Source organism: Amblyomma maculatum, chromosome 8 (assembly GCF_055883805.1).
Source record: "Amblyomma maculatum isolate TAMU_Amacu chromosome 8, ASM5588380v1, whole genome shotgun sequence".
NCBI lineage: Eukaryota > Metazoa > Arthropoda > Arachnida > Ixodida > Ixodidae > Amblyomma > Amblyomma maculatum.
In genome coordinates this window covers 82,769,583-82,824,663 of record NC_139351.1, presented here as the reverse complement: position 1 = coordinate 82,824,663, position 55,081 = coordinate 82,769,583, and the positions used below count along the sequence as shown (strand labels likewise).

The following is a 55,081-nucleotide window of genomic DNA, read 5'->3' as shown; positions in this document are numbered from 1 at the left end:
GCTGGGTCGTGCAGCCCACCCGCCATAGACTCCGGCAAGGACAGGTTGTTTTCTTATAGAAAAATCCTCCAGAGGCTCATCGGCTTGCCAGACTCAGATTCCCCCTGCGCACAAAACACTCTTCAAACGCCAGCCCAAGGTATGGCGTAAACATCGAACTAATGCCTATCAAAATCCCCAATTATGAGGCTGAAAACGCCGCCGCTGCTAGTGATAACGACAGTCGTTTGGGTAGGCGGCCATTCAGGTCGCCCTTTGCTCTTTCTGTTAGCTCAGAAGCCTTTCCCGATCGAGCTTCTATTCGAGATTCCCCATTCGCCAACGACGCGAAAAAGTGCACGCGAACTTCCTCTTCACATTGTACATGGGTAAGATCAGTTATGTTGACCTTCCTTGGCGTCAGTCCTGAGCAGAGCTTCTAGGCGCTATGTATATTATCGCTGACCTCAACTTCACCTTCAAGCATTGCGTTACTTCAGACCTGTTGAAACCAGATAGTTATGTTACAAATTAGTTTATTTGCTTCGTGTTTCGAATTCTAAGTGTCTTTTCTTTCAGTGTTTGCTTTAAAATTGTTTTAGCTTGTATGGTAATTTGTTAAATACTTTTTTGCTTTCTATTTGGTTACGGCAACGGCTTTTAGGCTGAGAGCGTTACGCTTCATGTAATGTTCTCTACGTAACCTTTCCAATGAGGAGGAGGAGGAGAAAAGGAGGACGAAAGACAGGGCCCAGTCGGAAAAAACTACAGAAAAGTTTCTGTTGTTACGACAGAATTTCTGTGTGGTTTTTGACAGGAAACCTGTTGTGACAACAGAACGTTCTGTAGTAACATCAGAAATTTCTGTAGTTACAACAAGAAAGTGCTACAGAACTACAGACAACAGAAATATACTACAGAAAAACTACAGAACTACAGAAGATTGCTACAGAACTACAGAAAAATCTGAAGTTTACGACAGAACTACAGAATATTTTGTCGTATTTTTGACAAGGATCTGTATTTTTTTTCGACTGGAGGATGTTAACCAGAAATAATTCCGATTGGCTACCAATTCAATGACATCACTAATGTTGCAATTACGGTCCACATAGGCTACACACAGATATAACACTTGTATATCTATGGCTTTACTTGACGGTTTTATAATGAGGCTATTAGAAAGGTCGAAGAGATGACCCCGCCGGTTCTCGACTTTTGCACCGCGTAAAACTCTTCGTAAATCATTTACTTCTGGCCTTGTGAGATGGAAGTGAGGATGCTCCAGGTGCAGTGTAAGGGGTACAGACCTCAGCCAGCGATCATCATCATCCTACGGCAACTTCGAGAAAGGCCTCCCGCACCACAGGGGGCGGAGGGGCTCATATACCGGGACGGCATCGTAGTGCTGCAGTATTTCCACGCCAACCCGGCGGGTCAGTGCCTGACGCGAGCAAATCTTCTCGCGTTATTAATTCGATCCTTTCTTTTCCTTTCAAAATTATCGTGGGGTGTTCTCTTCCCCCGCCTGGGTGGCGCAGTGGTTAGGGCGCTCGGCTATTGTGTCGAAGGATGTGGGATCGAATTCCGGCCTCGGCGACCGCTTTTCGATGGAGGCGAACAGCAAGGCGCTCGTGTGCTGTGCGATGTCACCGCACGTTAAGAACCCCAGGTAGTCGAAATTTCCGCAATCCTCCACTACGGCGTCTCTCATAGCCGAGTCACTTTGGGAAGGTTAACCCCACCAAACCAAACCGTGGGGTGTTCTCATTTCTTGTGCTTGAAAAGATTCCACGAAAACAATCCCCGTCAACAAAGTAGAAACGAGACCGAACTGTTGTTGCCACTGTAGAAAGAAGGAAAAGAAAAGGCACGGGCCTGCTACTGGCTTTGTGGATGAGCCACCTCCGCTGCCGCGTGCGGACAGAAGAAAGACGCGCGTCGCAAAAGCAAGAAAACCCAGAAATAGGTACAAACCTCGAAATTTCTGCACTTAATCAATCCGTGATAACGTTCTGAATAAAAAATTAGGGGCTCTCTAATGTCTCTTAAGGGGAGAATGGCGAAAGCCTACCGTTCCTATCCTATAATTTGCCTCCCATCGTCACCCTCTTGTCGGCATTCGTTGCAGTGCTACCTGTAATTATAATTGGTTTACAGAAAGGAAAGGCGTAGTATCTATCACATGCACTTTCTCCAGCAAGTGTGAGTTTGGATGGTACGCCATCGCTCCTGTCGCGTGGCGTTCCTTGGCGTGCGTTCAAGTGTGGCATTGAAGATGGCAGGGACGCATCCCGCCTCGACCATTCAGAACGCCACAAAATCGGGACACACACTGTCCACGACAGCATGAGCCATTCAAGTATTTCGCCTTAATATAATTACAGTTGGTTAACAGGAAAGGAAAGGAAAGGAAATGAAAGGAAAGGAAAGGAAAGGAAAGGAAAGGAAAGGAAAGGAAAGGAAAGGAAAGGAAAGGAAAGGAAAGGAAAGGAAAGGAAAGGAAAGGAAAGGAAAGGAAAGGAAAGGAAAGGAAAGGAAAGGAAAGGAAAGGAAAGGAAAGGAAAGGAAGGAAAGGAAAGGAAGGTGTATCTATCCCACTTTCTCCGGCAAGTGTGAGTTTGGACGGTACACCATCGCTCCTGTCGCGTGGCGTTCCTTGGCGCACGTTCGTGTGGCATTCAATTGAATTGAATATCTTTTATTGAATGGGAAGACTCATGGCCATGGATGGAGAAAAAGGGGAGTAGACAGAATCTTCGTTCTTTAGGTCGTCCCTCAAATCACATAGCTCTAAACAGGCCACTAAGCGAGCCATACTTGGCAAATATCATCTGTGTGTTAACATCAGTTTCTAGAAGGGAATGGTAGTTCAGGCGGTAGGGTTTGATCTCGGAGCGTCCAGTAGAAAACGCAGGGCAATCCCAGAGTAGATGAGATATGCCGCCGCGAGTTAGAGTCGTACTGTGGGGGCACGTAATCATTTTCTCTGTATACTGACGCCAGCGGGCCATAATACGTGGCGTGTAAGCCGCATGGGCGATGAGCTTTGTTCAAAAAGACTTCTTAACTTCGGGTGAGGTGGGTTTTAACGCGGTAGCGTCAAGGAGCTCGTGTCGCAGAAAAGCCGGTGTCGTCGGCGGCGTTGGCCGTGAGCGATAAATCCCGGCATGCACTTCATGCATGCACTTCATAAATAAAAAGCAACTTCCAAGATGGGCTGGGTGGGAATCGAACCAGGGTCTCCGGAGTGTGAGACGGAGACGCTACCACTCAGCCACGACTTTTTTTTCCTTTATTGCCTGTTTTCAGTTCACATCAATTCAAAAAAGACCCACAATAGTGGTAAAACTCGCAACAACCAGACTTCGGCTGTCACGAAAGGATTAAAATTTCTTGAGGACAGCCAATTCATCGAGCACACTGATCCAGTCAGGTGGATCAGAAAGCACCCGGTACGTTTCTCTAAGGAGCAGCACACTCTCGATAAAGTTCTTGCGTACAGAACGCGTGTTGACATCTGCATGTTGCATTTGCATCCTTGTTTTCCACAGGCTGTGGAGGCCCAAGACCATGACTAAATCCAAAGGAATACCCTCACTCTCGACTGGAAGGAACCGTATGCCATACGGATCTAACGGAAGGCCTTTCTTTAGTGTTCTCTGGAGAACATCCCAGTGAAAGACTGGGTCCCAGAAATCCAGAAAGACGTGCTCGATTGTCTCTGGTTTTTTGCAAAGGAGGCAGTCTGTTGTCCAGGGAACGAATAAGCCTATTTCATGTAACCAGGTTGGAATGTAGCTTAAAGAAGAACGTTTTAACTGAAGGCCTAACTGGCATCTTTTTCACACGCTTTAAGACATCCTGTCCGGGGCCTCCACGGTGTGGTGCACGGTAAATCGGCAACGGTATCGTCACATCCAGAAGTTCTTTGTACAGCTTCTTCTTACACACTTTGCTCAAGTATTCCATTGAAAAACGCGCATGCAACATTCTGAAAGACAAGACAACTTCGCGCATGTACCATTTTAAAGCGCCACTCATATTCTCACCAGAACAGACAACGTATTCTGGAAGCATTTTACACAGTCGTACTTGCATGACCGTCCTCAAGAATTTGTCATTTTGATCACGAAGGAAAAAAAAACGCGAGACAATCTGTCGCGAAAAGAGATGCTCAAGGCCCAAGCCCCCCGCCTTCACAGGAAGAAAGAGGTTGGTTCTGCTGCACTTTTCCCATGTTGATGCCCACATGAAAACGGCAAAGACACGATGAATTTTTTGAATGCTAACATGCGTCGCCGAAAGCACATTCATTACGTACCATATCTTTGCCACAAGGAAAACATTGCACACATAAGCGCGTGAGAACATTGACAACGGCTTGCCCTGCCATGAATCAGCTTTCTCTCTCGCCCTTTCTGCTTGGCCAGCCCAGAAAGGGGTGGGATTTTGGTACGATTCAAGCGGCACGCCTAAATACTGGGTCGGCAATTTTGACCATTGCAAACGAGAAAAGTATTCAGGCGTAACATCCCAGTCTCCATGCCAGAAACCGGCACTTTTTTTCCCAATTTACTTCAGAGCCATCTCGGCAGAATTTTTCAACAAGGACAGTAACTTCTTGAATGCTTTCTCTGCTTGAACAGAATACAGCGATGTCATCTGCATATGCCAGCATTTTGACCTGTGCTGACTGTAGCATAAAGCCAGTTATACGTTCATTGTTTATGATAGACCAGCAGAGAGGCTCGAGGTAGGCCGCAAACAGCAGGGGTGACAGGGGGCAGCCTTGCCTCACTGACGACAGCACACGAATGCCGTCAGTGAGCTCTCCATTCACAATTATCCGTGTCGTGCAGTTCGCATACACCATTCGAACACCTTCCACAATCACTCGCCCTATGTTTGAGTGTGCCAATACTTCGAACAAGGCCCGGCTTTCTCCCTCCGAGACACCGAGTTCTTTGGTTCGTTCCGCTTGCTCAGGCGCACGTTTCGTTGCCGCGCCGAACGCTGTGTGACTCAAGAGCATACCGAGCGAATGCATGGACGGTGCGAACGAGGTGCAATAAAGCTATCGCGTTCCACTCTTGAAGGCGAAGCTTAAGCGTCCTCCAAATATTTCTCTTAAAACGTGGGTCCAGTGTGGCCACCTGCATGCGATGCTGACTGAGGCTACGAAGACTGGTCCGAGTATAGTACATAAGGGCAAGAGAAAGGATGAGTTGCCCGCCCAAGGTCGAGCAAGGATGAAGCAAGGGGGGTGGGGAAGTAAATGTGGACATCCCACCTGCCAAGGCAGCCGCGGCATGTGCCGCCGCATTGCCCCCTCATTCGTCTGAGTGACCTGGGGTCCAGTGAACGCGAGTTGGTGGTGTTTAAGGAGGCGCTGTATGGCCGTAGCTGTTGCATGCATCTTGTGAACCCTGAGTAACGATTTCCTTGTAACCTTCATAGGAATCAGTAAGAATACGTATTGAACCAGTTCCGGTGCAAGGCACTCCTCACAAGGCTCCCCAAATCGCGCGGAGTTCAGCATGAAGAGGGGTACCTTGAGGTAGGTGGCAGGCATAAGCGCCTGAAAGGGAAGGGTTGTCATCGCATACCCAGGCCATAGAAGCAAATTCGCTTGTAATCGATGCGTCGGTGTATATGTCAGTCGTACCAGGGATTCGCTCTTGTCGGTGATGGGCAGCGAAGAGCTTCCGGGGAATGACAAAATTGCGGTTTATAGGTCGGCGATGGAGACGTGTGGCTACTGGCGTCTTCCAAGGGGGAAGATATGCATATAAGGCTGGTGTTTTGTCGTTACGGTGTTCATCCCAAGATAGCAGGCGAGGCCCTTAGACAGTGTTCTCTAGACGTATTCGATGACGCGTCTGTTACTCGGTAACGATGGTAGTGAGCGGTGGAAGAGCGGCCAAACGCTCAAGTTCGGCTATAGGAGTGTGCTTAGGTAGACCGGTAATAGTTCGTAGTGTTGCGCGATGGAGGCGTTCGACCTTAGCGAGGTCAGTCTTCGACAGTTGAAGGACGGGTGTGCCATAGAGGATTTTGCCGACCGCCGCTGCTCGGGCCATCGCACGGCGGGCATGTTGCCGCGCACCGCCGTGCCGGTTGGACAGGTGACGAACAGTGTGTAGCAGTGCTGGCCAAAGGCGTTGTAGCTGATGAACCCATTTCTGGGGACTGTTGCAGCTTGAGATGGGCAGGCCAAGAATGCGGATTTGCCCATTTGAGGAGGTGATGGTGTTGCCTCCGATGTGAAGATGGATCTGCATACTGGGGTTGGTTTTATGTTTTCCGTCGATACTAATCAATTCTGTTTTATGTGGTGCGAGTTCGAGGCCAATTTTGGTTAGTGTATCTTCAAGACAAAGAAGGGCCGCCTGAAGTTCAGTCTGCATGGAATATTTGCCTACGTAATCCGCTGCCTCAGTCCAGACGGTAATATCATCGGCATATATAGCGAATCTTGCGCTTGTGCTGATTTCCAGATTCTCGGCGACGCGTGTCATGACCAAGTTGAACAATATGGGTCCGAGAATGGAGCCCTGATGTACTCCCCTATCCAAGTAATAGGTTTTGGGTACCCATCCGGGAGCTTTGCCATGTAGCTGAATGGGTCTAGATGTCAAAAAATTGCGGATCTAGATTTGGGCACGAGTACTATAAAGCGTTTGGCGAGTTCCGCCAGGATAACCTCCTGGCGAACATTGTCAAAGGCATTGTATATATAGACAGCCACGAGATAGTCAGGTAGCGCTCCGCAAAAGCCAAAGGCAGTCATACGTTCCGAGGTTATGGCGGAAGCCAGCTTGAGCTGGATAAAATTCAGGACTGACGTATTGACTGTAGTGACTTATTCGGGTATGCAGCAGGCGCTCGATGAGTTTACAGAGATGTGACGTCAGGGCGATTGGACGCAAATTACTAGGAAGTCGAGGGTTTTTGCCAGGTATAGGGATAGGTAGAATAAGAGAAAGCTTGAGATTATCCGGTACCGTTCCGGTCTCTCAGTAAAAATTAATGAAGTCGAGAAGCGTATCCTGGGCTCCCGAGTCGAGATTGCGAAGCTTCTGCCAACTGACTCGGTTATGCCCGGGTGTAGCGCGAGCTCGGCCTCTTCCGAGGGCTGCTTGCAGTTCTCCCTTTGAGAATGGGCGATCCAGGTCTAGATCAGGGCTTCTTACTAGGAAAATGGAAAGTGCTGGTGGAGGCGTTAGGCTGGCGTGTGGGAAAAAGGTGCGTATAACTTCATCTTCAACAGCAGCCGGGTTGCCATTGAGAAGGAGATCGGCGAGAGGTAGGGCCCCGCGTGCTTTGCCATTTAGGCCACGAAAGATGCGCCAAAATTGTGATAGGTCCGGTACTTGTCCAAGACGGTCGCATGTAGAGTGCCAAGCCTCACTTTGCAGGTGAAGCTGGTATGCCCGGATAACATCGAATTGTAGTCGAAGAAGCACGAGAGCTTTGTGACGTTTTCCGCGTGTCCGAAAACGTTGCGTGAAGTGATCTGCGCGACGCCAAAGGTTAACCAGGTGAGCATCCATGCCAACTGTGGAATCGTCATAGGGGATATATTCGAGAGCTTGAGTGCGGGCATCTCGGAGTACAGACAGGAAAGAGTCAATATCCGAGAAGGGGGTCGTAGTATTAGCACGAAACTTGTCCGCATTGCAGATAGCAGGAACGCATCCCGCCTCGGCCAATCAGAACGCCGCATACGCGGGACACACACTGTCCACGACAGTATGGGCCGTTCAAGGACAGCATGAGCCGTTCAAGGCTTTCGCCTTAATTATAATTGGTTTACAGGAAAGGAAAGGCGCAGTAGCTATCACACTTTCTCCGGCAAGTGTGAGCTTGTACTGTACACCATCTCTCCTGTCGGGTGGCCTTCCTTGGCGCGCGTTCAAGCGACCCCGCCTCAGCCAATCAGAACGCCGCAAAAGCGGGACACACTTTGTCCACGAAATCATGAGCCATTAAAGGCTTTCGCCATAATAGACATCAATTTAGCGCATTTTTTACTTGCGTCCCTACCCCGTAGGGCCCTTTCCACCCGAATAAGTCCCTGCCCCGTCGGGCCAGCCCCGTAGGGCCGTTTCCACCCGGATTAGACCCTAGTTTTGTTGTCGTTGTTGTGGCTGTAGGAAGAAGGAAAAGAAAATGCACGGGCCTGTTACTGGCTCTGTAGCTGAGCTAGCGGAGATTGCTTTTTATGCGAAGCATACTAGCCGCACAACCGAGCTCTTCCTTGCTGCGCCGCGCGGCCGCGTAGCTACCACTTGACCTACATCGGCGCACCACGTGATATGACGTCACAACAGCTGTGAAAGCTGGGGCTCAACTCGTGCGCTCGCTTGCGGACGCGCAACCTCCGCCGGCGGCCTAACTCCCGCTCCTACCGCTAGGAGATACTGACGTCACGCAATTGTATAAAAGGCGACGCACTCGCTGAGTCAGTGGAGCAGCGAGATGTCGGCCAGGGAGAGGGCGGCTCGCCAGACCGCAAAGCGCAAGTTACAAACAGCCACGGAAACGGGAGAAGAAAATATGATATAAGCGATGTTCAAACAAAGAGCCATTACTTTACTGATCATCATAGTGTATTTATTGGTTTTAGAAAAATAAAGGAAGAAGCAGAGTAACACATGAGTTGTTCTTATCTATGAAATGGCTAATCAGGTATAGCCAGATAATGTCTTGTCTATGAATGGCTAACCAGGCATAGCCCGGTAATGTTTAATTTTTAAGACTAGTATGCTTGGCATCCTAGGCTTAACCATAAACTAAGCCAGACCAATTTCTTTTATAGGAAGGGAAAGGCGCGGTAAGCTAGCGGAGAATAATTTAATTGGTTCACTGAAAGGGAAAGGCGCTGTAACTGTCTCACTCGTTTTCTGTGGACACCTGAGCCGCGCCGTGAGGGAAGGGAGGAAGGTGGGAGTTGAAGTGGAAAGGGAGAAAGAGGAGCCGTAGTGGAGGGCTACGGAGTAATTTCGACCACCTGGGGATCTTTAACGTGCGCTGACGTCGCACAGCACACGGACGCCACTTCGTTTCGCCTCCATCAAAACGCAGCCGCCGAGGTCGGGTTCGAACCCGGGAATTCCGGACAGTAGTCGGGCGTCTTACCACTGTGCCACCCCGGCGGGGCAAGCTAGCGGAGAAAATAGAGGAGAGAGAAAAGGAAGATGGAGAGACAGACGCGCACCACCGAAGCGGTGGCGGGTGCAATGACGGTCTACAACAGATAATTCAGTGGCAGGCAAGCCCCCGCCGCAAGCGGCGGTGACCTTCACCGCCGCAGCTGATACGCCGCTGCAGGAGACGCCACGCACGCAAGTCAAGCGTTGGAAGCCTCCTCCGCAGCCGCGTCTCGACAAGCAAGATGCAGTCATCATAATCAAACCTAGAGGAACGCTGGATCTCAGCAAATTCAGGGGAAGCAACACTCTCGGAAGCTCCTTGCACATGGCAGCAGGCATTAATAACACATCAGCAGCGCTCAGCGTTTGGCCCATTTGGGAACAAAGCATCATCGTCGTCGGCGTACGAGATGCCGAAATAATCAGAAAGATCCTCGCAATTCAAGAACTTAAACTAGGGGACACAGCACACGCAGTGTACTCCTACCTCCGGCCTTCTGACGACACATGTAAAGGAGTAATACAGGTGGACCCTAGGGTTTCCAACGAAGACATCACGGAAGCGCTTCGCTCCCCGGACGCACCAGTGGTGAGCGTGAGAAAACTAGGTTCCTCCAACAAAGCGGCCGTCACTTTCGAAGGAAGAAAGGTCCCTTTTCACGTCTTTTACTACGGAGAGGCGCTTCCTGTGCGCCTGTACAAGAAAACAACACCAGCCTGTTTGCTGTGCGGGAAACTTGGACACCGGGCGGATGTCTGCCCTTGCCCTGCGCAGTCACGATGTCCGCAGTGTGGCCAGGACGACATTCAAGAAGCCCATGACTGCCAACCCAAGTGCACAGTGTGCGAAGGCCCACATCCCATGGGGTCGAATCAATGCAAGTTCAAGTACCGAACATCACAACCAGCCAAATCCAAGACAGGTCAAGACAGTCACCAGTCCAGGGCCAAGTTTCGGGACCGGTCCAGCCGCAGAGGCACATCTAACAGCGGGGACCGACTGACCCAACGGGCCCAGTCCAACAGCAGCAACTCAGGACCACGCGGCTCCGGGTCATCAAGCAAAGGACGTGACACTAGCGACAAGGCGTCGCACCCCACCGGCAGTCGTCCAGCTGAGAAAACAACAGGACCCCATTACAAGGACCAGCGCAACGACGGCAAGGTGAGCTGGGCAGATGTAACTGCCTCCTCCCCCGAAGCGTTGGCTTACAAACAACTTAAAGCAGAGATCGAGAAACTAAAGTCAGAAAATAGGAAATTAAAAGAGCAATTAGGCGTCGCAGCCAACCCGAAGAACACATTACCTCCATTGACACAACAGGCATGTCCGATGGAGGAGGACAAGGAAGAGGTACACCCTCCGTACCCACAGGAGCTAAATACTAGCACTATCGACAGGCAAACTGCACTAGAGACGCCACAGCAGGCGCCAATGCCGCAGGTACCACAACCGCAGGCAGCAGCACCGCAGGCACCCATGCCGCAATTTATTGAGAACACCGAAACACAGGACCGCATTACCCGCTTGGAAAACACAGTCCAAGATCTCATGGCCAATAAATTACAAATTATGATCGAGACGACAATCAAAAGCATGTTAGAATCAGTCATCAAGCCCATGATGGAAAAACTTGAACCAGTTCTAATCAGGATGCAAGCGCAGGAGATTAGAATTGACCGAAAAATTCAGGAATATTCGGATGTTTCTCACAACAAGGGCACAAAACTACAGGGCAAAATGGGAAATCGTCGCCTAGTCATCCCTGAACTTGATAAAGAACCTGAAGATCCACCACAGGATCCGACACACATTTCTAATCCTCAACATGGCGCCACAACCAAGACCTAAACTCACCATCCTACAATGGAACTGCAGGGGACTAAAGCGCAAGAGGGAAACATTACAACAATACATAGACTCTTATTCTCATGCGCCGCAAATAATAGCCCTGCAAGAAGTAAATATGGAGGCTAAGATCAGAGGATACTCAACACATCAAACAAACCCCTCGACATGTATTTTGGTCCACAAATCATGCACAGCAACCACTGTAGACCTTGACCTACACAGCGACATTGAATATACCTTCATAAAGTTGCTACCACAACACCGTAACAGCAAGGGCACCTATATACTCAATATATATAGTCGCCCCAAACAGCGCCGCGCAGCCTTTGACGCTATCTTTATCAAAGCACTAAGAGAAGCTCACACAGCTCCCCTAGCTATAGTCGGCGACTTTAACGCTTCTAGCCCATTATGGGGATATCCAAAGGAAGACACTAAAGGCAGGAAACTAGCTTCCGCCATCGCTGACATGGCACTCACCTTACTTACTGACCCGCAGCATCCGACTCGAGTCGGTACCAGCATAACTCGGGATACCTCCCCCGACCTGACGCTCGTCCGCAACGCCCGCAACTATGAGTGGCTCAATACGGGAGAGACCTTAGGCAGCGATCACTACATGCTGCAGACCATCTTTGAAAGCAACAAGCACAGCAAACCTCGTGGGCAAGCCAGAATGACAGACTGGGAGAAATTCAGGAAGGATACTAAACTAGTTACATCGGAACAAATAACTAGTTACGAAGAGTGGGCGGCATCTATTCTCGACCTTAAAGAAAACCTCACAAAAACCCTTGCCACCACGGAGGACCACCCAGCTGTTGACAACCATCTTCTACACCTTTGGGAAGCTAGGCGTAGTCTCATAAAACGGTGGAAGAAACAAAGGCACAATCGAAAACTCAGAATTCGAATAGCGAAGCTAACTACTCAAGCAGACCAATACGCATGGGACCTCGCTCGCACCAATTGGCTAAAAAGGTGCGAATCCCTCAAAGGTCGCCTAGACAGCAAGACTACGTGGAACCTTCTCCGATGCCTAATTGATCCACCGAAATCGAAGAGTGAACAACGTAGAAATTTGCATCGAGCCTTACACAACTTTCAAGGCACGGATGATGAACTCATGGATGAACTCACGCGTCGCTATATCTGCACTTCGAGAGACGCAGAACCCTCAAATCCAGAATACCGGGGGGAACCGAACGAAGACCTAGATAAAGACTTCACTTTAGAAGAAATCATAGCAGCACTAGCAGATATGCGCCGAGGTACAGCCCCGGGACAAGACAAAATTACGGTCGGACTTCTAACCAACCTCGGCACGGAGGCACTGCAGCAACTTACGGATTACGTTAACGAATGCTGGCGCATCGGCACCATTCCACAGGCATGGAAAACAGCCAATGTACACTTTATCCCCAAACCCGGCAAGAAAATCAGCATTGAAAACCTACGCCCCATATCCCTCACGTCGTGCGCAGGCAAACTCATGGAAAAGGCAGTCCACGCACGTCTCTCCAACTATCTAGAGAACAACGAGCTACTGCCACACACGATGTTTGGATTCAGAGCACATCTGTCCACCCATGATGTGCTTCTGCAACTCAAACGCGAAGTCATTGATCCAGCACGCAGAAACAGTGACCGAGCACTTCTATCCCTCGACCTCAAAGGAGCGTTTGACAATGTCAAACATTCCACAATCCTCCAAAATCTCCAGACCACCAACTGTGGCCAGCGAGTCTACTCATACATCTATGATTTCCTTAAAGACAGAACAGTCAACATCAGCATCGGCACTAAACAAACAACGCAAGTGAAGATGGGCACGAGAGGCACTCCGCAAGGGGCAGTATTATCCCCACTTCTGTTCAATATTGCACTCCGCAATCTTCCACCTCTTCTAAATCAGATACAGGGCATACGACACGCCCTGTACGCTGACGATATAACCATCTGGACAACTAGGGGTAGTATGGGAATGATGGAAGAACAACTACAAACAGCGGCAACAACAGTTCAGAATTATGCACGAGCGTGTGGACTAACCTGCTCTCCCGAAAAATGTGAACTCCTAGTCTTCCGCCAGCACAAAAATCAGGCCACGATCGACATCCACGTTGACAACTCACCCATAAAGGAAGTTCAGACCGTTAAGATACTGGGTCTATGCATCAATAACAAGGGCAACAACCACCTCGCCATCCAGAAACTCCGCCTCGTGAGCGAGCAAGTCGGCAGGATGATCGCCAGAATAACGACGCGGAAATCAGGGATGCGCGAAGAAGATACTCTCCGACTGGTGCAGGCCTTCGTCGTGAGCCGCATCGTCTATGCGGCACCCTACCTTCGTCTCAAGAAGTTTGACATCAAGAACCTCGACGTCATAATCAGAACAGCCTACAAGAAGGCCCTGGGCCTCCCTCTTACGACATCGACGGACCGGCTTTTACGACTGGGCGTCCACAACACGGTAGACGAGCTGATTGAGGCACACCTCACGGCGCAGGTGGTACGACTCTCCACGACTCTGACTGGCCGACAAGTCTTGAACGATTTGAACATCAATTGCCCCGAACAGCTAGACCCTAAAAGCGACATCCCAGCCTCATGGAGAGGACAATTCAAGGGAACTCCATTACCGAGGAATATGCACCCCGACTTTCACCAGCCAAGAAGACAAGCACGAGCGGAAGCTATAAAAAGGCACTACGGCGGGCGCGAGGGCGTGTTCTATGTCGATGCTGCGGGTCCTGAACAGGGAATGGCGGCCGTTGCGGTAGTACACCAAGATAAAACAGTGGATGGACTAATATTACACAGCCATGACACACTGGCTGCGGAGGAAGTGGCAATTGCCCTAGCTGCGACACACACTACCTCAGAATACATTCTTACAGATTCACAGACAGCATATCGCAATTACCTCAGGGGCAGGATTGCACCGCTAGCAGCTAAAATCCTGCAAGATAGTTACACCCGTGGCTACCAACCCATGGATAAACACTTAGTATGGGTACCAGGTCACCAGGGCATCCCAGGGAACGAGAGCGCACACGCCTCAGCCCGAGCATTTCTCCCCCGGGCACCCAATACGGATCTCGTGGAACCTCCTATCCCATTGCTAACTTACACCGAAATACTTCAGCACTTAAGATTATCTCGCCGGGTCTACCCTCCACCGGCAAAGACACTAGACAAAGGGGAGGAGATACACCTCCGCAAGCTACAGACCAACACTTTTAACAATCCACGCAGACTACACGCAATAGATCCAGAGTCATTTGACTCACAATGCAAATTCTGCGGGGAGAAGGCGGACCTATACCATATGGTGTGGGCATGCCAGCGAAATCAGACTGTCACTATTAATAACCAGCCAACGCAGGAGGGGTGGGAGGCAGCTCTGACCAGCTCGGACGCAAGGGTTCAAAAAGAACTCATCGGAAGAGCGCGGACAGCAGCCTACGCCAATGGGGTTCCGGACTGAGGACTCCAACCGCCGCTACAACCTCCTAATCATTTTCATTAAAATATTTTTACCACTACCTGTGCATGACGCACATTGACATTATAAGCACAACAGGGGCTACATATATTGAAGAAGCCTATGCCGTGTACCTGTACTCACCTATGGGGCTGAAACGTAGAGGCTAACCAAGAGAGTTCTACTTAAGTTGAGGACAACCCAGAGGGCTATGGACCGAAAAATGGTAGGGGTAACATTAAGAGATAGGAAGCGTGCATAGTGGGTGAGAGAAATAACTCAAGTTACCGACATTCTAGTGGAAATTAAGAAATGGGCATGGGCAGGACATGTAGTGCGATGAGAGGATAACCGATGGTCGCTTAGGGTAACAAACTGGATTCCAAGGGAAGGAAAGCGTAACAGGGGGCGGCAGAAAGTTAGGTGGGCGGATGAGGTTAAGAAGTTCGCAGGGGTCAAGTGGATGCAGCTAGCACAGAACCGGGTGAAGTGGAGAAATATGGGAGAGGCCTTCGCCCTGCAGTGGGTATAGTCAGGCTGATGATGATGGTGATTGGGAGGTTGCGGCCAATTACTACACCAGGGTGGCCAGCTCCTGTTCTGGTGAGGGAGTGCGTTGCCGGAGGTGCTCACCGGCTTCAGGTCGCACCCCAAACCAGTTTATGTTTATGCAATTCCATCGACACTGGGCTTTTTTTTATCTGCCTTTGTATTTGGCTTTACTGGACATAAACGGGGCGTACGACAACGTAAACAGGGAACTCCTGTGGAACATATTAAAAGAAGGTATCGTTTATAAGATAACAGAGTTCCTACAGGAAATATACCGGGATAACAAAGTAGAAATTACTTGGGAAGGGATAAGAAGTACGGAAGCTGTCAAGGTATGCAAAGGATTTAGACAAGGTTGTCCTCTATCACCGCTGCTGTTGATAAATATGGAACGTAGGATACAAGAAAGTAACCTAGGTTTTAACCTGTCATATAGATTAGGGGGAGCGGCGGTAGAGCAGCGCCTACCCGCTTTAATGTAGGCAGACAATATTGTGCTGCTAGCGGAAAGTCAGGAAGAATTGCAAACTCTGGTTAAGTATTGCGGAGACGAAGGGGACGCTCTAGGCTTCAGTTTTAGCGCAGTTAAGTCGTCTATGATGATTTTCAACGGCTCAACTGATCAGGGTCTTAAAATACAAGGCCATGAAATACCCAGAGTGGCCAAAAATACATATCTGGGGGTATGGGTAAACGAAGGATTGGCATACATTGGAAAGCATGAGCAATCACGTAAGGCCAAAGGGCGAAGAAATGCCGGGAAAATGAAGCATAGGGCATTGTAGTGATACAACAGGTATAAGGTTTTGTGGGGTACTTGGAAAGGAATTATGGTGCCCGGACTTACTTTCGGAAATGCGATTTTATGCCTAAAATCAGAGGTACAGTCGACCTTAGAAATAAATCAGAGAGCCGTTGGACGATTAGCACTAGGTGCCCACGGCAAAACCACAAATGAGGCGGTACAGGGAGATATGGGCTGGGCATCTTTTGAAGTACGGGAAGCTCAGAATAAAATATTATATGAGGAACGCCTGAGGAAATTGGACAGTAACAGAAAGGCAGCTAAAGTATTTAGATATCTATAATTAAAAAGCGTTGACTCACAATGGAGGAAAAGAACTAGCAAACTAACTAGTAAGTATGCTAGTCACAAAGACGGAGAAGTAAAGAGCGTTAAGCAACAGGTGAAAAACACAGAAGGTAAAAATTGGATAAATTCGATCGAAAAGAAACAGTGTGGAATTATACCGAAAGTGGAAAAAATGCAGATCAGGAAGGAAGCTTTCTTTGATAACTCAAGAGGCAGTGCCCTACTTTTTGAAGCTAGATCAGGGTATCTTACCCTACTTTTTGCAGCTAGATCAGGGTACCTTAGAACACGCAGCTACAAAAAGAAATTTAACAGTGAAGATGACGCATGTGCTGTATGTGGTAACTCCAGTGAAACAATTGACCATATTATACTCGAATGTAATGGCATCCATCCGGAAGTTGGTGCAGACGGTCCCTGTTTCTGAAGCTCTGGGGTTTAGAGATACCTGTGGCCGGGTGAATAAACCGGCGGTGGAAACTAGCAAAAAACGACTGGAAGATTGGTGGCTTAAAAGCAGAAAAGTGACATAATGTTAATAATGTAGAAACAAAAATTCAATAAATATTAACCAAAACAATAATTAAGATATAGAGAGAAAAATGAGTATGATAGCTACTGATACCACCCCGTTCCAAAGGGGACGCTCCTATATTCCATCCATCTATCCACCCGAAAAATGCGCACAAAATTTTGTCACTTTTTGAAGCGGAGTTTCGCAACTGGTATGATACAAAAGCTCTGATGTATATATAGGTACCTCGGGTTACTTATTGACAGGATTTCACTATATTAAAAAAAAAAAAAAGCACATGCGTTCCACCACCTGACTAAATAAAAGACAGGCATTTCATGTGAATACTCTGAAAAGTGCATTTAACTATTACACGGCGTTAAATTACATCACCAACATTGCCCCATGTATAACTTATACGGATACCATGCATGTGTGCCTGTCCGCGTTATTTATATTTTTGTGCTTAAAGAAGTATAAAATTATAATAACTCGGTTAGTTTTCCATATTCGGGTGGCCATGGCGCCATATTTAGTGTAAGAGAGTTATCATACATGTCCCGCCCTCCCTGTTTGATTACGTTCTATTTAAGTGGCGCTCATGGTATTATTGGACGTTTCACGTCCGCCGCCATGGTTGAAGAGGGCGCTGGAGAAGACTCAAGGATATGTTACACGTAACATATATAAGCACCTAAGAAAGTAGGTCAAATAGCCGTTGCCTCAGCTCAGTGTTAGAACATCGCATGTGTATTTCGGAGGTCGTAGATTCGAATCCCCCGGCGCCTTGTGGCTGTTCTTTATCCTGCTTTCTAACCAATTAACTCCACGATCGATTATCGGGGTAGAGTAATTGCCACAAATACATGTATTGCTTTTCCTCTGGGCCAGTGACTGCTAGCTTCCAATTCTTACAGGTTTGAAATAATGTACAAGGCACCATTTAAACGGAAAATTCGTTTTACTTCGTAAATTGCAAAGAACTCAGGCGACGAACGCAAGCAAGCTGGTTCTCCGTACAGATATATACGTACTTTCAATTTATCAATTTAAATGCAGTAATAACAAGAGTCTATCTTCCTGTATTAGAAAAGGGAGGTCATGAACTGGAACAAATCATGCTGGGAATCGCAGTGCATTCCGCAAAATATCAAGCAACACTTCGGTTACATATGCAGCCACTACCTATTGAGCGGGCCTATACTCTACCAATCCTTAAATAGAATGTAACGAAAAGAAAATCCAAATTTTCCGTTCAGGGTAGTGACAAGCCATAGCGCCGCCGCCATTTTGGTACATCCGCTGCATAGCTAGGCACTATAGCTAGGCTTGCCATCGCGGCCAATGGCGCGTCGCTGGAATTTTTTCACCGGCTCTCTGAAACGGCACCACTTTTAATCAGGATTTAAGCATGCTCGATGCATTCTCATTCAGAGCCACTTTACAGTGAAGTAGAAAGCAATGGAGCAGGAATGGCGGGAAAACAAGCACCCGCTCAGTTGGGAGCTTTCGACTCGGCATTTGTTTTCAGCGCTATTTCTTTTGGTGCACATGCGACGACTGCATATATTAAAGCAGGAGCGATTATTTTATGCGAAATACACGCTCTTATCAACAGTTGCTACAAACCAGCTAATTGGAAAGATAGACCACTTCAAAATTTAAGGAACCATGGCCCACTTGGAGAAAAGATGTAAACAGCGCATTTTACTTGCTTGCTCAAGCCTTCTAATCTCCTGGGAATGAAATCATCACGTTTCGAAACAGTTACTTGTTGAGCATGGTGACTGATTTCATTCGGCGCGAAAGATAGGACAAAAGAAGAGGACGGTGCTACTCGAAACTATTTATTGAAGGTAGAGGCGCATTCCCTGGCCTGCATAGGTACAGCCATACGAGACAATCCAAGATGTGTAAGCAGGATTATCGGGTGCCGTGGGAAAAAAATCTTATCTCGGCATTATAAAGAACCATTATAAAAAGTGTTGTAAAGAACCGGCAGCGCAACGCACTCGCCAGGCTGCTCCCAACGGATATCGAGCCGTCATGTCTATCTACTGAACGTCTCGCTTCTGCTCTCCATTTCCTTTCTCATTACCCGGCGGGCAGCGGATCCTCCCTTGCACAACAAGCGCCGACACGGGATTGACTTTAATTGAAGGACGGCGCACCTTTTATAGCTTCAAACTGTCATACCCAAACTCTCATATTGTACTGTACATAGTGACGCTTGTGTTCCCTTGTCGTCCGTGTTTCCTTGCAGCAACCCCCCCCCCCCCTCCCCCCTCTCGGCTCTTATTAAAGTTGCTCTTATTTACTATGACCGACCGACTAGCCCAACAACACATGCTCTTAAACCTCTATAGGACATGCAGGCACGATCATATGGCTTGGTTAATGCGGGGATTTGTGGTGTGGTTGTAGCCTACGCTATCGCGTCATATCTTGAAAGGCGGAGCTTAAGTGTCACCTAATGTTTTTGCTACAAAAACAGTGGGAAAGTTTAAGAACACAATGCTTCAGGATAGTCTCGTGGTTAAGCTAATATTTGTAATGTAACGTGCATATGTTAACATAATAACATAAAAAAGATGGAATCAACAAAATTAATGTTTACTTTATTTCATTCCGATGCTATGATTGAGCGTATATGAAGTCGTTAGGTAATATTTAATTTACATTGAAATGATGTTCTGATGCATATTGTGTAAAATTGCGGCAGATTTGACGGCGCTACTTGGCTTATCGCTTCTTTTAGAGATGTCATTGTGCTTCTTCTGTGGTGGTTACTGCTACGGAGGCTCCATAACCGCGAAATTGTCAGCAATGCGGAAGATATATAAAAATAAAGCTGTTAAAATAAAATGGGTTCAAAATGCCCGCTTCTTGTGACCCATAGTTGCCAACTGAAGTTCTGTACCTTCCTGGCTACCGACAACAATAGATAAGGCCTTAAATATAAAAGTCGAGAAAAAATAACGTTCTGAAGCTCTGTGAGAAACATTTTCAAAGGAAACGGGCTCAGTGAGAGAACGGATGCTTGACAAACGCAACCACGACCTCGAACGCAACAAACAAGGCAGAAGATTCTGAACAGCTGCGCTGGTGCCATCTGTAGGGGTGCAGCGCTGCGCATAGGTCCTCGCCTGAGGTGTGTGCAAGCGCGAAGTGACGGTAACGACTGTTCTGGGGACCGCGGTTCTGGGTCACGCTTTCTAGGTGGGTACTGAAAGAGATTGAAGGGCTCCGCAAGCAGCAGCGGCGGCTTCAGTGATGCCTGGTAGATTGATTGTTCGCGTCGTGCCTTTCCGGTAGCGTCAAGCATGAGGGACGCGGCCGGGCCGGGCCCTAACGCTCAGGAGGAACCAGCATCTACGGAGCGATGGTGGTGTCAACGAACCCTGCCCACAGTCGCCAGGTCGCCGTGTGACAGCCTCCACGGCGCAGCGAGCGACAAAAAGACGCCTTGAGAAGAGGAATAAAAGAGGAAACCCGTCCAGCTTTGAAACAGCGGAAGGGACATGCCGCGGCGCAAGACGCCCAAACCGCTGTACCGCCTCTGCGTCGTCTACGTCGCCGGCACCATCCAGTCTCTGTGCCCGGCGCACGACGCAGTGGCCAGCGTATTCCCGCCGCATGTGAGCGAGGATTTGGTCGACGCGCTGCAGTCGTACAAGCAGTCCAACTTCACCTCGCTACACCACTTGCTGACGCACCGCCTGCGCCGCATCAGATTAAGCTTCATCGACTGTCACCTGCCGTTCGACAGGCCGTCGCGGCTTCCCCGTCTTCTGCGCCAGATATCTGAGCACGGCAAGCAACTCGTCGAACTGTCGCTCGTTGGCGCCGTGCACCAGGACGACGCGACGCTGGTCGAGGCCCTGTGCAAGCTTCCGCGGCTCCGCCGGCTCACACTGTGCTTGTGTAATGTCACGGACCGAGTGGTTTGCTCCATCGCCGATCACTGCCGGGAACTGACCGAGCTGAAGCTGTCCGGCCAGCGCGTGACGGATGAGAGCCTGCACACGCTCGTGTCGTGCTCGCAGTTGCGTTCGCTGCTGCTCGAGAGTGATATGTGCTTCGACCCGCGCATCAGCGTGGCTTCGTCGTTCCATTTGCTACGAGGCCTGCACCAACTGCAGACGCTCAAGATCCCGTTCCTCACCGAGGCGCTGCTCCTGTTTCCTGAGAGCTGTAAGCTCTCCCTGGTCGAGTACATGGAGCGCGGCCTGAGCCCGCTGCTTCAGTGCACCACCGCGTTGCCGCACATTGTCAGGTATAATAACGGGTCTCTTTCCTGGATTGTTGCCATTTCCTGAACCCAGTGCTGAGTGATTATCATTACAGCGTTCGCGCTTCTCGGTGCTGTTGATGCTCGCGCGGTCTAACCCCTCCCTAACCGGTGATCGTGAAATCGGGTTACCTGTAGTTGAGTGCAGCGAAGCATGCCTTTTTAGCATGTTCGCGCTTTCTGCTACTAACCTACAGTTCAGGTTGGGTGAACGTGTTACTGTTACTAGTGGCATGTGTACACAGGTTTGATGGAAAGCGTGATTCTTAATTATTTGTGCTGCCAGATAGAGTAACAAAAACCGTCAATGAATTCTTTCAGGCTCATCAGCATGAATTTCGTACTGGTACTAGTAACACTTATGTATACTGCTCATCATTAATAGTTAGGGTTTATCATTATAGTATTTAGAAGTTGATCAAATCTACATGCAATAGACAAACGTGACAAAACGGGTAATTGACTGCAGTGATAGCTGTCAGATTCCGTAATCACTTGTCACAAGAAATTACTGGATTCGAATCTGCTCTGCTGTGACAGTTTTCGCTTTATTCTATTTTTGTTTTGCTATTGCTACGCCTCTCGGACTTACAAACGTTTGACGATTCTTCTAGGCCCTTAACATCTGGATTAGCATTCGCGCACTAATGTGCATGTGTATTTGGATTTACACTTGTGGCTCACCAGCTCAGTGTTGTGGGATTTAGACTGTCTTTGAGTGGACTCAAAGTGCGGACTTTGTGCCTTGCTCTAATTAGAGCAAATTCGTGTCCCAAGCATGAACTTAATGTTGTCCTAATGCAAACTTGCAATGCCACTCCATTTGGTCAAGAAATCTAAATTCAGGTCGTAGCTGAAATATTTTATTATGCTGCTCGAGAGCTCAGCTCTAACTGGAGCTAAAATTCTGTCAGACCTATTTTCCCATGCTCATAAAAAAAGGTGCTGGTGTTAGTTGGACTACCGAGTTCTGATGTGCCAGACACCTTGGATGTGTTTACGTGCTCTCATCACCTGAATTTTCAGCCGCACTTCTAAGGAATGCTGTAAGAATGCATGGTTTTTTACCTCTGATGGTACCATACTCCTCACACAGCACTCAGTGCGACTGGAACCAGGTGTGTAGGTTTAACATTGCACATTTAACCTTTCCACATCTTTCCTGCTCTAATTAAGAGAGTTCCCTTGGGTGCCCATTCTTCCGTGGGTTCAGGTTGTGACAGCCGCCTACTTTTCCACTCCAGCTGAAGTCGTATATGTCGGATATAATCGTGCCTCATATTTAGGAACACTTGCATGAACCTAAACATAGTTTTTCTTTCAGCTGTCATTTTCTCACTAAGGTCATATGTTGCTACCATCATCATACAGGAAGCAAATCCTTGCAGGATAATTGCACACTTGTTTTCAGTCATTGTCATTTGCAGGGCTGGTGGCAGCTGCAGCAACAGTATCCTATATTTTCTTACCAAACACTGGAGGTTTATGTACAGCCTCCAATCATTACCTTGTGCTTACATTTTTCTTTACCTGCTTTGCCTAAGGCCATCTATGCCGTCGTGTATGGTTGCCCGTGTTGCTTTTTGTGTTTGGTTTCAGAAAGGAGCTTCTCAGTAATAGCCATGTGTGAACCCTGGTACTACTACTGGTACTAGTATACTGGTACCCCTTCATTTCTTGCCACCACGTTGTCTATGAATTGGTGCCACAGTGACAGGTTGGGTTGGCTTTCAGATGTCCTCTCTCTTTGTTGACTTTGTACGGTTGTGCACACTCCTTGAGATGCACGATTAGCATAGTTATGTCACTCTTTGTGGTTGCCTTCACTACAAAAATGATTTGTATTTTGCATCATGATTTCATTTCTTCATTTCATTCTATCACTGTGAAGGCTACAAGAACTTATGTTAATTAGGGGGTGCCAAAAATAAGAAGATATATTCACAATGACAGCAAAAATCATGCTAAATTTTCAGCCCCCAGTGGGCATTTGTTAAAGTAGATTTTTATGTGTATTGTGCGGCACCACGGACCCTGAGCACCCACGCATAGCTGTGAATGGCATCGCTGTGGGAATCCTGGTGGTGGCATTTGCAAACAGCTGGATATATTATCAGCAACTACATGAGTGTAATAAGTCCTTTCAAGCTAGTCTGCTGTTAGCTGTGGGGCAGTTAACCTGACCTTGGACTGAGTTGTAATTGAAGTGTGCAGCTTCAGAAAGCCTTCCTTGCCTTATAACCTCAAGCAGTGGTCATAATCTAATAAAGTGCACTACAATACAGGACTTTAGGAAGGAAAGAGTGCACAAACGCAAGCACGACTAACGACTGAAAGGAATCTACAAGCTCCTCATACAAGTTTTCTAGTCCATTTACATTGTTGGTCGCGGTCGTTTTTGTTCCGTCTTTTCTTTTTAGTGCCCCATACTGTACGCTTTATTCGACTATGAACTACCTACTAACCAACCCTACCTCCTATGCTATTGAACCTCAAAGGAGCAGCCACAAATTGGGCATCGTAGTGGTCTGGAGAAACCTTGTATATGGGACAGAAGTATAGTTCACATGCCACTCATGAGGCAAGAAATGCTTTTGCATTAAGAAGTTCGAAGTGGGCATGTACAGGGTCGTCAAGTTCTAGCTATAACACTGTCAGTGCTGTCAAAGCGCCATTGTGTCTGGCCCAGCACCGCCTCAGTGCTTTTATAGCTGTATGTGCACATACAGCTATAAAAGCACTGAGGCGGTGCACCTATGTCGGAAGATGGTCACTTTGAAAGCAGTGGCCGTGTTATAGCTAGAAACGGATTGCTCTGTAAATAGTCACGGGCTCACTGATAGGTTTGCGTGGAGTAAGGAACGCTGCTGGAGATTTTCTGCGGCTTTTCTTTCACATTCCAAACCACATCGTCTTTTGCGTACACCGCAGCTCCTGGAATAATTAAACCTGCAACAACTCTCCACACTAAATTTAAAAAATAAAGTTGTTTTGCTTGACTGGTTATGGAAGTGGCCATTTTGACGTCAAAATGGGCTCAATTCTATGTAAAAGCTTCATGGAAACCATCAGGTGTAAAAGCAGCAAAGCTTAGGGAAATACGTGTGTGTGTATTCATATAAGGCTTTTCATAAACAATGCTCTCTATTGAATGCATAAAAAATTCCATAGGCAAGGAAGAAGTTTCTTAACTTAGTTGATTATGTGAGAGCTTTATTATTACTTGTGATTTCAGTGATGTAACAAAGAAATGATGATGGACTGTCTTGTACCTGTGTCTAAAATCAATTTCTGTTTTGTACTTGTATCAGCATCGGCAATACATTATCTGAGAGTATCTGGTATTGTTATTGAAAATACTTTTTTGAAACAGCATGCCCAGCCCCGATAGTGCATTATAGTATGTGCAAGTATGCCATTCCTCAATGCTGCAATTGTTCTTGAGGTTTAAAGTTTCAAGTCAGGTGCCTTAGGCATCACATTTTGGTATTTGCATTTATTTACTAAGCTGTGCTTCAGTGCCCGCATTGAATTACATTAATCATCTTAAAAGTGTGTGTTTAAAGACAGCAAGGTTTTCCAAAAGTGTTGCCATACTGAACTACGTAAATGCGAATCACAGTCGTAATCAAATTGGCTTTCGAGTTGTAAGGCTTATTAATTCAAAACTAATTCATCAGGAACAGAAATGAGCATGTTACTCTTTAAGTGCAAAAGGAACTACCATGATGGAGTGCCGGCCTTGTGTTTAAACAAATTTCCGGAGTTCTCCACTACGGCATCTCTCATAGCCTGAGTGTCGCTTTGGGAAGTTAAACCCCAAAAACCAAACCGAACCGAATTGTGAATGTGCTGACAACATGAAATGTATTCATATTTATTTAGACTAAGCATTAAGTTTATTTCTTGGAATGAAATTCTTCACAAGTCTTCCTGTTTGCAAAATTCGTCAATAAATACATTCAATGGTAAATGCAGCATCATCATGCCAGTGCAAGGAAAGAAAGTATCGAAGGCACGAACAGATCACAAACAGCCATTGGTTGCGGTGTCGTCATAGACGTACGGGTGCGGACCTATGTAAAGAGAGCAGAGTATTTTGTTCTAATTTCAGTCGCACCTTCTTTGACATAAATGAAGAATCGTCCATCACCAAGTATACTGGGGCGTACTATTTGCAAGCACATACCAGAGCTGCCAATTTCATGTATTAGGCAGCACGTCAAGTTTATTGGAAGCTATTTGCATGCTCGATTTACTTTTGTCCACCCCTGTGTGTAACTTGTATATTATGTTATTTTCGGTTACGGCTCCAATAATGTGACATGAATTGGCTGTACCTTATATATGGGACATATTACAACAAGTCGTGCAGCGCTTTTCAAGCTGGCTATGCCAAATTACTACAAATTCTGCATTTAGGGTGGGCACCTTCTCATATTTAATTGGTGCGATGATATGGCCTTGAACAATGTGTTATTGTTTACTTGTTTTGCATACATCAGTTCTAAAGATTTTAAGACAACATCATTGTAATATGTGCTCACCTGTTTAACAAGTACTGTAGCTGAGAAAAAGGATTTGAAAAAATAACTACGCGTCTGAAGTAGGGTAGAGGTGTGTATAACAAAAGTTGCGTAATTCATTGTTGGAGAAAGTGCAGTTCTTTTCTGCGACTCCCTGGCATATTCCTTGCAAAACTCTCAGTATTTGGGACCTCTCCTCCCCCAGGATGGTAACTCATCACTGTGGAGGGCATTCATTTTGCAAAACAAGCACTTTGGCACTGACAAAAGAAAATTTCTTTAGTTCAGTTAGCGACTGCTTCGTACACTGGGATTGACTGTCCTTGTCCCTTGCGTGCAGCATCTGCCCGTCATTGACACGTGTCAGCCTCATCCTGACGGGCCAGGAGGCCATCCTGTCGCTGGGGCACCTCATGTCGTTGACGGAGCTGACTCTACGGGTGATTGCGTCCTCGTCGGAGCGTTTCTTCCGCCGCCAGGTGGAGCCCGTGCTGAGGATGGTGGGAGCCCACCTCAAGATGCTCACCCTGTCGCTACCCAACCTGGACGTCGCCGCCATCAGCCAGTGAGTGTCTCCCATCTCTGTGCTACACTGGTGTACGCACTGTGAATGTAGTTGAACACTGAATGGACACTGGCTTGTCGCAGCTGTATTTGAAGCTTGACTACTGCGCAATACTGGACCCTTCAAATAGTAATGCAGTGAACGGGGGGGACATTGAAGGATGCAAAAGACAGTGTGGTATACAGTTAAGACAGGGTTCTCTCCATGATAGTTTTGTCACCCATTTCTCATGTGTACCGCCCACCTTTCCAACTATCGTCCCACCACAACCCACCTTTCGGGCTTCAAGTTTGGGGTACTCGGGGCAACTTTCTCTGACTGTGATTACGCCGGTCACGCTGTTTCACATGCTGCATGTGCATCACTGGCCCTTCGGTTTTCTTTTGGGATGGTGTGACAGTGTTCTAATACCTACTCATTTTTTCTTTTCTGCATCCGCATGCTACCTCTGTGCCTTGAATACGCAGAACCATTGCATTTGGAGGATGCTTCACCACACGGGCCGCTGTCTGTGCAGTGAAGTATCTCCGTAAGACAAAGGGGCTGTTTGTAACGAGGCACGGCTGCTACGGCATTGCACTGTGAAAAGAGCCACTGTGGGACTTTTATTTTTGAAGCAGCCCTTCGACAATCCCAGAAATTTCTGCAAAACAAATCACTTGGCAAATCCACGGACAGTCATTGTGGACAATCATTGTCGCGTAGATTTCATGTCAAATGTATGCACAACCATATTCCACGTGTTTGTTCAGTATATAAAATTGCTGCGATAGTAACTGTTTTTGGCAGTTCTTTGAGGCTATTTTAAATTCGAACTTTCAGATAATTCAAACGTTCTTCCCGAGTCTTCTCCCCCCCCCCCTTTCCTGTCGTCAAATATTCACCTCTCAAATTTTCTAGGGAGAACCCCGAGTTAAGAACAACACTAAATGGTGAAAGGTACTCTCCAATAAAAAAAAGAACGAAACCATGAAAAAACAAAACCAAGATGCCTTGGCTCCCATGAACAGTGCCTCCCATGGACAAAGCTTCCCATGAACTCTGTATGCTTCTGTGCTGACAACATCTGATTGTTACCATTGGTTTTGGAATGCCTACCAAACAGAGATAAGACAGTGAGGACATGTAGCGATCAAGTGTACACATTTTAGAGCTAGCGGAAACTGATAATGTACTCACTTCCGGCCTATAGTTGACGCTCCAACCAATTTCGCACCAGAATCGCTGTCTGAGCTGAAATCGGAGCTTCCAAAGTCATCTTCCACCTCTTCGCTGCCAGTTTGATAAAAAATTTGCAGCCCATGCGGCCAAATGAAGTGGTTGACTTTGTCTTTCCTCAGACCAGCACAAGCTCGTCGACATTTTTCTCCATTCAGCCGTCATCTCATTCCTGATGAAATTCTTATGCACTGCAGCCTGCTGATAAAAAAAAAAAAATCTACTAAAAGCAAAAGCCTAAATCTGAAACCATCTTCTGGATTGCAAGATGTGTACCAGCCCGCATAAATTTCAGCTTGGGGTGTGTGTGCAGAATCGTCATTCATATATGGATGATCGACTACAGGGTTTATAATGGCTGTGGCATGGTTCGGTCATGGTGTCATCCATGATGTCACTGTAGTCATGCCGGTGAGTTAGTTTCTGGCGGAAGTACTAGTTTTGATAGCAGCCAGCTGCTTGGCTTCGCTTAATTGTATTTTCTGGCTGATGATGCAGGCTGCAATTTAAGCTCTTTCAAGCTTTCCAGACTTGCATGGCATTCAAGGGGCTGTCATGTCGTGCAAGGAGCTTGCACTACACAGTAGCCTTCTGCATTATGTCTAAGTACATATTGCAACTTCTTCCAGGTGCAAGAGATTTCCCTCGAATGTGGTGTTGTTCCGTGCTTACAAGCCATCCTCACATTTAAGGAAGCATTTTGTTTCTGCCTAATCGGCTGAGTTTCCACTCTACTCAAAAGAAGTTATGAATTAAGTAGAGTACAGTTGGATGAGAACTCTTGGGCTGATTGTAAAACTTACAGTTCTGCCTTCTTATTCAGCAGTTTAGTCACAGTGGCTACGAAGGAATGCTGTGTAATGTTTCGCATTACGTCTTGCCTTGTAGCTCATCCATCTTTCTCTTTTATTGTCAGCACCAAAGCAGTCTTGGTGATTCCTCATTTACTCTGTCAGTTTTCATGCCCAAGGCATTTATGCTGTAAAGTATATTGGTTAAGTGTTGCGAAAAGATTAGCTCAATTTATTAAAGAAGTTTTATTTTTGTTAGCTTTTCTATTAAGGTCCTGGGCGTCGAGCCTATAGTAATGTTCTGAAACAAGCTCTCAAAATCTTGACGGTCATGTTAGAAGCAGCAGCTCGCTCAAAGGTGAGAAAGAAAAGTTTGAATGCATGTGTGCAGTGTGTGACGTTCGCATCAGTATTTTCTTTATCATGTTTATCTAGCTGTAATTGGCAGAGCAGCTGAAAATTTTGAGTGATAGGATAGGAAAGACGTTAATTTCTCTAGAAAGGTCTTGTGCTAGTAGCAGACGAGAAAGAAGAGGTCCATCTTCCTTCTTCTCAAAGGGTCGGTGTCCCTATTCTAGGGCTCCGCTGAGCTTCGCTGCTCACTGGGCGTGCTGGATCAGACCTAGTCGGCAACCCAAATCGCCGCTGGAGAGCTGGCTCTCCCACTGTTTTGCACTCGGGTCTTTACGAAAGCTATCGTTATTACTACGTTCCCACGTGATGTGGTATAACGAAGGTTTGCTACCACACCACGGGCAGGTGTCCCGATATTGCGACGGGTAAATCTTGCTAAGGATATGCAGGTTTGAAAATGTTCCTGTCTGCAGTCTTCGCCAGCCACTGCAGTTCACTGTGCAGGCTCCCTTGAAGGCATCCTGCTGATGGCACTGTTTTGAAGTACACCAGGCGTCAGCTTGCAAAGCGTGATTGAGTACTTAGACAGTCAGAGCAATGATTCAGTACTTAGACAGTCAGAGCAAAAATTTGCGGGTGAGGTGAATATGGCAGGCACTCTCAGGTACAGTAATGAATAGATGTTTACCGCTGTCCATCAAAAGGAAAGTATAACAGCTACATTTTACTGGCATTCACCTTTAAGGAGGAAACATAGAGCAGCATGCTCTGGAAAGGGAAATGCTAACTAAAAGAGCAGAATTTGTTAAGGAAAAAACCAAGTTATTTTACAGTGGTAAGCTCAGCGCAGCAGCACCACGAATGCTAGTAGCCAAAGCTGTTGTTTGAGATGTGTGGTGTAACGTCATCATTAATTAAATTTGTAAGAGAGATCAGATATTTGATTGAATATTGACCACCTTTCAAGGGGTCATGAAACAGTATTTCCTAAGGCTAAAAGCACAGAAAACTTATTATTCGACTCATCACACCTCAAAAACCTTTCTAAGCTAGCTTCACTGTAACTGAAAGGGTTAGCAGTCAAAAAACTGATTAGGCCGCAGCTACGCTCTGCCATACCCTGTCTCACTACATCCTCGCCCAGACTTGTCCAGGTTTCGTGCTTTTCTTCAGCAAGGCAGAGGCTGCTAAGGATATGTTAAGAGGCGTCACCCTAACCGGTTGTGACGAGAAGTTTCATAAAACTACAGTCAATCCCACTTATAATTACTTAAAACATTATACGTAATATGGCAATGCACAACTAGAAGCGTTACCAAGTGTTTCGTGGCAAAATGAAATGCTTGTAGCAATGCTGTCACATCACAGTATCGGTTATAGCAATCAAATCTTGTCACTGATAGCCAGCATTATGACCGAAATGCTGTAACCACGTCTGCCAAACCACGCTTACTTGAATCACAACCGCCTTAATCGGCGCGCGCACTGCGCGGCAAGCCACATCGCGCACACCAATCGATACTATTCTTAGGATCATGTCACGCTCTCTTCCATACTCCTTTACAGTTAAATGAAAATACAGTAAAACCTCATTACAAGAGACACTCAAGGGACCCGAAAAACATGTCTCTGGTAAGCAAGGTCTCTTGTAACCAAAAATTCTAAAAGCACTGTGTTGATCAGTTTACTGCACATCAGCATATAAATGCGTTCACACGCATTAACAGGAAATTGTTCACAAAAGCTTAAAGAAGTTATTCATACTAGTAGTATGTATTTTTGTGAGTGCAGATTATATTCCTTCCCAAATTCTGGAGGTAAAGCATTTCACTTTGCAAGCCTTCCTGTTGCTCTAATACCTTTGAAGCACTCTTACATGCTCGCCACCCTCAGATGATTCACAAAGAGAAAAACATCAGGATTCTGAGCTTTCATCTTGTGATCAAATTTTAATAGCGAGGAGTTAAAAATGCTGGAAGTCATTCATGCATTTTTATTGGCTTCGTAGGTGACAGTAATGCGATGCCAGTGGCTGAAACACCGGGGTCATTTTGACTTTCCAATCACGGGGAAGCACTCGTCAGTTCCTGACGTATACAAAATAGACACTGATATAGAGCAAAATTTAGTTGAGGGAATGTGAAGTGCATCATGTATGAGTTGGTACGTTCCAGATGCATTGCATGAGCGCACCTGGGTTCTCTCTTCTAAATAGTAAAGAATTTACTCCAGGGACCTGAAAAAGGTTGAAAGGTTGCCCTTAGTAACCGAATGTCTCTTGTATGCAATGTTGTTAACATGGCAGACATAGGAAAACCAACCAAACCATTTTCAAATGTCTCTTATAACCGAGTGTCTCTTGTAATGAGATTTAACTCTAGTACCGAGTGATCTAACAGCAGGTTTCACAGCTTTTTCAGCGTGACGGAAGCAGTTGCTTCAACAAGTGATAAGACAAGTGTGGCCATGCTCACACATTCTCTTTGAATCAACTAACGACTGTCAGGTTGTTTTTTTCAGCTTTTTCTTTTTGCTAATTATCTCCCATTCGGCTGTGAGCCGCAGTTAGATTTCCTGCAGAGAGGTGTGAACAAAATTGCAGTGACAGAGTCAAATCTGAACGATTGTGTATTTATTCCCACAGAAAAAAATGCGGTCATTGTAAGCCCGAATTAACTGGCAGACTCCAGATTTTTTTTTTTTCTGAACTTTCCGCTCATACAACCACTGCTGTACATCTCCCAATCAATTTCCCCTGTCTGCGCAGGAATGATTTATGAATCTCCAGCTGCAGTGTAATCACCAGCATCACCATCAACAACCACGCTAGCACCATCGACATCATAAACTAAGCAAAAGCCGAAGTAGCTGCAGCTAATTGCAATTTATGTTTGATGTTAAAGTGTGCTACTGCATGGTCCCTGCAAAAGGGCTCATTGGGCACTGCCTGAAAGTTTGTGCAGACCTCTAACCTCCCTCCTGGAACATTGAAACTTTGAATGCTGCCTAAACCCTCCACGCACGCGCACTTTTCGTTGGCGCAAAAAAATATATATATATCCCGATTTTTTATCTTGCCAGGTTTGTGGATGTGTAAACGTTATGTAGTTTTTTTTATCTTTTCTTTCCTTTTTCAGCATGAATCTGACTGTGGTAATTGTCGGTTGTAACAGTGGTATTTTCTTGCCAACTTAAATGTAAGTGGATTTGAGTTCATCTTTAAATTACAGTGCATGCAAAGATTTTTCGCATTACAATGTGAGCTTCAAGAAACATTTCTTTTAAATGAGGTTAGGTGATTGAAAAGTTTGCCAGTCGTAAAGCTTGACTTCCTCATTCCAGATGTATTTATAATAAAATAATAATTGGTTCAGAGGAAGGGAAAGGCACAGTATCTGTTACACTTGTTGCTGTGGACACCTGAACCGCGCGGTAAGGGAAGGTGGGAGTGAAAGTGGAAAGAGAGAGAAAAGGGAGCTGTAATGGAGGGCTTCAGAGTAATTTCAACCTCCTGGGGATCTTTAACATGCGCTGCACACGGACTCCTCATCGAAACGCAGCCGCCGAGGTCGGGATCGAACCTGGGTACTCCGGCACAGTAGTCGTGCGTCTTACCACTGCACCACCCCAGCGGGGCAGATGAATATTTATATATTTAAGATATCTTGATGCCTTCATGATCAAAATGCCATGCATAGGTGAAAAATATTATGCACATTTGTGCAGAGCAATGACAAGTAAAGAGAAAAGATTGTGACACTCCATCCAGAGTCCTGTGAAAGATGTTTCGGTGCCAACTCTGCACTTCATTCAGGGTTGACTCGGTGGAACCAAGAGGCGCACTTTTTATCTTCGCTTCCACTGTTCCAGGAAAGGGTGTTAGGGGAGGGAACAATGAATGGGTCATCGCGGGGCTTTCGTTTCATCTCAAATGCAAACGACTGTTGTACAGGTGTTCATCAGATGAAATTACTACGATGCAAAGCGTTTTCGGCAAGTTTTTCAAGCCCATTCAATAATTTGAGCTCTGTGTTAAATTGGACATTTTTGTGGTCCCTTGTAGTCTGAATTAATGCGTTTACTGTACACTGCAGTACGTATGTCAGCTCCACTCGGTTTCATGCAGGTCCTTTCTGTACAAAAAAATCGGTATCTGGAATCCTCTATAACATTTATACTGGGTATATCAGTAGGGTATACACTTCTATGCAATTCTACTCACTTGTCAGGCTGTCCACCGTAAAATGCTCTGTTAGTGAAGTCTTTCTCGCCACTGTACCTGCTATGATGTATTTTGCATGACATCATGTGACCTCTTGCCTAATGTAAGTAGTTTTTTGCTGAGCATAATGTTAGCTTTTTGTTCACAGCTCAGTGTACCTAATAATTAAGAGACGCTTTCCAATATCGTGAGTAGTCTGATCCCATGGAAGCACCAGAGTGTGAAGAAATAAAACTGTCCTTCAATTAGTATATGACGAGGATGAGACATTGATACTTTTGCAGCATCCAGCTGCATCTCTTAAGGTTCAAGTAGGTCTTCTGGGACAAACAGTGAGGCAAATGAAGCCTTTACACTGAAGCCCCTTCACATCGAGAGGGAGTGAATCATCACTCTAGGTACATGTAGATCCATATTCGATGTCTGGAATGGGAAGAGATTAAAACACACCGCGGCATTGCAGGGCAAATTTATTACTTCCTTTATACCAGCAGGTCACCCTTTCACTTAGTATACTTAGTTTGCAGTCTGCCGGCTTTTGATGCCGCCCTTGCTGTTAACTGTCCCCAATGCTAGTGGCTAGCTTCTTCAAACCACTTCCATTTAGGTTGCTTGTATTTTTGGTGTGCTGCACCTACCATTTCAGGTATTTGGTGCATCAGGTTTGTGCCTTTGGTGTGCATTTTATGTCTCCGTAAAATTCGTGATACTGATGCTCTTTTATGCGAGCTTTATAGTGGCATGACATTGAAGCTCAGTGCCGGTCTCCCGCTTGGCTGGCCTCGGGGTATTCGGGCATAACGGGCATCAGTCTCCTGCTTATCATTCGTCTTTCCCTCATCTTCTTGTCACTCTTCTTAGCTCTCAGCATTCCTGTTTGCTGTAGTTTGCACAGTTGAATCTCGTTATAACGAACACGAATGTAGCAAAATATTAGTTATAGCGAACTAAATACGAACTTTGGTTGGTCATGCTTTATTTCTGTGGCATTTATTCTTCTACAACGAAACCGAAAACGTGAGATCCCTCACGATATCGGCTGTAACGAATCAATATTTGGTTTGCTCGAGGCTCTAAGCTCTAAAAGTAGCAAAACGAAAAAAAAACAAAAACAAATAAATATTGAAAGTCAATTCCTAACTGCACTTTTTTTTATTGTTTGAAAGTAGAAAGTTTGGTCATATGGCGCAAAAATTGCATGTTTGGCTGCAAGCTCGCGTGATGACAAAAAAGCCGAAGGGCGGCATCACTCGCCCAGGCAAGTGCTGCAACACTGGCAACCTTGGCAACTGCGAGACGGCAGCGGTAGCGAGCCCGTGTTACCAAAGTCTCTTTGGTCTCTTCTTGAGCAGTGGCCAAAATGGCAACGAAGAAGAAGGCGATCTCACTCGAGACAAAGCTGCAGATACTGAGAGCTGTGAATAGTGGCCACAAGAAAAAGGATGTTGGATTGAAATTTAACGTTCCCCCAAGTACCTTATCCACCATTTTGTCCCCAAAAAAGAAGATTAAGGGCAACACCGAGGATGCAATAAAAGCTAACCTTAAGCTAGTTAGGCCTTGCCATTACCCCGAACGTAGAAGTGGCTTTGTTTTCATGGTTTAAAGACATAAGGGCACGAAACTTGCCAGTTTCAGGAGCACTTATTAAAATGAAGGCCAACAGCCTGGCCTGTGTACTGGGGCATGATGATTTCCGTGCAAGCAGCGGTTAGCTGCGACATTTTAAAGACAGGCACGAAATCGTATGCCAACGTTGCCTGGCGAAGGTGCTGCTGCCGACGTGGAGTCATGTGACAAGTGGATAGAGAACTTTCGGCCTCTGCTCCAGTAATACAACGAGTGCAATGTGTACAGTGTGGATGAAACCGGCGTGCTTTTCAAGTTGTTTCCAGAACGGTCTCTGGCAGTCAAGAATAAAGCACCTGCCATAGAGACAAAAAGAACAAAAACCAGATGACGGTTGTCGTTGCGGTGAACATGGATGGCTCAGACAAAAGATGGCTCACCTTGAACAGCAAGTCTGCACGTCCGAGGTGCCTGAAAGGCGTTCGGAATTCGCAGATTGAGTATGTTTGTAACAAAAAAGCCTGGATGACATCCAAGCTTTTCAATGACTGGCTCAGAGCTTTTGATGAGGACATGAAGAGGCAGTAGAGGAAGGTCCTGTTGCTCTTGGAAGACTGTTCGGCACACAAAGTCTCAATCATGCTGCAGGCAGATCGTTTGGTGTTTCTGCCACCAAACTAAACTTAGCTTTGCAGCTGTTAAACAAGGACATTATCCGTTAGCTCAGGTGCAGTTACCGGAAGCGTTTGGTGATGCAGCTGGTTTTCGAAGTTTATGGATCATGGAATGAGGTGAGGCAGTCTACAATAAGGAGCTGTTTTGTGGATGCCGGTGTTGTTTTGCCTACCATCAAAGACGAAGTATAGTCCGTAAACCTGGTAGAGCTGGGCAGAACTTGGGATCGACTTGTGCTCCCATGCATCGCATTTAACGATTTCGTTTCGACCATGAGACCTTGACGATGGCGCCGTATCTGACGGATCAAGAAATTGTGGATCATATCCTGTTGCCTGAGGATAACAGCAGCAGTGATAGTGAAACTGACGAAGGCCAGAAGGATAACAGCAGCAGTGATAGTGAAACTGACGAAGGCCAGAAGGCTGATAGGCTATTTGGAAAAGCTCCCTATGGCCAAAACTTCTGAAGTAGAAAAGGCCCTCAAATGCGTGGATGTTGTGGAAAACTTCATTCTGCGGAATGCTGTGAAAAGCCACCAGGTGAAGATAACATCATTCTTCAACACATGTACATTAGTTCTCAAAAAGATTCATCAAAAATCGAAACTTCACCAGAGCGAGAAAATTTCAACTGGTTCTACAAGTGCAGTACCTGGACTAACCACTGGGTGGTGCTAGGTGCACGAGAAACGATTCCATCATGTCGAAATCGGCGATTTGAAGCATTGAACACCGGTGATCAATTGAATTGGTGTGGTAACGAAACAGTTAGCTCCTTAATCCTTAATTTGTGTTCCTATCATCTTGCACATACTCATTAGTACACATTTGTTATATAGCACATAATCCGAAGGACGACATGTAGATATGCTACTTTAACCAAGCTGTACAGTCGGCATCACCTTTGGGTAAAGGGGTCAGGGATGCATATTCGTGCAAACAAGTCTAAATGTTGCCGCAGCTGTTGGGTTTTTGGGGCAACACTTGAGCAGAAGTACGGTGCTCCAGAGACCCACAAGCAGTGTAGACACAAGTCTCGCCCTGAAATTCATTCGAGTTCGAAGCTGGAGTCCAATATTGGTTTTTGTAGCCCAGTACACAAGGCCGACGCCGACTGTACAGGACTGTCTACGTGGCCTAGGAGTAGTGTGACTATGTTTCCAAGGTTCAACTCTAACAATGTTGTTACATTAAAATATGGTACCTCTGTACCTCATGGGGATGATAGTGCCCCATGCCTGGCTGATTTTCCTAGTTGAGGAGCGGGTGAGACACGTGTAGCAGGGGTTACTTAGTTTGAGCAAAAAAAAAAAGTTCTGCTCTTCACTTTGCACTGTGTGGAACGCATTGTCACATTAGAGTTTGTACTGCTGCTTCTGTCTCAATTTGAGCCAATTTCCAAGCCTGTGTGTCCCTGGATGGTCGCTGACCACTTCGATTGACCTACGCACTGCCAGAGACCAACATCTCTGTACTCTCGCTTGCAGGAACCCGTCACCTTCAAATTAAATCATCCCGCAATGAACAGCAGGTTTTTCCGCCTTCCACTGAGTGAGGACATTGCACTTGCATACAGCAAAAGGGGAAAAAAAAATGAATGCGTCAAACACATGCACCGCTTTCACATTCTCTTGACTAACAGCAACAAAAAGTAATGGACACTGGATGTAATTAAAGTGGTGTTTAATGGGTTAGGTCTAGTCTGCTTGCCGTTGGCATCTCATCGCACATGCAGCTTTAGCCGCTAGGTGACTCGTTGGTATCATTGAACTTGCTTTCACCTTAGATTTATGCTGTTGGGAGGCTTCGGAAGGCGGTGGTGGTGACAAGCGTTTATTGATCCAAAAGGGGTGGATGTATGCATCGGCCGGATCTATGAACATCCAGCCCTTACATATATTGGGTATGCGGGCAGTGGCGTCGGCCGCTGCCCGGGCGCGCTCGACCAAGGCCTTTTGGGCCTGCAGGTCATAGCAGCCGAGCAGGGTCGCCTCCCAGTCCTCCCGAGTGGGGTTGGGGTGAGGAGGAATAGCTAGGTTGGATGAGCAAGCCCACACCATGTGGTAGATGTCCGAAGACTTCTCCGCACAGTGCGGACAACTGCCCGTGAAGGAGGGATTAAAATGTTTTAGTGCTGCCGGGCACAGCAGAGTGTTGGTATAAAGACGGAGTAGAAGCCGCTCCTCCGTCTTAGATAGACCTTTACTCGGGCGAGGGTAAAGGCTATGACAAGATTGATAATAAAGAACAATGTCCTTAAAAGAATACGCGGGTTCGAATTCGAGATCCTGATCTAGGGGGTCGAGATGGGAAGCCCGGAAAGAGAGCGCGCGGGCGGCAGCGTCGGCTGCCTCATTCCCCTCGAGACCCATATGAGCAGGAGCCCATACTATATTCCGGTAAGCGGGGTCCCCGGTGTAGGTGCAATTTTGAAGTAGTCGGTAGGCTAAGTATGGTGCCCAGCCTTACTCGACATTCCGACAGGCCCCTCGCGAGTCAGAGATAATTGTTTTAGAATCAGTGTGGGTAGCTGCCAGCGCAATGGCGACCTCCTTTGCGTGGGTTATGTCACGGGCGCGAAATGTAAGCCCGTTAACAGTTTTGGACTGGTGGACCACTGCGGCCGTGTACCATCCCCCATGGTGGGGGCCGGAGGCGTCCACGTAGTAAATGCCAGGTTTCGATCCATAATGGCGGCCCAGGGCTTCCGCCCGCGCCAGGCACCGGCCATTGTGGTCTTCACATGTCGTTTTTAGGAAGAGTGCATACGTGGAGGGCGCATCTCCACTCTAAAGGGAGGCGTACACGATCTTCCATAAGGGTGGTATGTTGGATGTGTAGCCGGGCAAGGAGGCAGCAACCCGACCGTGTCTTAGAAAGACGTGTGTATTGGTTGGTTAAGTGAGCCTCTCGGATCTCCCGGAACGTATTCACCATGCCCAGGCCCAGTAGACGCTGGTTGGAGGTGTTCACGGGGAGATCGAGGGCTCTCTTAAAAATTTTGCGCAGGACGACTTCGAGTGCATCCTCGTCTTGTTTCCGAAGGTAAAGGTAAGGAGTCGAATACAAGATTCGACTGGTCACGAATGCATGCACCAGCCGCAAGGCGTCTTTGCACCGCAACCCCCCACGTTTGTTAGAAACCCGGCGGACCATGCGGCCCACCTGGTCCCCCACCTTACGGAGTTTCGCCAAGGTAGTGTCGGACCGTCTATGTTGATGAATGAAGAGCCCCAGTACCCGGACTTCTGTGCGTTCAGGAATTGATCCTGTCTCTAAAAAGAGCTCAATTTTGGCCCTACACTCTGGGTTGGTGGCGGGCGGCGCCTTCTGCAGGTTGGATGGAAATGGGTGGGGAGGCGTTTTGAAGTCTTGGCATGCACATGGATGTTCTTAAGATGAAGGTTCATATGTTAAAAACACTTTGAATGCCAACCTTTTCTCGCAGTAATGGGCCTTCCAATGATTCTAAGTAAAGAAAAAAACAGTGCCAGTTTCCTAGAATCAATGCTCGCTATTGAACCTCCCACCATTCTTGCCCTGCCTTCCGCAAGGTTGTGTTGTGAACCATGCAGACGCTGAATTCTTGGCAGCGTGCGGTCTTCTATTTAAGCTGTGAGGAGGCTTAAAATGTGACACCATGGTGCCCGCTGCAAAGCTCTGCGCCTTCCCTTCAGCTTAGCTTCTTGCCCCAAAACAACTACTGAAACCCCTCCCCTCCGCCCCATTTTTTTTTTTTAATGCAATACAGCATTACAGGCCCTGTGCACTGAAAACCCAGTCTCGGCGGCCATCTACTGGCGTTGCCGTTGTGAGCGAAAAATCACAAGCTTGGTGCTGGCAGGCACTAGCTGGTAGCTGACATGGCCGAGCACTAACTGGCCACAGGGTTGCCTGACATTACATTCGGCAGAAGCTGCCAACTCGGGCCTCTTGTTACATATCGGAGAGTGATGTCAGAATCTGCCTGCCAAGACCCTTGCATTCACATTATCCCTAGGCCACGCAAAGACATCCATACAGCTTGGTTAAAACAGGTCTCAATATATGTGGCCTTGTAGCCTACGCTACCGCATCCTTCAAGGTGAAGCTGAAGTGACCCCCGATTTTTTGTTTTGTTTTCAGTTTCGGGTTACTGTGGCATCAAACACAATGAATGTGTCAACCACAAGCACTACCTTCACATGCTCTTGACGAACAGCAACAAGAAATAACTGACAATGGATGCAATTAATATGGTGAGGGTATTCTGAAGGTACGACCTTGGCAGCAAAATGGTGAAGTGATAGCCAGACATAAGTTCAATTTTGCTTTTGCCCAGAGGTGTATCAGCTAAGTGAAAAACGCTGAAAACTTGTTAGGGTATGTTAGCTTAGGTCCAAATCAAGCAAACTTGTTGATTCAGCCTTCAAGTGATGAAAAGTGTTCGAATTATGGAATGGGCCTGAAAAAACTGCCGAAAACTGTTTGCATCCCAGTAATTTTATTTAATGAACACCTGTACAATGGTTACCTACATCGAAGGAATGTGACTTATGCGATACAATGAACACACTGAAAGTTAGAAGGCAACAAAAAATTTTGCTGTAATTAATAATAATAATAACCAGCTATTATTATTATTAACGTGCTCATTGTATCGCATAAGTCACATTCCTTCCATACATATTTTCTTAGTATAGTATTTCCTCTGGGAGGGTATTATATATCAGCTAACTTGTACTTGGTTACCTTCATTGTCATCATCTCAGGGGCAAATGCATGCTCATATTGTGCTTGATGGTGCACTGGTAGTGCGCTCGACTACTGTGCCCAAGGATGCGGCATCGAATCTCGGCCTCGGCGGCCGCTTTTCGATGGAAACGAAAAGCTAGGCACCCGTGTGCTGTGCGATGTCATGCACGTTAGAGAACCCCAGGGGGTCAAAATTTTCGGAGCCTTGCACGATGGCATCCCTCATGGCCCAAGTCGCTTTGTGACGTCCAACAAACCAAACCAAACCATTTGCTTGGCTCAGGCAAAGCCTTAATTTTCGAGTGTGAAACCTGTCTTGCTACCACTCACCCCAAAACAATAAATAGGCTTTCTTGCCATCTGCTGCAAATGGTGGAAAGCAAACTTTACTTAGGTTAACTTCATTTCAGCCTAAATATGTTCCAGTAGCTGCACAAAATTTGTTCGTCCTGTATTGCCAGAAAAAGGCCGTTTGTGCATCTAAAGGCATTCCCCATGGTGCAATTCCCAGAAGCTAATAAAAAATGTGCTGTCAGGGTTCAGGTTAGTGGGAGCTAAAGCTAAGTAAATGAATACTTTCCTCCGCTTTCCTTGGTTTCAAGGGTTATTGGGTTTTCTGCTGGCTCATGCATGAAGCTTTGCTTTTTCGTACTTTGATGTGTTGCTGTACTTTCTAGAATGAAAATGAGCTTTGTAGCGTGCAGCATTGCGGAAAACTGCTCTCCCTCCATGCCATGCAGACACTGCCCGGTGCTGACAGACCTGGAAATGGAAGACTTGCGAACGTTGATACTCTCGGACCAGCCGCCCACGCTACAGCCCACGCACTTCCGGCAGCTACAGCGACTCAAGTTCTTCCCGCACGAGATGAACTCTGTGACCCCGGAGCAGCTCTTTGAGATGCTCCGCGACGGTGGCAAGCTGACCCTAGCGTGCCTGGGGTGGTGCCAACTGACGGATGCCTCGCTAGAGGCCCTCGTCGCTTCAGGAACCTTCGCAAACCTTCGCGAGTTTGAGCTGAACGAGGTGGAATATGTGTCGGGGGCGGGGCTGCGGTCGCTCGTGACAGCTGACAGCGACCTGTCCTCCCTAACCATCTTCGGATGCGACTTTGTGTCACGAGCCGACATCGACCAGCTGCGGCAACAGGTGGCCGAGCAAAACCTTGACCTGGTGATCAGGTACTTTGAACTTTAAAGGTGATGACCCCGGCATTGACCTCCTGAAGCAGTCTGGAGAAAGCGTTTGTGCGCGGCAAGTCATCTAAGTGACAATGGGTGGCCCTGAATTTTGTGTGCTGACGCTAGAATGATTATCAGCAGTGGTATTGATGTGATGGGAACCTTTGAAAGGGATATCACTGGTGCCTCGAGAGTGCTGATAGTGGGCTCAGACCGGTGACCTGATGATAGCTTTTGGCAGGAAACGAGGCATTTGAACCCGGCTTAAGTGTGGTGATTGAGCGTCTTGACCTTTGAGCCAGCCTTGCATGGCCTTCTGTGGATTGTGTTAACCTGTGGCCGGGGCAAGAATTTAACGCAGCCTGTAAAACAGGCCTCTGGTTAGGGCTGGTGATCTCAGAAGTTTCATGTAATGTGTTGCTGGAGAAACTTGAACAAAACATGCTGTGGCAGTCGATAGCGCGGGAGACAACGGCTCGGGATACAATAGTTTTAGCTTCGTTGACAGCTCTGAGAGTGCCTGCTTGATCCCATTTTATTGACAGTGGTGGTAGTGACAAGGTTAAGCCAGCAGTATGATGGAAAATGGTGCAAGGGTGCCGGGGCGAATATTTATGGTGATCTTTGATCACACTTAGTGAGACTGCGGAGTGGGCAACAGGTCTTTGTCAGTGGAAGTAGAATTGAATTGTAACGTCAATGGATTCTAGTTTTAATGCATTGGCCTTGAAGACATAGCATTAAACTGCTTGCTCATTAGAAACGTGTAATTAAAACCATATACTATATGTGTTGCTTTTGAGAGGTCCGACTCACAGGTATGGAACAATGTAGCAGCGGTGCACATGTACTTCTCCTTTGTATTAGCCTTAGCTAAGATCAATCATGGGATTTAGCAGATGTCAAATCAGACCGCATCTGTTACAAGACTTGATGCGAATGACATTTGGTGCATAAACAGAGCAAGAATGTCACTCTCGGCTAATTGTTCCTTTGATAGGCACACTAAACTCTGTAGGAGTTCGACTTTTGTGACTTCTTCACTGAAAGCGTAAGCAGTAACAAGTCATCGAGGAAAGATATTGACAGAAAACTGTCCCTCAGTGCAGTGCAATTGGGCTAAAATACTTCGAATGGTAGGCACTTTTGTATGGTGCTGCCACTTGGTGAACGTGAAGGCAGTGATCGTTTTAGACATTTCTTTCTGTCAGGATGCCATTATGCATATAGACACACTGGACCACTTGAACCTATGCAGATGTTTAAGTTGCTTCCACAGCGTTGAGCACAATATGGGTGGTTTGTGCCTGCTGTCACTAGGGACAGTAGCTTTGTAAATCTCCTTCGACACCTTGGTTTGCTACATTTCATTATCACATCACTGCAGCCTCTTCAAGACGTAGTAGGCAGACTGTAGTAGACAGAATTGTGTCTTTGTGCTCAGCTCCTATGGTCCCGACATGCGGAGCAAATGATACGAGACAGGCACAGCCAATTGTGAGATCCCTTTTTGTCATGCACCAAGCTGTAGATAGGAAAGCGGGTTGTGGCTTTTCTTTCAACTTTTTATTGTTTCTCATTAAACTGGTGAACAGAATGAGATGCTGGCACAAGAGATTTGAAGATGGAAAGGCACTCCTTTCAATGAGGCGTAAATCGCGGTGAGCAGCCCTACGTTTTTCAAAATGCACCCTTTAAACTTGAACACTTTCTATACGACTTTTCAGTATTTACTTTTTTTGTGTGTGTGACAAGAGAACAAAGGAACTTTTATAATTCGAGATTAGTAGCAGTAGGTTCTAATAATGCGAAGACCTGAGTTGCAGTAGCAGTACACGATTGCGTGTACCATCAGCACTTTGCATCTGTGCATGTTCTCGGGGTTGCGCTTTTTGAGAGCCTGTGGAGTGTTCTGGACTGTGTGACTGTGTCGAAGTTCCAGAGGAAAATGGCCATGATTCAACTGCTGGTTTTTCAGCAACAAATTTATTAGAAAACTCTGTCAGCAAGACGTCAGGGTCCTTGCTGATGACTTTAATAGTAGTCCAGCAGGTAGCCATCAAGGCTAGTTGCTTTGAAGTAGCCAGCTAAACGATTCAGCATGCATAGGGTGCATTTGCTTTATGGCGATGTGAATTTCAACTCTAAACAAAAAATTAAGCGCAGGTACGCTGCACAAGTAATAACAACAAACCATCTGAGCAGTCGCTGTGGAACAGTGGTCTAGGCAGTCTGGTGGAGATCCGAAGAGCCAGGATTCAAATTCTGCTCAGTGCACAATTTTTCCTTGCTTTTGTGGGTTTTCTTTTTTATTTATTTATTTTTTTTTTTTTTTTTTTTTTTTTTTTCATTAAAAGCTCAGTGTCATTTTAAACCTTGTAGCTCTTTTTCTAGCCTTCCTTTTCGCTCTCAGCAACTGGAGCCGGCGAGCAAGACAGGGTCAGCCTGTACTACGGCTCCACTCTGTTTCTTGGAAGTTTATCGTACATATTAAAACTGGGAAACTCATTTTGTATGAACTTCACGCCAGAATTTCAAACAAGAAGTGCTTTCCGAGGCATGAACTTCGTCCGAGATCAACTTCGCCTTGCAAACCAAAGCACGTCAAAAACGGAACCACGTTGGCATGCAGAGTGCACAGCTGTGATTGACAAGCCCCTAAACGGCTGATTGTGGCGCCACCAAGCACAGGTTTTTCTTTACCTTCAGACATTTAGGCTGTCCTTATGCAGTGTTCTTGGCATGCCAAAAGGGTGCACATGAGTTCTGAAACAAAACTTAAAAGTTAAATTCAGGCATATAACCGCACTGCACATTAATCATCTTCCGGGATCCCGGGTGGCAATATCGGTATTTGTTCTCGTTCTTTTCTACCTTTGTTTTCAGTCAGAGAGGCGACTGTGATTGGCAGCTGGTATTCTACCGATAAAATTAAGCCAGCTTCATTTTACTCTCTTTAATGTCCCTTTAAGTGTGTTTGATTTTTTTTTATAGCTGTGCACTTATTTATCAGGTTGCATGCCTGGTTTCACGCTTTGCTTGAGAAAGCAATTCAGTGCATTAAGTATATTTTTGAGGACAATGCAGAGAGCTGTGGAACAGATACATAAGAGACAGATAGGAAGCGTGCTTAGTGGGTCAGAGAGGCTACTCGAGTCAATGGCATTCTAGTGAAAATCAAGAAGAAATGGGCATGGGGAGGGCATGTAGTGTGAAGAAAGGATAACCAATGGTCACAGCAAACTGGATACCAAGGAAAGAAAAGCGTAACAGGTGGTGGCAGAAAGTCAGGTGGGCGAATGAGGTTAAAAAGTGCTCAAGGGTCAAGTGAATGCAGCTAGCACAGGACCTGGTTAATTGGAGAAATGTGGGAGAGGCCTTTGTCCTGCAGTGGGTATAGTCCAGCTGATAATGATGGTTCATCAAGTCCTAACAGCAGCTTCAGATGATAGCATCACAGTTTTCTTTTCCTCACTTATGGAATGACTAGTGGTCACTGTATATGCTCTAAAGGATTAGCTTGCAGTTGGCGCTCGGTTGAGCATTCTGATTGGTGTCCTGCCTGTATTGCCTGTGTTCTTTTGGACTGTACATTTGAGCATAGCATGTAGTGATGTTCATGTAAAGGGCTGAGAGGGGGGGGGCGGTCGTTATGACTCTTGTCATTTGAGCATTAGTCGCTCAGTGGTGTTTAGGTGGCATGTGTGCTTTGAAAGATCTCTGAACAGAAATGTACAGTGTCGTCAGTGGATACCTGTGGGACTCGTCAAAATCTGTGCTCTTCTCAAATCTGTGCAATTCGCACCTTTAGATCAGCCATCTAGCATGTAGTATATGTTTGTGCATGGCATTTGTCACTGGGTGTGGTGTCTTTTGTGGCACTGAAGCCAAGGTTGCTTCCTTGAGGGAATGTGTAATGTATTTGACAGAGTGAGCTCCTTGTTGTGGTATCTCTTGAGAAATGCTGCTGTGGAGTTTGGTTTGCCAGATGAGAATGAATTGCATGTTCCACATGCTGCTTGCATGCGGAAGTTCGGTGGTAACATGCCGTCTTTTTAATGTTTTTATCGGGGCTTTTGTTGATCAATGCTGCCGGCAGCTTGTTTGCAACGAGAGCTAGGAGTTTAACATAATTAAATTTCATGCCTTAGTTTCAGGTTTTCAATTTCGTCGTATCAGCTGATGGCATGACTGACAACTGGACTCAAAAGTCCAGTCACTGTAGGGTTTGTTTCTCGAGTAAAGTAGTTTGCTTGTAGTGTAATGAAACAACAGGTTACAAATCTCCTGACGGGGTGAGGAAGACTCTGCTCCTTTCCCGTTCAAGGCTTTGCAAGCTCTTGGGATGCTTGAAGTACTCGCCTGTGTAATTCAAAGAGAAACCTGAAGACTTTTGAGCAAGACTGTACATAGCTTCTTAAGCTGGATGTTATTGTTTGGAGTGTATCAGTCTTTGCCACATAGGTATTGGCAGTGGTGGTTATTTTCTGCACAAAGTGTTCTGTGCATTGCAGTGTCAGAAAGCTTCTGTACAACGAGCGCTGGCATACAGTGAATGCCGTTCACCTTCAGAGCAGTCTCGGTTCACCTCTGGATTGACCCAAAGAAGTTGTCGCTTAATGCACAGGTGACTGAAATACGCACAATGTATAGCAAAGCTCTCAATGTTCCGACATACAGAAAAACGTAGACATTTGTTGGCATTAAAGAAGTTCAGACTCTCTAACCTTTGCGAGTGCAAACTATCACCTATGTCAGCCTTCTTAGTAGTTTGCCCTGGTCTGATGTAGTCTTTGTGTGCTGTTACATGTCTGAATTCCACATTCTGCTTTTCACAATTGTTCCCCACGCATTATGCAGTCTTTCGTGAGTTGTGCTGGTTTGACAAAAGTTATATTTTGTGTCATCTTTACCGGTTCTCGTAATCTTGCTTGCATTGGAGGTACTTTTTTTTTAGCTGTTAGCACGTTGGAGCAATTTTTGGAGCAGTTGCTGCTGCTGCTGCGAAATTTGTGCAAACCTAGGTTTGAATGTTTGTTCAAAGCCGTGCTTCAGAGACAACGAATTGCCTAATCACAGGAGAGGAATACCCTGTGCATACACAGTTGAATATGCATTGCTCTTGCATTGCTTTGCTACGGTTGACCATTTGTGGAGCTTTTTTTTGAGTCTGCTTCCACGCGAGGCCTTTCTCAGCCAAAATAGTCTCGTTCCTAGATGGCAATCTCGCATTCATTTTAAGGTGAAAGCCTTTAATGGCTCATGCTGTCATGGACAAAGTGTGTCCCCCTTGTGCGACGTTCTGATTGGCAGAGGTAGGATGCGTTCCCGTCATCTGCAATGCCACACTTGACCGCGCGCCAAGGAACACCACCCGACAGGAGCGACGGTGTACTGTCCAAACTCACACTTGCCAGAGAAAGATACTGCGCCTTTCCTTTCCTGTAAACGAGTTATAATTATATGTGGCACTGCAACGAATGTCGACAAGAGGCTAACTATGGGAGGCAAATTATAGGATAGGAAGGGTACACATTCAGAGACACTCTAATTATGAGGCGAAAGCCTATAATGGCTCATACTGTCGTGGACAATGTGTGTCCCACTATTGCGGTGGCTGTCGCATGGCGTTCCTTGGCACGCATTCAAATGTGGGATTGCAGATGGCAAGAACGCTAAACAAGATGAGACTCCTGGAGGAAAGGTGCAGTACCTGTCACACTTTCTCCAACAAGTGTGCGTTTGGATGGTGCGCCATCGCTCCGGTCACGTGGTGGTCTTTGGCATGCGTTCAAGTGTGGGCTTGCAGATGGCAGGAACGATAGGCAAAATGAGGCTTCTCAGGCTTTCGCCTTTCAATACTTCAGTTGCTAAAGTCCCTCGTAATTTTGAAGGGGGGGAGCAGGGGATCAGCACAAATTTTCTTATATTTTTAACTTAGAGCCATGCAAATTAGTGCACTGTCTTTAGATACCATCAAACAATCAGATATGAAGTTTCACTATGATACCTTCAGTACTTTTTGTTTTATCACAATTTACATGTTCACATGTTGCTTGCTCGTGGAAAGCCTAGCACGGCTACAAAATTGGCTATGGGTCGCTAAATGGTTTTAAAAGTTAATAAGAAGTGTGGTCTAAATCAAGACACTCTTAATTTCTTTCTAAATTTCCTTGCTTTCTTTTAAAGGATGCAGTATGCACCATCTCCTAACGTTTAGAATGCATCATGGCCTAATTACTCATTAATAAAAAAAACGCGAGCCTAGACGGTAAATCTGCGACTGTCTTGATACAGAGCACATGTCAGCAATTACGACAAAACAAACAGCACTCAAATTCATGCATTCATTGTGGTGCAGTGCTTTCCACGAGGAAAGTGCTATGCTCAAAACAAACTTTCAGAAAACAAGCCTTAAAGTTGTCAATTTGCCTGTATATTTATTTGAAGCACTTATAATTGGTTTTTTGGCTGAAATATTTGAGTACAAAAGATTATGAGTGCTGTAGATGCCGAAAAGCTAAATTTTCTAAACTCAACTTCTTGCGATTTTTACGAAGCAATCCCCACATCCCCCCTGAAGATAAGAACAGGGAGCACTCTAGGTGCCTCCCTCCCATATTCAAGATTGTCCTGAGGAGGAATGCTAAAAGTGTGCTGCGGTTTTTCCTCGCACTGTGCACTTAATAGTTTCTTACAGATACTAGCACATGTGTCTAGCTTATCTGTGCTAAACAGAGTCTAAATAAGAACTGTTGTGGCTACGCAATTGTAAACAACATTGTAATGGGCTGATTGGAAGCTAGCCAGTAATGTGCCATTAAAGGCAGATAGTGACTGTTCACAAAGGTTGATAGGGCGACAACTGTTTTTTTTTTTTTTTTCTTTTTGCAGTTACAGATCTTAAGAGCATGTTCCTTGGTTCTGTGGCGTTGGTTTAGCACTGTCACACTGGTTACTTGGGGTGCAGGGGTGCCAAGCAAAAATGTCACGCATGATGTCACTGCAGTATGTGCCGTGGTAGCATCCCATTCTGTGTGTTCCAAGTGCAGTGATGGTCGCGTGCACTCTACTATGGGGAAGAACACAAATAATAGCAAACAAGGTGCAATTTATTCGCCATCACAGGCACCGCGTAATCTCACTTTGTGCAGCGATAACTGCCCGACATACCTTTTTCCTTGCTTTGAGAAGTGAGTGTTGGATGCCATCTGGTAGTGGGACTTTTTGGCTGAAGCAGGGTGTCGTGGAGAAACTGGCGAACAGAATTTTGCAATAGATCAGTCTAGCTCCTCTCTGTGCAGATTTTATTTTTTGCTCACCTCGCCCTTGGAATGCATTTTGAAGTCCCACCTACAGAAATTGTGTGTACAGGGAATGTTGCCATCGGCACCAAAGTAAAAAAATGATTGCTGTGGCTTACTACTGTGACTCACTCATGAATCATCACCACCATAAGTTGTTGTTGGAGGGTTGCAGGAACATTTAGGTCTGGCCTAGAGCTGCGTTTCATTCCATCATTTATCCACTGCGGTGGTACAGTGGTCAGGGCGCTTAACTACTGTATTAAGGATATATTTTATAATTGGTCCACAGGAAGGGAAAAGTGCAGTATCTGTCACACTTGTTTCTGTGGACACCTGAACACGGGATCAAATCCCGGCCATGACGGCCGCTTTTCGATGGAAGGGAAAAGCTAGGTGCCCATGTGCTGTGAGAAGTCAGTCCAAATTTCTGGAGCTTTGCTATGGCGTGTCTCATAGCCTGAGTCACTGAGACATTAAACCAAACCATTCCATAATTTTTCACTATAGCTATTCACATTAGGAGCATGGTTAAACATCACATTTAAGCTAATTGATATGCTAGCATAATCTCTGGTTCTAGCCCTTTAAAGGTTTTTTTGTTGATCTCTTTCACAATTTTAATTGGGGTACTAATATTGGACAATGTTGAATAATATTGGATAATGCTCAGAAGCAATGACAATGATTCGCACGACGGGCATTGATTGACTCTTGAGTTTTTAGTGAGAGAAATTACTTCCTGTCTTGTGGTTCACTGTTTTTAGCGATATGTCGTACTTGCTTAATGCAGCGTTGTGAGGGAAAAGTGGCAAAGCAGCACATTAGAAATTCTAGAGAAAAGCGTCTCTGTGATGCAGACACGTTCTTATGGCACTAGTTCCTGAAAGGCACTTGCACATTTATGTGCCCGTTGTGAAGTTTATTTTGATATTGGCAATTCTTCCGGGCTGTTGCATAGGGAAGTAGATATTATACAGATTTCTTGCCGCTAACTGGGTCATTTATCTACTACATTAACTGCACTATTTGCATGCCACTTGTGTGAACAGGTAAGTGCATCCTTAACTGGCTTGTTAATCCTCTAGCCTTGCAGCCTGTGTCTTGCATCGGCACGGAGCCCAATATCAGACGCACTGCATCCCATGAGGAGATATTGCAAATGGGACATCATTACGCAATACGTGCTCACTTGGCAAATGGGATCACTTGCAAAGCGGGCCTCACTTTTGCTCCCATTGATATATATTTAGGTGATTGTAATACTGGTGTTTGTGCTGCTCGCACAATAAAGATACCGTAAAAAACCGCGTGTAATACAGCCCCACATATAATATGAGGTGCAATTTCCGGTTAGCGAAAACGGGAGAAAAGTTTTCATACGCACACAATGCGAGCGAAGAACGGGATTTATTGCACTATTCGCGGCTCCGCGAGGCATACGCACTTTTGCGTGCAACGCCACCCCGCGCGAGCCGTCGCAAATAGTGCCACGCACCTTCATGTGCCTGTTCACTATAATGTAGACCAACACCGATCTGTGACGTAAGTAAAATGCTTGGATTGGATTAGATTGGAGTGGATTGGTACTGAGGCTTCCTTTTTTTACCAGGTGGATCAGACAGGTCCTAGCCAAATTAATTCCCTACTGTGACGGAGTCTGTCCCGCCCTGGTGCAACGCCACCAACACTATTTATCTAGTATGCCTTATTCAGATCTCAAGGCGTCGTTTGGTTGTCTCCACCGCCACAGCCCTCTCATCCCGCTGTGTCGCATTACTGTCCACCGCAGCGTCTCCTTGCGGCTGTCCAGACGTGAACCCCAGCACCTGCGGCAAAGTTGACCCGCTAGGCTGACATGGCATGCGCTTGTGCTGCTGTTGCCAGACCGGGCCGACTGGGCGTGAAAATGTCTTAGCACCCATAGGAATACATGGAACTATAGTGTAATAGAATACTCAGTTCACTATACATGGAACCAAAACTTTTCGATGTAGTTTTCTAATTTCACATTACGCTTATGAGATCACTCGGTTCACAGTAACCTTGAACATCATAAAACAGATTGGGAAAGCAGGAAATCTCATTACAAAGGTGGAGCATTTTTAAAACTCCGAAGAACATGTGGGATTACCAGTCGGGAACGCAACCTATGAAAAGGCATGCAATGAAATCTTACCAAAATAACTTTCCTGTGTCGAAGAGCACCAATAAATGCAGCCAATGGCTGAGAACTAGGTAGCAAGCGTTTTGAAGAAAAAGTGTGGCAAAGTATGCTATATGCCATTTTGAAGTCAATCTATTTTTGAAATGTCCCAGTGAAATGTGTTGTAAAGACCGACATATCCCTGAAAAGCTCATTATCAGCTGGGTGCTTCTGGAAATTGCCACAGCTTCTTATATTGTCTAACATTTTGCCGCGCAGCATACATTCCCTGTTAAAGACTGCCACTCAAATTATACACAATTTTAAGCTGAAAACAGCCGTCACTAGCACGATGAATGAACCGCGTGCATTAGCAGAAGATCTAACCCCTCCTGCTCACTCAAGGCGCGTTTGCATACGCCTGCGTCGTCTGCAATCGAATCAATGCATGCGTCACCATCTTCTACTACAGTGGCCCGCTCTCTTTTGTTTCCTCATGACGTTTGAGGCGTGATTTTTTAATGCGATTCTGTCTAGGTTGCATGCCTTGAACGACCGGTATTAGTAAACAAATTTAGTGCATGTGGCAGCATATTAAGCTATACGAGGAGCTTGCGCTGTTCGATCGATAATTACGCAGCGGATAGCGAACCTGCGGTATGGCTTCACAACGCATATATTTAGCGGCCTTTTTAAGATATATTACCTTCGAAATGACATAGCATTCTTTATCATATTTGCCCCGCCGGGGTGGCGCAGTGGTTAGGGCGCTCGACTACTGTTCCCAAAGACGCGGGATCGAATCCCGGCCTCGGCGGCCGCTTTTCGATGGAGGCGAAAAGCAATGCGCCCGTGTGCTGTGCGATGTCAGTGCACGTTAAAGAACCCCAGGTGGTCGAAATTTCCGGAGTCCTCCACTACGGCGTCTCTCATAGCCTCAGTCGCTTTGGGACGTTAAACCCCACAAACCAAACCAAACCATCTTTATCACATTTCTTCAAAGCATTCACCAAATTTTAATGTTCGGCGCCCTTCATTGGTAATCTTCGAAACGAGAAAAGCATTGTGGTAAGTTTTGCTCACATATTTCTGAGCCCAGTAAAAAAAATCAATGGGTCCAATTGGGACGACCAGTCAGATTCAATTGGTTCTGCCATTCCCAAATGATTTGTCCAATGAGTCCTGTCCAACCCAACTTGTTTCTTCACTCTCAATTGGGAAGCCCAGTTGGTCTCTTCACACCTAACTGGGACGCCCAGTTGGTTTCATGACCCCCAATTGGGAGCGAAGAAACCAATTGGGCGTCCCAATTGGGATTGAATAAACCCATTGGGCTAATTGGGGAGCCCAATGGGTTTCCTCAATCCCAATTTGGATGCCTTCACTCCCAACTGGGACACCCAGTTGGTTTCTTCATTCCCAATTGGGAGTCATGAAACCAACTGGGCTTGCCATTGGTTCTAATTGGTCCAAAGGGAACAATACAACTGGGAAAGTCATATCAGTGATACACTTGACTGAGATGTGCATATATATATATATATATATATATATATATATATATATATATATATATATATATATATATATATATATATATATACATATATATATATATATATACATATATATATATATATATATATATATATATATATATATATATATATATATATATATATGTATATAAATGTATACACCTCTATAAAGCGACTACAGTGAAAAATTTAAGTTCTTATAAAAAGTGCATGCCGCTTAATATTATTAATTGATTTTATCTTGTCCACTGTAAGTGCAGGCATAATTAAATAAGTGAATTCCGAATAACAGAGATTTGTCACATTTGTCACTGTTCAACGAATGAAGTATATAAGCCTGCAAAGTATCCTGTGGACATATACATTGAATCTGTGTTAGTTCCGTGTGGGTGATGCATGCTTGTCTCTCATGATTTGTGTAAAACTTGTAATTTCAGTCCACTTGTATAAACGTCGACTCCCCTGTAACTTCTCGACAGAAACATTGAAATTGCATCTCCATTATTATTTTCCAGCTGTGTGAGTTCAAACCATTTGGGCTCAATGGGTATGCCATTTGAGTTCAATTCGTGAACCATTTGGTCTTCATGGGTGACCAATTATTCCAATTGGAAGCACCAATTTATATCAAATGGTCAGGCCAAATGGGTGGCAAAACACAATTGGTTTTGACCAGTTCATTTCAGTTTGGAAAATTCTCAATTGGACCCACTGATTTTTTTTTTTTTTTTGACTGGGAGTTGCGCTCTCGACTCATATTTTGCGGAGGTTTTTTTTTATCCTCCTTTGAAATTACATTTCATACTTAGTTGGGTTCTAGGATGTGTATGGTGGCTAGGTGCACCAAAGGACAACCTCGGAGGTGCTCTCTGACAAAGAAAACCGCTTTGAAAACATTCGCTTCCGTGTATTGCTATAGGCGCTATGTCGCCGCACCCCAGTCGATGCGGCGTCCGTGGGCGCCCCCTTTGTTTTCGAATACGGTGTTGCACCCCACTTCTTAGCCCTTGTATTGGTATATGCCATCTGTTATCTGGACAACAAATAACATGCCACACGTGCCACGGGCGGCTTTCACGCGGCTGCGTGTCTCGTGCGTACCTCGGGCGGAAACAACGAAACTGAAGAAGCAGAAGATCAAGACCGCAGGAGAGGCGCTGTTTCTTTGTAACGCCTCGAAGAACACGAACAGTTGCCCTTCATAATGGCATCTCCCGTCGACTATGAAGACCTTGACGCCGAGGAGGAGCAGGCAGCCGTACGCGAGCCTCCGCCGCCGCCTCGCGATCCCCGCTTATTGCAGCCGGGACCTTCTCTGGGAGGCGCAGCCACCGCGGAAGACGTGGCCAAAGTCAGTGGGCCTGATGAGCGTCTCCTTTTAGTGGACGCCGTCAAAACGCGGGACAGGATGTATGGCAGCATTGTGTGCGCCCTGATCATGATCGCCGTCGCCAGTCTGCTCGCCTTCGTCACGGCAAAGATGCTCATCGTGCCTGACCCGGAAGTCCCCTACACGCACGTCATCCGCAACACGCACACCCCATTCAAGCCACTCCTGACCAACGCCACCGACTCCATTAACGAGACCGACATTCAGCTGGCTTCCGCAGTGGATACATTACTGGAGGTAGACGAAGCAGAATCACTCGGACTACCCGATGCGCCTGCCGCAGCCTCCTACTTTTTCTGTGGAACTGCGGCATGCAAAAACATGGCTTCGTACCTGGAAGGCCTCCTCAGCCCACACCGCAACACCTGCAGTAGCCTGTACGACCGAGTCTGTTCTGCCTGGAGCCGCAGCTACAGACACCTGGCGGAGGCCCGGGGCCACTACAGCGTCGACGACGGTGTCCTGGACGAGGTTCTGGAAGAGATGGGGCGCCTGCTGTCCAGTCCAGAATTTCCGCTCCCGAAGCAGCGAGGTTTCTACTCCGACTGCATCGCGGGTCGCCTGGTCTCCGAGCAAGACCTCGAGGACATCACCAACGACCTGGTGTCGCTAACAGAAGAGCGGACGCCAAGCACATTGGCTGAAGTCATCGTGCGTATGGCTGCAATCGGCGTGTCACCATTTTTTGAAGTCTTTGTAAAAGATGTAAATGACACCTTCTATGTGGACCTCGTTAATTTTGAAGACGGAGCGACGAATGAGCACTCAACTACAGATCCCCAAAGCAATCTAATGGATCCACCTAACATCGACAGAGGAGACAGCGTTGCAGCGCCCCCATCTGACGGAAGAAACGGCAGCGCCGAATTCTTTCTCACACTGGAACGACATATATGTCTCAGGGTTAACCAGATGGCTGCCCTTAACAGAACTTGCGTCGTGTCAACAGACTCTTCCAAACCGACGGCGTGGGAGTATGAGTGGTATGCATCAAACGGACCAGCACGTTTGGCTTCCGCTATCGCGTTCATGTTCGAACTTCTGTCGGCGTACCACAAGGAGATTGAGAAGATGATTAATTCGTTCACTTCGTTCCGTATCACGGTGGCCCCTCAGCGGGAACGACTGGTCAGATGCCTTAGGTTTATCGACCAGTATGACCCTGACCTCATACCGCACTTAATAAATAGCTTCGCGCCATTGCTTAAAGCGGACGCTGATGACACGCTTAGTCAGCTGAAAACGGCTTTGTACAAGAAGATGCCAAACGCGTCTGCCATCAAGTTTTCACTACATGCAGCTGGACGTTCAAAGAATGCTTCATTTACTTATCCCTTCTCCGATGACCTATATGGTGAAGATGCTGTACCAAATGCCTCCAGATTGAGAAGATTCCTTGAGAGGTCAACCTGGAAACGATGGACAGGAGGCTTTACTTCGAAAGCTTCGGCGTTGTCATTCTCAGCAACGTTTTCTGACAACTCTTCGTCACTGGACGTTCCCATTGGCGCCTTCAATTTCACGACCTCAGGAGATAAATGGCTTCGTCACCTAAGCTTAGCCAGAACAGGTCCTCGTGTACTCAACACTTTATTTCGAGGCGTGCTGTCTTCGCAACTTGCAGGAACTCACTTCTCCAAGTGCATCTCGGAGCGGTCCAAGTCTGTTCGGCATGTCAAAGAACATGGCTTGTGGGGAGCCATCCGAAAAGTAGCTTTGTTCACTGGATACGGCGCCACTCCCAACGATTATGAGCTTCAACTAGACCTGGAAGAACTCGCGTCTTTTTATGTCTCACTTGAAGCCTACCGCGAACGCGTGGGCGAAGCAGTGGCTGTTCCTGACAGTCTTCTAAACAGTGACACGTTGTTCCTCCTCTACTACGTGTTCAACAATTGCGAAGTTGATGCATCCGGTACGACTGGAGTTAAGCCGCA

The 55,081-nt window shown here is 46.4% G+C and overlaps 1 protein-coding gene across 2 annotated transcripts; it reads left to right on the top strand.

Moving 5' to 3' along the window:
• The first annotated feature begins 19,735 nt into the window (after positions 1-19,735).
• LOC146181648 (uncharacterized) lies at positions 19,736-48,188 on the top strand. 2 transcript variants are annotated; one of them, XM_084576649.1, is made up of 4 exons: positions 19,736-19,857; positions 19,954-20,914; positions 25,796-26,020; positions 40,326-48,188. In XM_084576649.1, exons 2-4 carry the CDS (start codon positions 20,160-20,162, stop codon positions 40,780-40,782), a joined length of 1,437 nt encoding a protein of 478 aa, XP_084432775.1. In that variant the 5' UTR covers positions 19,736-19,857; positions 19,954-20,159; the 3' UTR covers positions 40,783-48,188. The 2 variants fall into 2 exon arrangements, with proteins under 2 accessions (XP_084432775.1, XP_084432774.1); XM_084576648.1 differs by having other exon boundaries at positions 19,742-20,914.
• Positions 48,189-55,081: the final 6,893 nt, after the last annotated feature.

Coding starts and splice junctions, on each gene's coding strand:
- LOC146181648 (XM_084576649.1), top strand. CDS start 20,160: ATGCCGCGGCGCAAGACGCCCAAACCGCTGTACCGCCTCTGCGTCGTC. Junction 20,915..25,795: donor GCGTTGCCGCACATTGTCAG/GTATAATAACGG, acceptor CCTTGCGTGCAG/CATCTGCCCGTCATTGACAC. Junction 26,021..40,325: donor GACGTCGCCGCCATCAGCCA/GTGAGTGTCTCC, acceptor CATGCCATGCAG/ACACTGCCCGGTGCTGACAG.